The following is a 51,874-nucleotide window of genomic DNA, read 5'->3' on the forward strand; positions in this document are numbered from 1 at the left end:
GACTGGTCATATAAACTAACTCTGCTTCTTTCTTCTACCCAGGTCTTGATGATCTTAGAGATTGGACAAACAATGTTCAGCCTCATATTCCAATATATGTAGCCAAGCGCGACTTCGAGGTCCTCTCCCATGAACTTTTCTTCTAAAATCCAAGTTGTCAATTTTACTTTCTGCTTGTTATCTGTATATATGCACATTGTAATTATGATTTAAGAGTGAAAGGCCTCCTATATATCTATGCATTGTATTAAATAAATTAATGTTTTTCATGGGAAATTGTGAATTTGTGCGTGTTGCGTATGATATTCATTCTTTCTCTGGGAAAGGAAGGTGCACAAGTGATATTTATAGCTACTTAATGCCAATAATACATCTGCTTCAACATTTACACCACAGAAATTCATTATAAATTTAGAAAATATTTATATGACGAATTTTAGTTAAAATCTGAGAAGGGTTAAAAGTTGGATTAAACTATACCTACTGAAAAGTGTGTGTACTGAAACCTAATAATAATCATCATATGAAAGAAATCAAATATTCGTCTTCTGGTGTAGGGTGAAGACCTGAAAATTGTGTATCAGAAGATCCTATCTAATATCTCCAAAGGTTTCTATCTTTTCTAATTTGCATGATGAAACAATTTTTTCACTACGTGAGCTTCCAAAATCATGCCTAAGAGAGAAGCTGGCCATCCTGCACCATAGTCATGATTGTCTCTTAATAATTTACTCTACTTTTAAGACAATTGCCATTATTTAGATCACTGTTAGCTGGAAAATAAAGGTTTTAGGGGAATTTTCTTCCTTTTCCAATATTTTAATTTTTAACTTTCAAGATGGAGCATAATAAGCTTGGTTTCTTAAGGTTTACATGTCATCCATTTTAGATATTTAATTTCTTCTTTGCTGTGAAGTTGGAGTTCCCCTTAATTGCACTTGTAGCTCTATCCTGGAGCGGAGGGGAAAACCAAGGAAAGCTTGTGTTTTTCATTTTTAATGATCTGCTGAATCATTCACCATTTGTTGCTTCAATGAGCAACTGTTGGGATATGTTTTTATAATGAATCTATTCTTGTATTCATCATCGAAATATGCAGGTGATGACGAAGACCCATTATTATTTAGTAGATACTAGTGTTATCTTACCTGGGGCCAAAGTCTCAGAGTTGCAATTCAATATCATATCGGAAGAACCATTTTTTGTACATGAACTGAAGGTCAGTACTATTATTAGTTTTAATATCTTGAATTGGGGCATTTTTGTACTTTGTCCCTGTTCACTCTATTTTCTCACCTATTGCTCAATTAATTAATTTGTGACATGTTCCTTCTTGTGGATGGGGCTTGGCTCTATTTTTTAACCCTTCTATTATTGTACTTCAGTTCACCCCATTACCAGTGTGGCACGGCCAGAATTATCGGTCCCTTGGTTTTCGTTTTGGTAATATATGTTACATTAGGTAATGCTTCTACCTAAGTGGAAAAGTACTTGATTACAATTCAGTTCATCTTTTTCATCTATTTATGTTGGTTTGATCATGCGTCTAAATATGCAGTGATGTCAGTGACATTCCTGAAGAAACTTATCCACTTCTAAAAGACTGTGAAATTCTAATCCTGGTGACCTACCCTCCCATCCTTTCTATCTTGCCACAGATGTGCCTTATTTATCCATGACATAACTGGAATTACTTGTATGATTTCTCCCTCGCTCATATGGTGTGTGATTTTACAGGATGCTTTGAGGCCTGACTGCTCTACTTCTACACATTTTGGACTTCAAAGGGTAATAATTAGTTTCACATTTGTTAAAACTTTCCATGGACATTCTGATCTTCCATTTCAGGCCTTGGAGGAAGTGCGAAAAATTCAACCCAAAAGAACACTTTTTACCGGTAAGTTTAGCTTAAGCCTTCTAGTTACTTAATGCTTGCTTTAATTTCTTGCCTTAATCTACTTCAGTTCATTGATCATGCATTTAGGAAGCCTGATAGAACCTCTCAAGAATTTCATAATTAGTAAATAAAAAAATGTGGGGCAGTTAGTATTTTACTTTTTCCATCAATGTACAATGCTTTAGAAAAATAATTCTTCAATGTCTCCTTATTGGGGAATTTGAAGGTATGATGCATCTGATGGATCATGAAGAAGTGAATGACTCCCTTGCGAAACTATTGGAGTCTGAAGGCCTTGATGCACAACTGAGCTATGATGGGCTTCGTATACCAATCAGACTCTAGTTTGTATACAGTCTCATTCATAAGACAACAATTTTTTTTTCTCAAAGAGAAATTATTAAATAAACATTCGAATGATTTTACAAGTTCATACATTCTGCAGGTTCCTGCAAGTATTCTACCTTCTTCCTATCATCATTGATCATTCTTTCTTTTCTCCTTGCCTCTGTTAGAGACAAGAAACACCTACGATGATACTATTACCATAAACGTAACAAAGGAGGATTTTTTTCCCCCATGCAATGAAAGATTTAATTTTTTTAATATGATCGTACAGTATGGAGAGCTAATAATGTAAAATTTAATTAAGTCCACATTTAAATAATGACGAATTTTAAGAGTTGATGACATTTCAGTTTTTTTGAGAAACTATAATATAAACTCCAATGGGTAGATCCACTCAAAAGGAGGTCTATGTATAACAAATTAACAATGTTGGAGGACAGGTTTGGACGCTGAAGCTCTCACTAGTTTGGAATCGGTACTTTGACAGTGACAAGTTGACAATCAGACATTTCAAGTAGTGTATACTATTGTTGCCCTATCATAAACGCAATTGGAGCTTATTGTCATAATTTGTATTTTTTGGGGCCTATAGTATACAGTTCCCACATAGAAATTCATGTTGAGTTGAGATTATGGTCCACCATGTTTTCTAGGCACCGAGTCAATCAAAGATTGGTGTTACGTTCAGAAAAGCTAGTACTTTTCATTTTTGTTGGTCGCAAAATGGATCACGTAATACCTGCAGTTTTATTATGAGTGGACGATAGATTTTGCAAAGTTTTGGAATAATAATATTAATATATGATAAAGAAGGTCTGTGTATAACAATACGACAGAATTGGAATGTTAGGTCGAGTGTTTGAACGGGGGATTTGGGTTAATATTGCTCTTTTTATTTCCTTTTCTTTCTAAATAAAATATGTTTTTTTTTTCTCAAAATATTTTGATGTGTTGGTTTTAGTCTTGTAAAAATTTAATACATTTCCAGTTCTGTATTTACCAAAAGTGACATGGTTTAATCCCTTATCAAGAACTAAAGCACGTGTTTCGGTAAAAACGAAAGAACTACAAATATATTAAATTTTTATAAACTAAAACTAATATTTAAAAATATTTTAAAAGATTGAAAACATATTTTGCCATTCTTTTTTTACCCCTTACGTTCACAATGTCTTTGTGTATCTTGAACTAATTTCTACTCATACCTTTAATGCTGTAATTATCTCTTGAAGATGCTTTTGATAAGATTTAAAGTGAAGCCTGATTGTAAGATAGCTCAAGCTATCAACTGAAAATGATATAAATGAAGTTTCCATCGACAAGGCATATCAAGTTTGTGATGATTACTCAGACAGTTTAGTCAAGATCAGTTTTTTTTTTGTTTTTTAAAATATAGAATGATACAAATGTATGTTTGAACAAGAATTGAATATATAATAAATACAAGTATCGATATATTCATTTAATAATTAACTTTACGAAGGGTTAAAAAAAAGTGAATTTAGAGTGATAATGTGGTGGGGAGTACAAGGTGAGACATTAAGGCATGTGAAAAAAACATTTGGAAAGTTGGGCATGGCTTGCCTCCTGTTACGTCATATCACAATCCACAACTCCTCTCTTTCCGTATAATTTTTTTTAAGGCACAATCATTAAGGATGATAATGGAAGTCCAATTCAACAAGTACTCCCATAATTATTCATAACGAATAGAATCTTTAACTTTATTCGTTATAATAAAAACTATTTACTAATAAGTTATATTCGATTATATGTCATTCATCATAAAAATTTAATTAATAATATAAATATTGTGAATTTATATTAATATAAAATATATTATATTAATTCCTACCATTACTTTAGTATGTAAGCGTATTCCATCCTCTTTTTTCCTCCCCTTTAATTTCCTTTCTTCTTTAATATATCCAACTAAACAAAGATTAAGTGTATGTTTAGTAGAAAAAATAAATAAAAATTAATGAAAGTGTGAAGAATGAAAAGAGATAAAAAAAAAAAGAATTGAAATAGTATGAAATTAAGTAATTTGGTAGAAATAAAAGAATATAAAAAAGAAGAAATATTTGAATTAAAATAATTTAATAAGTAAATAAAAAAAACTAGACAAGTAAGAATAACTGATTATTCAAATGCATAATCAGTCATCTTACTGTTGAAATTGCGTGAGAGATTCAATTTTCTCTCTCTTCTATCACTTTCCTTTGATTGACAACATACATACAAACTCCTCTCTCTCTCTACTTTAATCTTATTTTGGGTGAAAGTTTTATGGAAATGGGCCTCACATCTTTTTCAAAAAAAATTGCAAACTGTAATCTAATCTGCCACCAAACACTCATTTTCACAACTTTCATTCCAAAATAGTCCAAATCAATTACACTCAACATTCACCCCTTAGACGTGTTGGTGATGTGTATCATGACTCAAACTATGTCTAATAATTAAAAAAATATAAAGATTCCAGTAATAACTTCTAACCAAATCAACTCCCATATGCAACATTCACTAAGGGCGTGTTTAAGTAACCACCACAAAGTGTGTTTACCCAACCCACATTGTTGGTGTTAAGTGTAAAGGAAAATTTCCACAAAATGTGTAACGGTCAATATATAAGTGACAGTAACTTACTATATATTTAATAGATTAAAGTTTTGTCATTTAATTAAGAAAAGTACATTAATGTTTTGCATTAAATATAACGTTCAATCTATTTATGTGATTTGTTTCGGTATTTTATACTTCTTTTGCTTAGTTTGATTCATAACTCCTCGGTGAGTTTTATACGTGGACAAATAAATTATGTAGCTCATAAGAGTGTCTAAATTTTATGCTTGTTCACAAATTTTTGCGTATCCTCCTAATCAGTGACGAATTTAGAGGGGATAGGTAGGACCCTAGATCCTAATCCCCTATCTTTATACTTCTTTATATATATATATATATATATATATTATTTTTAAGTTAGTGCATAATTAATTTTATATCATATAAAATAATAACGATTAATGTTAGAGAGTATAAAGTTGTGAAAAATAATTGTTTTTATTGTTATTATGATAATGATTAAGATTATTATCATTTAAAACAAGAATTTATTTCAATTTTATGTGTAACAATAAAGTTACATATTTAAAAATTTATAAAAGAAGAAAAAAAAATTGAGTCCCTCTAATAGATTTCTGGAACCGTTGCTCCTGATTGTATCAATTCTTTTATTATTAATGAAAGTGATCGTGTTACAGTAAAAAAAAAAAAAAACAGTGAACTGGTAAATATGATTGAGTGAATGTGAGATACCAGAAAAAACAAATAAGAAATAGAAGTGTTCAATTCTTATATATATCGTTGCAAAGATTTTAATATACCATCAATTAATTAAAATATATGTTTAAATAACTATTATACAATTTAATAATCTTATCATATATAAAGACATTTTATAATGAAATACAAAATATTCTAATCAAATTAAAATTAAAATACACATGAATGACAATATGACTTTAACTTAATACATAACGCCATAATATAAAGGGATTAGTCTACTCTGAATTACTTTATAACTCATTTCTGTCTGGATCTCTTTATTTTATTTTTTCATCACATTACAGATTATATCTCTCATATTTTTTTCTTTTCCTCCAGTGAAAATGGAGTAAACGTTGAACATTATTCCTCGTTAGATTGATTCTGGCACATGAGGGAGAGGGGATCCTCTTCCCTTTCAGTTGTCCTTTTCAACCTTCACGGGTGTGGACTATGCATATGCCTATAATAATGCAATGTAATTGCCGTGTGATTGTGCTTATCAAAATCAGATTCAGATATGCATGGTGAGCTTTCTCAGAGGGGCCCACTCTCTTGCCAGACAAAACACATCACAACCGTACACGTGGCCTTTCTTGTTCAGTGTACACTACCCTTCATCCAAAAATCAACAAACCTCTCAAAATTGTGTTTATATATACTTATAGTGTTGCTACTTGCTACCATAGTGTGAAGGCTTAACAATATAACATTCAAACAAGTACTATTTTTTTTTTATCATAAATATTTAATTTAATCGTTAATACGAGTATTTTTTTTATAAAAATATATTATTATTTAATTATAAATTTTTATTAGTATAATTTTTAAAATAATTATTATTTAAATCAATATATTTATCATATATGATTAATTATGATTGGATAATGGTGTAAAATATTTTATAAATATTTTAAATGCAACTCATAGATTAACAAATATATATTAATTTATTTTCAACAAATAGATTTTTAATAATTGGTTGTTTTGTTTGAAAGTGCATGGAAAATAGTTGTTTAATTTTAATAAATTTTGACAAAAAAGTGAAAACCACCTGAACCGGGTTCATGATATTTTTTATGTGGGGCCTAGCGATTTGATCTGGGCATCTGGTGTTGTGCACTTGGTACTTGCATTTGCATGAGGTGTGTTCCTCTATCTCTATACACATATCAGATAATTGTTTTGGGTCTCTAGTTTACTTTACCTTTGCCACAATCATCTTTCTGCCCGATGCTAACGGCCAAGAGTGTCGTCCTTAGTCACATTACATTGTACAAATAAGCAAAATCATCTTATTGTTAAAATCTATATCCTGAGAAATATGTGACTTATGAACCAATTAATAAATAAATAAATAATAATTAAAAATCAAATTATAATTATTAGATTAGATATGAGAAGTTTGGTTATAAAAAAGATTAATATTTATTAACATGAAATAAGATTTTTTTGACAAAAAAATGCTATTTATCTAATTATTTATCTAATCTTAAGTTATCAAAAACGTCAAGAGATATAAAAAATAATTGAGGGAATCAAATTTTTGTTTTTCTCCTCTTCTGATGAATCTTAGTACACCAAAATAAAATCTTACTGTAAAAAAAAATGTTCATTATTTATCTATTATGTGTAAGAATGATAAGTTTCAAGATTATATTGATTTCATATAATTGTTAATCTAAGAAACCTTTCAAATTTATACTGATTTCTTATTTTTTATTTGTAATTTCTATGATTACATTATATTACACAAAAAATGGTTATTTGTGGTGCTTATTTTAATCTTTTTGTTTGTTGCATGTTTATTTTAATAGAAAGAAATTAACAATCAACTTATTTTTAATCTTGGTCTGAATATAAGTCCTATTAATAGGAGTGCAAAAATATCATAAATAACATAATTTTTTTGTCTCTTAATGAAAATAAAGTTTCTTAGTTAGCATCTTAAGCCCTTAAGACATTGATTAACATTTTTTTTATATTAGAAATGAGTCATTTCCTATCTATACAGTAGTCTTAAGTAACTCGAATAAAACAATGTTATGAGAAATGAAATTTGAGTACATGTACATATTTAAGTACTTTTGTCTTCATGCCACAAGTTTGATCTCGAATGCAGATGTTTATGATAGACCTGACTCCAAAATTTGACCTATGTTATTTTTCTAATGCTAGCAACTAAATAGATAAACAAGATGAGTAGAAGCATGAAGGTTAAACAGCTAAAGTTAGAGCAAGAGATTTGTCAATCGAGCCATCATAACTCATTAATATGTATATCAATAGTACAAGTAGAAAATTTACTCTTAAAAAGTTGAGAATCAAGTACCAATTAATAAATTTATTTTATTGTAGTTAAACAATTTAAAAATTAGTTTGCTTAATTACAATAATTAACAGTTGTAGGAGAAATATAGTTGGATTTATGGCAGTATTGCAATGTAGTTTCTTTATATGTAAACGGGTTTGGGTATCTCTTGTACCAATTATTATTATTATTATTATTATATTTGCTCATAAAAAATCATTATAGTTTTAGAGTATATATTAGTCATCTCAACCTTCTTCTAAATAACTTGAAATTTCGTTCCAATTCAAGCAGGAAATTAATATGATTGAAAATGAAATTTAAAATTATAGTTGAAATTTTTTTTTTCCACTCAATCCTTTTCCTTAATTAGAAATATTTATTTCTTAAAAATCTCTATTTGCAACTACTAAAAATGTTAGAGACGAATAATTAATTTTCTTCATCTTTGGAACTGGTATACTTTGATATATGGGATACATTATATATGCCAAATGTGCATGATGGCATTTTTTAATGGAAATTTTGCATATACTACAAAATATAAACATTAAAATATTCTCGCACACTTATAATAATAAATGTACTATTGTATTCACCAGCTAGTTCTAAATTTCTGCTCAGTAAATACTATCTTAATAGCAAGGATGAGCTGGGAGAGCATATTGAGACTTGGGTCGTGCAGGATCCCCTTTTCAAAAAATTAATCATTGAAGAATAAAACAAGACAAAGACAAAATTAAAATGATTTTCTAATGCCAAATTTTGAAGCCCAAGTCACAGTATAGGGAACACAACCCTTCGAAAAGCTGAACAAACAGAAAACAATGTAGTTTTGCAAGTACTATATATGTTCAAGATTCGTGTATGATTGTTAACTGTGCTCTTAATCTCTATCACTGTGACATCTTATCTTACACATACTAAATCACCATATTTTATACATCTTCATGTTGTTATATGTTTGTTACTGAAATTTCTGAATTTGTAATGTACTAAAGAAATACTCTGCCAACTTCAATCAATTTACAAAGGAGTTTAATTAAACCGTAAATTAGCTTCAGAATTGAGTTAACATTCACAAAACTTGCACAGACACACAATGAAATTATTTAAAAACTGCAACTAAATTAATGTTTCATCATGATTTTAAATAGGATCTGCAACTGTAATTACTGTTGGCCGCAATATTGGTGTTGTGGTAGTATCCGCAACCGCATCGGCTTGCATTTGCGGTGTGATTTTCAATCACATGAAATGTGGCAACATAACCACAGTAGAAATGCATTGAAGCTGCAATTGAGCCTTAGCACCATTCAATTTCACTTTTTTTTTTAATCAAAATTAAATTAAATTTAGATTTCAAACTTTTATTTTGAACTTCTAAGTGTCAATGGTCGATCGAGTTTGATTGAATGGAACATTAGGAGATACCAAATCTTAAAATGAATGAAAAGTTATACTGTGTTATAAATAAAAGATATGTCAATGATTGAAATAACTCAAAATTCTTTTTACATTCGGTGTAAACAAACAAGAATTACACACTGCAATTGTCACAATCCACATCACAACAGCGGCAATGTCCGCAATCACAATTTAAAAACAAGTGTTACATATACATTTTTTTAAGATTAGGAACTCACTGAAAATGAATGACTCAAAATTTTTACAACATTAATAAATTAACAACTAAATTTCTTTAACCACTAATTTAAGTGTCTGTGTGATTGCTTTAAAGAGAGTGATTGTGAATATCTAATATCTCTTAATTAACAATATCAGAATTTTTTTGCAATCTTTTGACTGTGGAGTCAACTTTAGTGCAAGTGTCAAGGAAGCAATGTTATTCCTCACAACATGAGTGTCCAAGTTGATGCTCTAAAGATGAAATTGATCCCACATCATAATTTGTAGCATCATTAATTTTTCCATACTGATAATGACCAATTTGAAATGAAAATGACTGGGTCGACAAAAATTGTGGCTGATAAAGATACGATGGGAATAAGAAAGATAGAGAGAGAAAGAGGGGTGGCTATGAGTTTGAGTGTTAGCTAGCTAGGGAGGCAGCTTTGCCTTTCTAGATCCATATTCCATAACCTAACAAGATCTATTAATTTGTTTATAATTTTATTTAATTTAATACAAAGAGCCATGCAAAATTTGTCAGAATATTCAGCTTTTTTTTATTGTCAATAGTTACAATGATAATGAAATGAAGGATGATGAAAAGAAGTTTGAATTAAATACACATATAGTTTATAAAAAAGAATTAATAAGGATAAGCTTTTAGTCATGCTTGTTAGAATTTAATCAATGAATCAATCATGTCGCTGTAAAATGTAGAAAGCCGAGAACTAGAAGGGTCTAACAGCCATGATGTTAGTTAAATAATAGAATTTTAGCTTCTCTCTCACACACACATACACTCTCTCTATCTGTGTATACAAATGATACTCTCTTTTTGTGGTTGCTTTTTTTAGCCCTTTTTTGTGCTTACTTTACAAGAGAAGGGAAAGCCAAGCAAGAAGTGTGTATTTGAACAAAAGTTTAATTTTTTTTTAGCCAAAACACTTTTTAACTCTTATTTTGAAGCAAAAGAAACACACAATAAAGAGAGAAATATTGCAGTGATATTTTTCTGGGGGTTGAGAAAGAGAACAGAAGAAAAGACAGAAAGCTCAACGTCAGAGTTAGCCGTATAAGGTTCGCTTATTGTGTGTTTGTGGTTTTGGACTAGCTGAGGTACACAGAGAATCCTCTTCTTCTCATCCACACCCCTCTCTCTCTCTCTCTTTCTGATAATGAGTTTATACTTTTAAACAACAGGGTCTATATTTTTGTTCATATTTGTGTGGCTATCCTTGGATTTTATATATTATTTATTTCCTTGGTAATATTATCATATACATATATCTTATGTATCAAGCATGGTTTTTCAAACCATGAAGGAGAAAAATACGGATTGCGGCTACACCACCATCTGCTTCACCTTCCACTTCTCTTTATCATAACTCCCTCCTACTTGTTTCTTCTGCTCTTTCAAAAAAAACAAAACTTGTCTCTTGGGTCAGTTCCAAACTAGTAACAAGTTTTCTAGTAGAGGTGATATAGAGAGACTAGCTACTCTCTCAGAAACTTTCTTTCTCCTTTTTTTGTTTATTTCTTTGCTGGAGAGATTTATTAATTATTAGTTGTTATTTCTGAGTTTTAATATCAATTTACTTTGCCTCTTAATTTGGTGTGTCTTGTTCTTTCTCTTTCCAGTCTAAGAAGCTTTTGTAGACTGTAGTCCACCTTTTTTATTCATTTTTCTTCCCTTTCTATTTTTGGTAAGGTTTGTCCTTTGGATCCCAGAAACCTTTCCAGCATTTGAAAAACCAAGATCTATGGCCTATACCACAACCTTAGGTTTCTAAAACTTGCAAGTTGCAAGTATATATATGGAGATGAAGGGTTTTATGTTCTACCAACAACAGCAACAGCAACAAATAGTGGAGGAGAACATGTCAAATTTGACTTCTGCATCTGGTGAAGCTAGTGCTTCCTCAGGTAACAGAACTGAAATTGGAACCAGCTACATGGCTCCACCACCAACTCAGATTCAACCACCAAAGAAAAAAAGAAACCTCCCTGGCAATCCAGGTTTTTTTTTCATATTCTTCCTATTCAAAGTCTAAACCTCATTTGTTTTGGTTTGGTTAAGAAATATATATGTCATGTTTTGTGTAGTTTAATGTGTTTTCTTATTTTATTTTTGTTTTTGACTATTCAGACCCTGATGCTGAGGTTATAGCCTTGTCCCCCAAGAGTCTTCTTGCCACAAACAGGTTCATTTGTGAGATCTGCAACAAAGGATTTCAAAGAGACCAGAACCTTCAGCTTCACAGAAGAGGGCACAATTTGCCATGGAAGCTGAAGCAGAGAACAAGCAAAGAGGTGAGGAAGAAGGTGTATGTGTGTCCAGAGCCAAGTTGTGTGCATCATGACCCATCAAGGGCCCTGGGGGACCTAACTGGGATCAAGAAGCACTTCTGCAGAAAGCACGGTGAGAAGAAGTGGAAATGTGACAAGTGCTCCAAGAAGTATGCAGTTCAATCAGATTGGAAAGCTCACTCCAAAACCTGTGGCACTAGGGAGTACAGATGTGACTGTGGAACCCTCTTCTCAAGGTATAACTAACCCAAATCCATTTCAAATGTGAATTCCATACAAGTCCAGTTTAGTTAAGGCACCACAGTCAAGACACATCAATAATGTTCATTTATGGAGGATGGGATTTGAATCCTAGGTTGACACAACACATAGACATAGTAATTTTTTTATTAACATTCAATTCCATTATATATATATATATATATATATATATATATATATATATATATATATATATATATATATATATATATATACATACTTTCACACATTCCTTATATCCCTTCTTGCAAGATGATATACCACTGAAGAAACATTAAATTCATTACATTGATATAGCAGTTTCTCATAATCCCTCCCTAGAGAGAGTGGAAATTCCTAGTATGGAAATTTTTTTAATGGGATATCTACATGTCTTTAAAGAGTTTTAATAAATGTTGAAAAGTAAGAGAGAGAGAGAATGAAAGTAAGAAAGTCAATAATTCTACACTACTGTCACAACAGTGTTTAGTAACATTTTTGTTGGTTTTGTAATTTTGTTTTTTTGATGACTTTTTTCCAGGAGGGACAGTTTCATAACCCACAGAGCTTTCTGTGATGCATTGGCAGAGGAGAGTGCAAGAGCCATCGCAAACCCACTTCTTCCCCCACAACAACAACAATCTTCTTCCTCTCACATGAGTACTCTCCAAACCCAATTCAACCCTCAAAACCTCCATGCCTTCCCATTGAAAAAAGAAATGCCCCCTTGGCTTGGCCCACCAGCAACAGTAGTTGTTGATCATCATCTGTCTTCATCCTCATCCATAATGTTCTCTCCTCCACACCAAGAAAACCCTAACCCTAGTCTTGGTCCCACTCTTGCTGCCTACCAAACAGTCCCTAATCCACACATGTCAGCCACTGCATTGCTGCAGAAAGCAGCTCAGATGGGTGCAACCATGAGCAGAAGTGGTTCCACACCAGCCATGACTGGGCCCCACCATCATGCTCACGTGTCTCATTTTGGCTTGAACTTGTCCTCACGTGAAGACACCACCACCACCACCCCTTCAACAACAACTACTAATGCTAACACTGCTACAGTGTTCAGCCATGGCTTATTATCATCATCACCATTGGGGAATAAAGCTGCTGCTGCTGCTGCTGTGTCTTCTTCCGCACCATCCCTTCTTCACGATGTTATCAACTCTTTCTCTTCTCCTTCTGCCTTTGAAGGAACCCCTTTTGAGGATGCATTCATTCAGAGCTCAAAGAAACTAGATGATGATCATAACTTGTATTTGCATGACACATTCTCAAAAACAAGTGGTGCAGCTGGGAATAATATTAATGAAGGGTTGACCAGAGATTTCTTGGGTCTTAGGCCCCTCTCTCATGCTGATATTCTCACCATCGCTGGCATTGGAAATTGCATCCATGATCAGCAGAACCAGTCTCAAAAGCCATGGCAAGGTTAGCTATAGCTATGTAGCTCCATATATATATGTGGATCTTCTTTTTCATCCTTTAATTAATCATCTATATATATAAATTTTTTCCCTTTTAAATTAGTGTAACTTTTGTTTATGATCTTTTCGATCTTCCCAAAGGGAAGGACCTCTCTGAATCGATCCCAATGTTTTTATTCCTTATGTACTTATCTACGAATCGCAATATTGTGTTCATTATTACACAGATGAATTTTATGTTATATATAAGAAAAGACTAGATAGTAGACGAATGTTATAATTATAATAATATCATAGAAGGTTATAGATTACTCAATTAGATGCTAAACTACATTTAGACATTTTTTAGTAGGTCTTTAAAATAAATAAATAAAATAGTTTCCTACGATTATTTTGCGACAGCTTATTGAAACTATCAATCAATGATAATTTATAATGATTAATTTTAAAAACTTTAAGCCTACAAACTAGCAATTTACATGATCAAAACCAATTACTTTTTTGGTGTGAAAATGTTCAAATATTCATATGTGAGCTGATTAATTTAACCTTATACCAATATAAAATATTAATAGCATTAGTTGTTATTATTATATGAATGTTAAAATCAAACGGAACAAATCCATGAATTATATTTTTTGGTACAATCAAATTGATTTAACTAGAAAAATTAGTTACATGGTGACAGTGTTATTTTTACTTATGATAGCAAAAGACAAGTATATATACTAATTTACTTTTAGTTTAAAATAAATATAAAATTCCAATACCAAAAAACTAAAATATATATAAAATTTAAATAATTTTTATTTTTAAACATATTTTAAAATATTTCTTCTGGGTAATTAAGATAAAGGCATGAGACAACTATATCTAATTTTGACGGCCTTTTATATGTTTCTTTAATTTTTATAATAAAGAGGCTATATAGCATGCTAGTTTTATATTAGTATGGATATTAAAATAGGTAATTTTGTTATATGACTATTCATTTCTAAATCTAATTTTGGGGTGTAGAAAATACAGTAGTTATTATTATTATTATTATTATTATTATTATTATTATTATTATTATTATTATTATTATTATTATTATTATTATTATTCAATGGAACTCATAGCTGAATTTAATTGTAACACACTGTAATTTTTCTATACTACTATTTAATAAACTATTACCAAATATAGTAGTAAATTAAGTTAGGATGATTTTCAGTTGATTAATAGAATAAAATGTTTATATTGGTGATGTATCAAAAGTAAGCTTTTTATATCTTCTGTATTGCATTGGGAATATTTAGCCGTTTATAATTTCTTTACACTGGGTTGAAGTTGAGATATATTTTATTGTGGTAGATATATGATGAGCCTTAGTACTCCATTCTTTAATATTCTTTATAGTGCATATACAGTATATCCATGAATGTTAAGTATCTTTGATTTTAGTTAATTCTCGACTTTTAAAACTATAAGTTATCATCTCTATATTATTTTTTAAAATATCCAACATTTGTAATATATGAAAACTTATTGGCTCTTTAGAACTAAAATTTGAATATTTCAAAAATATAAAGACCAAAACTTACGATTCTGAAATTCGTAAGATATGAAAACTAATGATTGAACTAAAAGCAAATAGGATCCATTTTTAAGAGACTATAAAATAATGCTTTTAAAAATAAAACTAATGATTGAACTACTGAAGACACTAATTAAATTTATATTTTTAAATATTATCTAACTTTTTTTTCGGGCACGTCTTGTGCTTGAAAATGGCCATCTTCAATAAAAATATTCACTTTCCTTAAAAAAATAATAATATTATCTAACATTTGAAGTAATGAAATAATATAAAATCGTAGTAAGAAACCAAGATATAAAAAATGTAAATTAATATAAATGATTAAATTATATGTTTTATAAATTAAAAATTAAAATTAATTGATAAAATAATTTATACCTGTGTAACCTTTAAGTATGTGTTTTTATTTTTCTTAAAAATATTTAAGATTAAATTTAAAAAGTAAAATTGATTAAACAAATAAAAAATGAAATTCTTTGAAAAATACCAATTCAAACTTTTTTCTGCACTAGTTTTGAGCCAGTTCGACTTTTTTTTATATATATATATACTAATTTTCACCGATTTTGAGATGGGTCAATTTTTTGAAGTTAACATATTGGTCATTGGACTGATTGAACAAATCCATCTGGTCCAATCTTTAAAATTATGTTAAAAATATGATTAATCCGTACGATATTTTTTTAATTAAGCTTAATAGATTGAGAGATTGCATCTGCCTCAACTTTTCTTTTTCAGTTTATTTAATTTCAAAACTTACTTTCTAAAAAAGGGTTGGACATTTACATTTGAAAACAGAATTTAAAAAAAAAAACATTAGTATTATATTATTTAGGAAAGATTTAATTATATAGAGTTTTTTAGTATAAGGTTTAATTAAATAGATTATAATAACATCATAACTAAATTTTTGGGCCATCATAACTAAAGTGGCCAATTATTTTTGGTAATTAATAGTTGTTTTGTAAAATATAACGGATGTCCGATGACTTATCAATTTATGAAATTAAAAAGAACTAGAGTTTATTGATATGACCATATGGGTATATTTATTAAGAGAAAGCGTGGAATTGAAATCCGGATTGCAGAACCATTATGTAACACAATAATCAAAATGCTAATATGAGAAGAAATAATTTAGTTATCAACGTCATAATTGGTGATTTATGATTTAAATATAATTATAAATGTATTTCAAACTTGATTGCTACCGACATATTGAAAAAAAAAAAACTGAATTAAAATAAGGGCAAGGCAATGAAATGGTTTGAGAATGCATGCTTTAACGTTTTTTTAAGCTAAAATTATTTCTATCAAATCCTTCTATATGTGTCATTGGATTTTATTTTCGGTTCAATATAAAAACACCCGTGGTCCCAAAAAATGAAAGGAAAATCCTTATTTGAAATTGCTAAAAAAGTTAACGTGGAGTGCATGTAATAATTAATAACGTTTTCTTCATGCTTTCGCTGTCTAAATTCCATTGCCTAATAGTAAAAAATTGCTGGCTTGCGATGACTCCAGTTAAAACGGAGTTCTCTTAAGCTCATAAAAATTCATGGTAATGATTAATTTGAGGAAAATTAAGCAACCCTTGTCCAAAAACAATAAATAAAATAAGAGTTTCATTATACCAAGTGAGATCAGTTTCATTTAAATAAATGTGTTGGTGTTACTGTTAATCCATTCTGGAGGTCCAACTTTACCAAATTTGCATAACCTTTTCACGATCATCAGTGATTTGTTATTAATTTTGGTAATTATGAAATGGATTTTTTTCGTATTACTTTGAATATGCTTATTCTCAAAGTGGAAATTCTCAATCATATTCGTGAAGATTTTATTCAGGCCGTACGACAGAAACCGAAATAAATTATCAATTTCTTTTATCGTCATCACTTGAGCCGAATTTAATATGCCAAAATAAATGTTTTCTTAATTAAATTAATTGATTTTATGTCTTGGACAATTTGAAAAGGAGGATACCCAAATACAAGATGAAAACAAAAGCATGAAGACAAAACATAACCTGGCCACGACACATGTTCACAGCAACAATGCGTGATCTCCAAGAATAAAGTTCGAACATTTAGAGAGAAAAAGAAAATAATTACAATTATTGATAAAAATAAATAAAAAGGCAATTAAATATTTTATAATTAGTTATACATGTAAATATATTTCATCATGTTTTTAATCATTAACTTTTTATCTAATAATTATAAGAGCTTATTGATATGCATTTTAAAGTTTTTTTTATGATATTAGCTAATTTAATTTGTTATTAGTTAATAGTATAGAAGAATTTAAATATGCTGCATGCAAGTATAAAGTTTCTTATAACGGATGTAACATGTGATGAGTATGGAAAAAAAAAAAAACATTGGATTCTTTGTGATGGAGAGGATTCGTAAATATGATACAAATGCATGAAGCATGTTCGCCTTGTTTAAATATATGTTTTTGGTGATTTTCTAGAGATTAAAACCAAAAAATAATTAAAAATAAGATGCTCTTTGATACCTGATGTGTGTACAAATGGGATTCAATCCCGAGGGACGAACCTTTTCGTCTTTGTGAAATTTCTTAATATATTAATATTCAACTATACATAGAGAAAAAGGCATAAATTGTTAACTTTTTTGTGTTAAGTTTAATTTTTATAGTTGAATATATTAATATTAATATTCAACTATAATAATCAATTGAAATTAAAATAAATTTGTGTTTAATTTTTATCTTTTGCCAAATTTCTTTGGACCAATAAGTGTCACATAAGATTAATATTTGTAATGAGAAAATTATGTTGAGTGCGCTATTGGACTCTCCCCTCCCCCCACCCCCGAATTAACATAATCTTCATTTACTGTAGTATCATATTTTTGCTCCCTCCATCCAACTCTCCCATTTATGTTGACAAATAATAACCAACTTTATTACTTTTATGTATTTTTTTTTTCAAAAAGTTATTATTTTTTCTATTGCATCAAAACTTACTGTTATTACTCTTTTTGCTTTCAAATATTGCATCAAATTTTTTTACTTTTATTTCATTTCAGAGATATTATTTATAACAATAATTTCTTATATTAGGTAAATATATGTTAATTGTTATAGTTATTGATATTGATTTTAAATATAATTAATTTATTTCATATTCATTAATTGCTATATAAATTATTTTTATACAAGATCAACATAATGTTTGTCCAAACGCGGGTTTAAATACTTTAAGTAAGTGTTAGTTTTTTTTTTGCTACAAAAAAAAATGTCAATCAAAACATAACTTAGAAGGGAGATATTGATAAATCAAAATGTCAATCAAAACATAATTGATAAAATAGTTAACGTTATTTTTAATGCAATTTTAATTTTGTTAATTGCTTTTTTTAAGAGAAGTTAATTGCTTTCAAATATGTTTTTTTCATTTGTATTTTATTTTTTTGTTAAAATTTAAATATCTTTTGCATATAAAAATATAAAATTGTTTTAATATGATAGATAAATTAATTTATATAAAAATATTTTTAATTACAAATAATGGTTGACTCGAATATTAAATTACGCTTCACTAATTTTTTTTTCTAATTCCGTTCCTAAGTATTTGATCCAACAGATTGTGGGACACAAGTGGTCTTGTTCTGACCTAGGAATAAATATGCATTTAATAAATTTTTAAAAAATAAATCTTATTCATCTAATTATTAAATTATGTAATAGTACTATTTTGATAGCTGTATATGATTTTATTTTTTTTACATAATGTAGACATCTATAAAATATGTAACGAAATAGAATACATTTACTTATATATTTATTAAATAATATTGACGTTAAAATAAAATCTTATAATAAACTGTCAATTGATTTTTAAATTATATATTTTTCGGTAACATATCCGGAAAAAAGCTAAAATATTGGTTATTGTTCATAAGAAACTCAATGTGGTTTGAAGGAATAGAATATTATCTGGGATTTTTTTTATTTGAGGTATATTAATGATAGCATAATAAATGTTTGAGTGGCAATTTAATAATGAGTTATGCGACACAGATTGTTAACCCTACCCTAGCTAGATTACTTTTATTTGGTATATATATGTTGTTAGGTCAATGAAGTAGATGTATGTAGGTATGATAAGGAAACTTTAAAAGTGGCGTTGGCACCTCTAATTTCATTGGTTTGTAAAGGCAAAACATAGGTGCAGCCAAAGATTCCTCTGAATCCCGATGCAATCCATACATGAAAAAGGAAAGAGTTAAACAATTAAATAATTTTTATAATAAGGAAGACATAAAAACAAATAAATAAAGAAAGTCAACATGATAAATGGACAGAAGATAAAGAATGTTATAAAAAAAAAATATTTCAAAGAAAATAAAATACACTAATATATTAATAATATAAAATAATTTTATATCATCATTCAATTAAATCACAAATAATTTATATAATAATTTTTTTATTTTATAATAATCTTTTTAAAAGTTATACTAATATCTTTTTTTATTGATTAATGTACCATCTAAAAAATTTTCCACATCACACAGTAATTAAATCTTTTTATTTCTATGCATTATCAATATAAACTTTTTTCTATTAATCAATTAAAAAATATTTTATATGTATAACTTTCAAAACAATTATGATAAAAATTAATAAACCATACATCACCAAATATGTATACTATCACTGTATTCTAATTACTAATTATCCGTAAAAATAACATTGTCCATAAAAAAAATATTTTTACCACCAAACATATTTTGTTGATCTTAACCCTTTTGTTTATAAAGATGATCCTGATTAATATAAAATTTAATTAAAAGATAAATAAAATTTAATTAAAAATTATTTTCATCAAGGATCGAAGAATTATTAACTTAACAATTTAATTTTAATTTTAACACTTTAATTATTTGTATTTAATTATTTAATTATTATCACTACCAAACATGTAGATCGACTAGTATTGATTGTTTCGGTGTAAATAATTATCTCAGGTTCAAATAATTGTATTAAATATTTTAAAAATAAAATTTTATTGATCATAATAATCCTAAAAACTTGAATAAGATTATCTCTAATAAAAATGTGGATAAAAAATAAATATTTTGGTAAGTGTTCTATACTTCTATTAAGCATTTAAGCCAGGCCTAATTAACTTTAATTTAACAGACTCACAACATGACCCTTGTCCCTACCCATGAGCACCCCCATACCACGCTACAAATGATTTGAATTGGTCGTATATATGAACATAACTGTACGCTATACATGTTCAGTCAATTTGAAAGTTTTCTTTGGACAGAATGGTTTCAAAATTTGATCGCATTGGTTTTCTGCGGTGCATGCTCAAGTTTTTAGGAGTAATTGTTCTGTTGTCCTTGTCAGCCATTGTCCTATTGAAATCAACGAATTCTTGGTGAATTTACCATTACCCCCTCTCTCCCCTCTATCGTGTCGTTGCAGCAATGGAAAAGAGTTTACCAACACACCAATGGAAATGGAGTTAATATTCCAAATCAAACATCTTGTAACGTTTCCCAACCAAAAGAAACCGTTATAAAAAAAATTAAAAAACCTAAATGATGTCGTTCAGAAAATAGAAAAATCATATGAAAAATATTGATAATATGCAACTTGTGATTACAAGAGTTGATTATTGAGCAAATCATTAGTATCAACCTAATGATAAGAGATTGTAATAAGCATGATTTTAACCTTAGTGTGATTATTTTACACCAAAGAAAAATTTATTATTGAGGTTTGTTCTCATATAATATCAATTTTGACTCTTTTAAGATGATCACAAGATAGATTTGAAAAATAGAAGTCTAACACTATAAATTTGTTCTCATATAATAAATAAAAAAAATCATGACTAGTTTTAATTCATTCTCAATGACATTACTGTTTATTTATTTGTTTGTAATTAAATTTGTTTTTTGTCAAAAAAGAAATATTTGTAATTAAATAGGATGAAGCTAAATGAGATGGTAAATAGCTGGTAGTTATTTTGATGCAAGTATGAGAACTCTTTGTGTGAGAAAAGGAAGGTGCATAGACAGATAATTAAAAAACAAAAAAGGAAGGGGTGTAATGTGTAGGGTAGTAGCATTAGCAAGGTAGAGAGAGAAAAAGCACACAGTCCCCTATGTCATGGCCATATGATATATTCCTTCTTCCTCTCTATTATCTCTTGTAGTCTTGCAGATGTGCTTTGTTTGGGGTGCTTTTTGTCTGGCAGACTCAATTAGAAGAGAAGCAGAAGGCAAACCACAACAAACAATTTGTAGTGCTATCTACCTCTAAAAGCTGTGAGAGCTGCCAGAATATATGATTGAATCCCTTTTCTTTTGTTTTCTTGCGTTTTTAAATGATGGCCTTATATATACAGCCATATAGCCCTAGTTGACTTGTCATTGTATGTAACACTAAAAAGATGCTTTCCTTCCCTCCATCTCCTCTCCTTTGGCAAAAAACAATGCCAACTTTACTGCATGGTTTGACCAATCCCTCATCTCTTTCTTCTCTCGCCTATATGTCATTTATACATACATGTTCTCGGTTCTCTCTCCCAATCAATTACTTCATTTCCAAGGTGTTCATTGATAAAAGTCACACATCTTTCTTTAATGGAAATGAGTGCTTAGAGTTTTCATTTCACATTGCAAGCATATATTATGTTATTTCGTATTTCCTCTCTTTTTTCTACAGAATTATTATGCAATAGTGCGGGCTCTAGTAATTTGTAATGATTCAAAAGAAAAATAAAAGACAGCTATAATTCTTTTTTAATTTTTAAGAAATTTTTGATGATTTAGTTGCATTTTGGTCTTCTATATATTGTTGTTATTTTGTGAATTTGTTCTTCTTATTTTTGTTGTGTGTAAATTTAGTCCTGTCACTATTTTAATTGTCCAAACTTTAGTCTATATTTAAACTTTACATCCAGTATTTAATGCATGGAAGTACTGATATGTCAGCACATTTATGTTGATGTAACACTTTACTACATTGTCTCATTAGTATTTTTGATAAATATTGAATGTCAAATTAATGGATAAGCAAAAATTACACATTTTAAAATAGAAGAATGGTATTTGCAAAATGAACATAGTAACCAAAATTGCATTCAAGACCTACTTGATATAGTTATTTAATTAACCATTCAGGCTCAGTTTGTTACATATTGGAAAAAGTAATTATGATCTAAAATAATCTAGTTATTATTTTTTAGATATTTTTAAAAAATAGAAGCTAACTTATATTTGTTTACAATTATAAAAATTAATTTTTTAAAAAATATTCTGATTTTTGGATCTGTTTGTTTAAGCTTATTTTTTTTTAAAAAATGTTTATTTAAATAAAATAAGTAGTTTTATGATTTTCTGATGTGTTAGTCTAAATAAATTTTTTTATGAAATCAATTTTTTGTTTTTTAAGAAAAAAATCTTATATGCTTTTAAAAATGCTTTTATAAAAAACATTTTTTTTTAAAGTTTAAACGACCTACTCAAAATAACTTATGATTTTAACCATGTTTTATATTATTTTCAGCTTTTAATTGTTTTTTTTGTTAAGTTTTAAGTAATTTTTTTAAAAAAAGTGTTTTTAAATAAAAAAGATTTAACAAACAAACCTTTAAAAGTCACTTTAATATATCAAAAAGTCCTTCAATTTTGATAAATAAGCAGTTTTTTTATACATATGGTCATGCAGATATTATAATCCATAATCTCATGTATACTTATCTAATGAAATGAAAAAAAATAAACTACTAAGCCACAGTGTTATAGTATATGAAAAGACAATTTATAGCCCTTTATCCTACCTTTTTTCTGCTGGAAGTGCTAATTGAGTGATAGAGTATTATGGTTTCAAATAAGGCTCCTTTAGGACCTTTACACAAATTCTATGGCCCATCGTGTTAAAACTTTATCAGTTCTCCTTAATGCCAAAATAATTCTCTGACAGTAAGCCCAAATGTCCTACCCTTCCTCCCCATGAAAAGGAGAGAAAAAGTTGAGCCACTGAAAGCGAATAAGCGATGCTAACATACCTATTATTTTTATGCGAAAAATGCTTGCAAACGCTTTTTGGTATTTTATTTTCAATATTTGTTTTTATTATGGAAAAGCTCATGTCACTCCCACTAATAGAAAATAGACACAAATTGTTTTATAACCCAATAATAATAAATTTATAAAAAAAGGTGTCAAAATATGTGTACCATTCCTCTTATTCAAAATCAGATTGACAGTGTGAGAACAATTAGCTCAGTTGTCATTGTGAATCCACTCCCCTAGCAACAATTACGATTGAGTGCATATTTTATATTTATTTCTAAAACCAAACCCTTTTCCTATATGTACTTTGACAAATTATCTTATCAATAATATTCAAAGTTCAAACACCACAAATTACTTCAAAGATAACTCATTTCTTAGCAAAATAAGATTTACAAAATCTAATTCACAAACTAATCGGCTGAGACTTTAGTTTTGTCTATGAAATCCAACCATAGCTCCATCTAAAACTTCAGGAACTGTATAAATTTAGTGTAATCTTATTACAAAGACTTTGAAGAGGTTATCACCATGTGTCAAGACTATAATTCACATATGGCCTCTTTCTTCCACTTGGAATATTCAACTAGGCTACAGAAACTTACCAACACACAGTGTAAAACTGGAAGAAAAAATACAGATAATTATTTTGGAGACTGTTGAGAAGCATCTGTTTGCTCTTGTTTGGACCCTGCCACAGCTGCAGTTGCTGCTGCCGTCATGGCAGCTGCAGCTGCGCCCATTTTTGCACCACCTGCAGCTTTCATAGCACCTGCTATTTTAGCAAATGCTGCTATGCCTCCAACAAGAATAGCCCTTAATGCAACTGTTGGTTTTACCGCCATATCTAAGTCAGACTAGCTGTAAAAAAGTAAGTCAAACTAATGTTGCCTTCAAATCCAAATAAGTTCTTGAATCAGGACCCAACATAAGATGATAATAGCACGCCATATCCCATGGTTTCCATCAATCTAGCAACATCAACAAACTAAATGCATGCCAACAACCAACCAATTGTGAACATTCATGATTTGCTTTTTAACCCCTAAAAAGCCTCATTCTTATTTATCTAATCTTGGCAAGGTAGTAGAGATAATGACGACTTAAAACCATTATTTAATCAACAGTTTGTTTTGTTGTACAAAGGATTGTAAAGCAACTTCCAGGGGCACAAATGATATTCATGGATCAAAAGAAAGAAAAATGGTTTCGATGAAGTAGCAATATATCATCAAGTCCAAAAAGAGAATTACTGGACTTCACTTTCTAATAGTATGTGTTCTAGCCTTCTAGCCAAACATTTTAAATTTGCTTAGATTAAGCTTTTGAGGAATGAGCAGAAGAATGAAAAGCCCAAACCAAAACTGAAAACCAGATATGACTTATCCCTTTCAAAACTTGATGGTCTTACTCTTACCACAATACTAGAATTGATATCATTATTAAAATATATTCCATCCATTCTGCATTTTGATATATGTTTTCTGATAGATCTCAATGGCACCAATTGATACATGTATCTGATCCCCTATAGTGGAATAAGGCATGGTTGTTGTTGTATTCAATCCATTCACATCAAAGAGTTCAATTGCAAGACTAGCATATACTTAACAGTACAGAAGCCTGTATAATTTAATATCCTAGAATAATGATCGAAAGCTGGGTTCAAACTTAAAACTGAGAGCATTGAAGTTGATTTTCCTGTTTCTTAGACTTGTTTGTTTACTTTGTTGTGGTAGTAGATGAACCTGTCTTGTACAAATATGATTATTTTACACTTTAATCCTTTAAAACACCAAAACCTTGTTGATCCTGTATGTAGGCCTTCATATCTAATAAAAATTTCAGAAATAATGTAATTAACCAAAACCAATATGGTTAAAAACCACCTAGAGTAGAATATCCGAAGCTACGTGTTCACATGAAATGAATGCCAATTAGAACTGTAACACAAACAAAAGGGAACAAAGGCAACATTGAGAGGAATTTTGAACTCTCCTCACCAACTAATGTGAGTTTAATTTCCTTGAAACTATCTAATAATAAAACAGTTTAGTTTCCTTAAATGCACCCAGTTTCAAGCTTTGTTTGAAGGTAGATTAGAATAAGTTTAAAATAACAATATGGTCTGCAGTGATTGTGACTCTTTGGTGGACAATAGATGGTATTTCCGTATTCTTGCACTGAACTGACTCAAAGATCACATATTCACATAGATAAAGTGATAAACAAATTCGGATTCAATGCAAGAAATATGTTTTTTTTCCTTTCCTTTACCGATTACAATATTTCCCAGCAGTCACGAGTCTAATGAGCAAAAATGTAAACGAATCCTTCTAATATAGACCTGTGAAACAATCCCTACAATACCACAGGAGCAGATACTTTTTTCCCCAGTTTTACCAAGTATTGCAATTACACTAGAATTTCAGAAATCCTTCCTAGCCATTGTCTTATCTAAAAATCCTTTGAAAATGTTTATTCAAAAAGGCTCAGAAAAATGTGCATTCTATCAAAAGAGAGAATGACTAAAACAACGTTCAATCACTTTATAAAAAAACAACATTTACTCGTTCTATCACTATAAACTTAACTGTTGCCGCAACTTCCCCAAAGCCACCACCATTAATCATAAATGTTATATGCTCTTAATTAACTTATAATCCTCATCAAAACGGTACAAATAGTTTACTGTTTACATTTTTCAAATAAGTAGATGTTATTTTCTTATGGATCAAAGAACAAATTAAGGACCTAACTGCCTAGCTATGAGCACTGCCATCAATCTAAAATATAATTAATTTTTGCCTAAAACAGAAGCCATTCTGACAATGAAACACATCAAGTTGAAGTTGCAAAGAAAAAAGGGAGCAAATTGAATAAGAATCAAACCTGGAATTAAGAAAAGATGAAACCTTTAAAACGATATGAGAAGAAGAGGGAAAGAGAATGGATTGGATTGGATTGGACACAGCGAATCAAAACCACACCACACCGATGTTTCCCTTAACCTCGGACCTACAAACAAGGGGGCGCTAGCTACTGCGTGTGTGTTTGCTGCAAACAACAACGTCGTCGTTTCTAGGTACAGACTTAAGGCTTTGTTTGGTTTGTACAAATAGACATGGGCACAAATGGGTTAACGGGTCCGGGTCACAGGCCCATTGACGTATCCCCTGAGCCCAATTGGACACTTTATCTAGCAGCATTCAACGGCCCAGAAAAACTTTTGAACCCTGGCCGTTGGATTATGTATAACCCGTTTAAGGATCCAAAATCCACTTTAAACATACGGATCTTAAACCGGAAAATCCTTTCTCCACCGTGTTTTGCTTCGCTCCACGCTCAGACCTTGGTTGAGTTCTTTCCATTTGTTTCTCTCGTGTATCGTGCTGTGCTTTATTCTCTGCCTCTCTCAATCGTTCTACTTCGCTTCGCTCTCTCACTCTCTCTGTGAATTCCATGAAGCCTAATGCTTTTATTCTTTTACTTTTACTTTTTTTTTTCTAATCTTTTCCCTAATTTTGTATCTCTGACTCTGTGTGCAGGTTTGATTCTTCTCCCTGATTTCGCTCTAAATAGCTGAATCTAGCTTCTCTCAATATCTAAGGTAATGATAGTTTGAATAGCCGAATTGAATTCCCGAGTTTTGGTGTCATATATTAATTTCCCTTTGTTGACATTGGTAGTATGACATATTATAATATTAGGACAATCTGTAGTTGTTTAAGGGCCCCTTTGTGTTCACATTTTTTTAGTTGATATATTAATCTATGGTAGGATATAGAATCTGAACCTGAAGAAGGAGTTAATCGTTTTGCAGCAGCAGTATAATTGTAGTGAGTGAGATGGATCATTATGGTTCTTCTGGAGGAAGCTGGACGATGATCCCAACCCACAATTCAAGTATTCAATCCCAATCCCAATCGAACCAGGACCCTAACCTCTTTCTTCAACAACAACAACAACAGTTTCTCCAGTCACAACCTTTTCAGCAAGCACTACCACCCCAATCTCCATTTCAACAGCACCACCACCTTTATCAGCAGCAGCAACAACAACAACAACAGCAGCAGCAGCAGCGTCTTCTACCGCAACCGCAACAGCAACAGCAACAGCAGCAACAACAACAACAGCCGCAGAACCTTCACCAGTCACTGGCCTCTCACTACCATCTTTTACATGTAATGAGACCATTTTCAATATATTCTTTTATTTTTCTTTTCAATAAAGGAATTTCTTGTTATGGGCACAGTTGGTGGAGAATTTGGCTGAGGTTATCGAACATGGAACCCCGGATCAGCAGTCAGATGCATTGGTTTGAATTTTCCTCTTTTCACTATTTTGATTAATCCATTTTTTTTGGAATCAATTTTTCCTTTTAGGGTTTTCAATAATTTGTTTATTTTGTTTTTTATTTTTTGATTTCATTGGTTAAAGATCAATGAATTGAGCAACCACTTTGAGAAGTGCCAGCAGCTGTTAAACTCAATCTCTGACTCCATTAGCACCAAGGCTATGGTAATCTGCAATTCTCTAACTTTACTCTTTTCTTGTTTTATATGCTAATTGTTAAGTAGGATAGGCAAGTTAGTTTAACACTTGAACTTCAAACTTCTGTGTTTCTAAAGTCTGCTGAAACTGAATGGCTCTAGTTTTGCCTTTAATCCAATGCACATCATGCACTTTCTTTCTCTCTCATTCTCTCTTTATACTCCTACTATCTTTTGTTATGTGGGCCATGCATGATAAACAAAAATCCACATTATTGATGTTGAAAATCTGCTGACATACATCTCAATATGCTTGTGCTCAAAACATCTTTAACTCGTAGTTTGAAGCTAGGGTTATACTTGGCCTTACGTGAGTGCTTTCTGGATGCTGAATGCAGACAGTTGAGGGACAGAAGAAGAAGCTAGAGGAAAGTGAGCAATTGTTAAATCAGCGAAGGTCTGTAGTTCTGTACAAATTGTATCAGATATTTCTGTCTAGTTAAGTTTCTAGATGCTAAATAAATGTGTTTGTTTTCGCTTGTTCCAGAGACTTGATTGCCAATTACAGAAAATCTGTGGAGGATCTTGTTAGGTCTGAGCCATAAGAGAATGTCGTGCATTCAGATAGGTAGGGAACCTTAAATGGGGTTTTGTTTCTTGATAGACTGTAGCCTTCATGTTTTACTAGGAATGGATCACCAGTTCTCTACCTTAAAATTAAGATTAGCAGAAATGCTAATAATTATTTATACTTATAACTGATAATTACTTAAAGATGTATGTTTCAATACATGTTCTATTATCTGCGGATATTAAAGGATGAATGTGTATAGCTATAGGAGAATTTTAATATCTTTTACTGCTTTTGGTTTTTTTTTTAATTTGGAACGTGGAAGTCCCAGTTACAGAATCCAATTTTGAGTCATACTTGCATGTATTTTGGGTTGGATTAGTCACAGGAAATCTCGAGCCAAAGATTTAAAAGCTGTAGATGAGATTAATCAATAAACTTTGAATTCTCTTTGAGGAACCCCATTTCATTGAGCACTTGAGTCTCAATTGTAATTTGTGCTTTGGTTTGAGAAAAGATCACGATTTCTTTGTTTTTATATCTTTTAATTGATTGAACAATTCCAGTCTTGTTTTTTTAAGTTTTTCACTCCTAGCACAATGAAGGGAACAAATTTGTTAGGCACTCGGGCCGTATATTGTCCTTTTCATCAATTCCAAACCACAAAAGATGCAGACTACAGACATTCTCAACTAAATTCTGTGCCACCATCTCAATTGCTTTCTAGTCTTGTTTATTTATGTGAATATTATACTGTTGCTGGACTACTGGCTGAAGCTAATCACCTGCTTAGTTGTAAAGAGAAAAATAATTTTAGTATCTCAAACAGATAGTCTGTAAAGAATGTAGTTGTATTTCCTTTTTAGATAACAAGGAACGTAGGTGTGATTAAGAACATTTAATCAATTCCAAAATACACTTGATGCAAGAGAGAAATTGAGTGTACTAAATATCACTTTCTTCCATTTATGATCCTGATGCTTGTCCTTGGTTTTGATTCAATGTTCATTATGTATGTCAGTTAAACTTGAAGCTTTTTGTGACCTTAAGTTTTGATCTTGTATTACAGATGTCACTGTAGACGTTTGCTTTGAATTTCTCCCTTCTCAGAACATCTTGGGATTATTATGTACAACTACCTTGGAGATTTATGCCTTGAATTTATAATTCAATAGATATTCTGCAAGTTACTGGCCATGTTTTGGCTCCTATCAAGGTTTCTATATCCATGAAACAAGGTCAAAGTAGGTTTAAATCAACTGCACATCTTTACTGTTCTCTTCTGTTGCCTCTATTAGAGAGGCAGGACATTAAATTAAAGAGCATACTCTGGCAATTTGGAGGAATGTAATGTTTCCGATAGCTTATGTAAAAATGGTTGGCCCCCTGCATTGTATTTGGGTCATTTATCTATCATGTGTTGAGTCAAAGTTTGGTGATATTGAATGCATAATGTCATTCATTACACTAACCCAAATTGTTTAAAGAACATTGAATGTTGTCTCTAGACCCAAAAGAATGAAAAGTGAAAGATAAAATGCTGCTGTCGCAACTGTTTTAACGAGGTGTTATCTGATATTTTAGATGGTGCGAAGTGAAATTCTTAACTGTGAATTGATCATTTCTGATGGCCCAAAACAAAACAAAAAATTGATATCATTGCTAAATAATTCTTGCACGAGTATGAGATCATTACCCATATTGTGTTCAAATATTTCATTTAATTGAACGGTAGAGTGTAGATTAATCCATAAGGAAACTAAGGTTAAAATGGTACGACAATAGATTATTTTTGTTATTTATTAATTTTTACATTAGTAGCTCACTATATCAAAGGGAGTGAGTCTTGACACAGACAAAGTTGTACCTTAGTGACTAGTTGGTTGTACCTTAGTTTTAGGTTGCCTTGCTATATTACTTCTTTATTTGTTGTTTAGGGTTATACAATAAATATATTAAGAAAAAGCAATTAACCTTTCTGCTTTTTGTTTACGTGATATTATGTTTTGATATTATTTCTGATATTGTATTTATTATTAGAATATTCTATTTCTTTTTAATTAATAAATGGTTGATTTTGTAATTAATACTCATTTTCTTTTTCATATTATGAATAGCATGAAGTATGTTCTACGTTGACGCATAACATTATACAATAAAACATTAATATAGTTTATATTAAATTTATTTTTAATTTTTCAAATATATCTTTTAACTTTTTCATTGCTTATTTTAATATTTTATTCATTAATTTTTCTCTCTCATTGCTGATAAAAGTATAATTGAGAAAATAGTAATTGATACAGAATTTTAAAATAATAGATATATACAAATAAATTTTCTTGAAAAATAAGAAAAAAATATAAAATTATTTAGGATTGGAAAGAACAATACTTTTCAGTAGGCATTTCGGCTCTAAACTTACCAAGAGAAGGAATGTTTGTTAGCAATGGTCTCATCATAATTTGACTATGGGAGTGCAACAAGATTTCATTATCAATTAGTCTCAATTTTCCTCAATTGTGATTATTAATGAGCTGAAAGAACTCAAACTATTGCCAATGTGCATTATCTGTATCATTGTATAAGTTTTGGGTGCAATGCCAAGTTGCCAATTATGTGAATCGAAGCAGCAATGCTAAATAATAATAATAAAAAAAAAAGAAGGCCACTGCCAAGCCAGAGAAAGAAGGGAATCCAATATTAGTTCCAGTTGCCAATGTCATGCAGTTTGATAAATCTGCTTCCGTTGGTTCCTTTCAAAGGAGCTTTTGATATGTTGCATTGTGTTTGACCATATATGTCATGCAGTTTCTAGCTTTGCGATTCAAATTTAATATCTAAATTGTTTGTTAAGTTCTTTTGTATCTAAGGAGTATGTTTTTTATATCTAATTCTAAGTTTTGTTTTTCCTTCATTAATTTGTGAGATATTCTTATTGAACAGAAAGTTAAGCATAACAAGATATACTGTAAAATTTGTACACTTACTCGTTGTAAACGTACGCACTTAACTATATCGTGACACGTTACTCGTCAAATTTGTATAATAATATAATCAGATTCATGTAAGCAAATCAGCCACTAATACACATTACACTTAATCCGGCCTTCACCAGCCTTAATACCAAAGTTTCTCCGATTGAATCGCTCTTTGTTGGTCAGACGGTATAACTCTATGAATATGAAATAATTAATTTAATTAATAATTATCTGGATGATTTGACTTGGCTTTCAAATCTACATTTGCTTCCTACAAAAGGCAAAACAACGTTAATAAGATCAAACACACACACACATGAAATAAAAATACCATACTATTTTAGGCTCCATCATATCCAATAATAACACTTCTAATTAATCATAGTGCATGCAAAAATGGAAGGCAAAAGAAGTTATTTGAGTCCAAAAATAACACTTAGCAAAAACGCAACCGTTAAGATCCGTTATTGTATTATATCTATCTGTTCCTCCTCCCATTTCTCTCCATCTCCCATTGCTCTGAACAAACAAAGCCCGAGAAAATAAGGGAAGAGAAAAAATTAAGCCCCAGAAAAGGTCCCTTCCTTAAGCACCTTCCCCGCCGGAGATGCAGCCGAAATCTCACACCCCTTTTTTTGTTCCTCCCCAAAAAGCCATGAACAACAATAACCCTAACAACAACAACACCAATAACAGAATCTCAACACCAAGAAATGGCAACAGCGCCACCCAGGCCTGTGCTGCATGCAAGTACCAACGCAGAAAGTGTGCACCTGATTGCATCCTTGCACCTTACTTCCCCCATGATCGCCAGCGCCAGTTCCTCAACGCGCACAAGTTGTTCGGCGTGAGCAACATCACCAAGATCATCAAGCTTCTCAGCCCTCAGGACAAGGACCAAGCCATGCGCACCATCATCTATCAATCCGACATGCGCGCTACAGACCCAGTTGGTGGTTGCTACAGGTACATTTTTTTTTTATCAAACAGATATTATTTATTAATTTTTGTTAACAAATGAATCGAATCCATGATTTTTTTTCTTCTTTCCTAAGTACGCAACCAATCTTATATCTCCTGTTGCTATATATACTTTTTTTAATAAAAAATTATTAGTTTGTTAGTTCTATTAAAAATGTCAATTAAAGTATTAATTGTGACCTCTCCCCTCCCTTTATTATTCTTCATTCACTAGGCCAACCTTTATATATGTTGATGCTATAGGTACATTCTCGAACTCCAGGCCCAAATCGAGTACTATAGGGCGGAACTCGAACTCGTCCTTCAACAACTCGCCATCTTCAGAGCCCAGGCTCAGCACCAACACCAACAACAACATGGTATCTTTGCTGCAAACAACGTTAATGTAGCTGTCAATGGTGATGGTGAGGTTTTGAACGGTGATCCAATGGGCTTGTATAACCAGCAACAACACTATCAGTGTCTGCAGGCACAACAGGGGGAGGAGCAGTATGTTATGATGCACGAAAATGGTAATGGAAGCCAAAACATCGATGGCATTGCTTTGCAGGAGCAAATTAAAACGTGGGCTGTGCAGAACACTGCTGTGTCGCTTTCTTCGTTGTCATTGCATGGGCAGAATAGTAATGTCAGCGATGAGTATGATCACAAGCCGGTGGTGGGGATTGACATGGATTCTGATGAGAGAAGCGAGTTAGGGTTCGAGTCTGAAGAATTAGTCCATCGCAGGTTTGTAAATTTATAGATTTGAAAATGCCATGAAATTATTTCTTGGAATATTTACATGGATGCTGAAGTTTGGACACTCACAAATATAAACATACTTCACGTTTTTTTTCTTCTCTTATAACTTTTTCTTTTACATCATATTATCAATGATATCAATCACATTTTTTCTTTGAAAGACTGTAATATCAATAACTTAATCGCTCGGACCACCATGCCTTCCATTAATCTTTACATGACATAAAATTAGTAATAGTTATTAATTGTTTCGGTAAATAATAAAATTTGAATGAATACTTGGTAGTCTTAAACTACATTATTTCTCTTCTCAAGGTGTAGACACTAACAAAAATCAAGAATTATACTATTTGCATGCATGCATCTAGAATCTGACTTAATTAATGTTTGTTATGGAGCCAGTAACAATATGTGAACAACTCCATGCTACAAACGTCCTATTAAATATTAACACTCTTTTTTTTTTCTCTTCCCCTAATAGGTTATATCACACATCATACTTACAATTCTCTCTCTTTCCGTAAATGTTAAATAGCACAGAGCTGTGCATGCAACATTTTCCTTATGGAACATCCACTTGTAGCTAGGTTGTAACTAATAAAGGCATTTGCATTGGAATTGATTAGTTAGAAGTTAATGAGATGTCTGATCTAGAATATCTGTAAAGGCATTAATTCCAACAAAATGAATAAATAGATATTACTATTATGATCATTATCATTCGTTGTTTATGTGTTATATTGATGCGTACGTAACACCTTCTAACATGGTCAAGTTTTTTATTTAAATAATATGCAGTGATGAAGCAGTTTTGTTTAAGATAGACGATGCAGTAATAAAAGCGGAGGCTAATCCCTGCATGCAACAAGCTCAAGACCATGACCTGAAAGGTGCAGCAACATCGTTTACTCTCACAAATTGTAGTTGCTGATGAGGACATGAGGTGTTAATTAGCATACATAGATTGTAGAAAATGCTTCTACAAAATCGTTCATTTTGTTGGCATTAGGATACATTCCGTTTTGAGGTTAAAATTTTGCAAGTTTTATATGCGCGGCTAGAGTTATTTACTCGATTTCTTTCACAGGATATCTTTTTATTAATATTTTTTTTCTCTACTCATAATCAATAAAAAATAATGTATTCCCGATCCTGGGATGCATGTCTGATTCAATGAAAGGTATGAACAGAGAGAGGGAGTGAGTGCTTGAATTTTTGTTTAAAAGAAATAAAACAGATGGATAGAGAAGGGGGGACACTCAAACTCTCTAAATTAAAGAAACTTTTGTGTTGTTTTTACTTCTTCTTTTTTTTTTTTTTGGTATTGTCTTTACTTTTTGACTTAATTACAAATGCACTATTTAATATGGGGATTTATAGCTACAGAAGACACCTTATGATACATATCATACGATGATGAATTATATAACTCCTAAAAACTGAGTGCTCATTATATTAAGATATATGAATAGGAAAAATATTATACAAGCAGCGAAAAGTACATGAATGAAAAGTGCAGTAGAGTGACAAGCAGGGGGGGGGGGGGGGGGTTAAAATATATTAAAAATTCATAAAAGAAGTTATTTTATTTTAAAAACATTTTTGTAGATGATTGAATTGAAAGAAAGTTTCTTGAAATAATCATAAGAATTATTTAATTTTTAAAAATAATTTTATAAATGGTTTGAATATCCATTAAAAAAGCGTTAATAAATGAATTGAATCATTTTCATTAAAAAGGATCATATATAAGTCAATTTTTAATAAATTTTTTCAGGCCATCGTTATAATCAAATAAAAAAACTGTCAAATCTATGTATTTGACAATCCTAATCCTAACGAAAATGCACTTTGGGTCCTGGCTTCAACACTTTAATGATGAAATGAACTTTAAACATGAAAGACATGACTGTCTTAGCTAGTACGTAGGTACGTAGTATGAATGTTTTATGCTTCTTGTATAAGCCAGTGCTTTGTTAATGCTCCTCACTACTCACTAGCTTTGGCAAAATGACATCATCAAAATCCTAAATGAATTCACCAAGAATTCCAATCCCAATACCAATTTCCCCGACCTCACTGTCGTTCTCTTCCATGTGTACTCGGCCTCGACGTCGGCGGCGGCACTGGCTCTTTTACCGCCGCGATGAGGCTTCGTAACGTGACCGTGGTGACCATGACCATGAACGTGGCAGCGTCGAACAACGAGGTCGTCATGCTGCGGGGGCTCGTGCTGCTACAGCAGTGATTGCCATTGTTTGACGATGTCGTGGATTTAGTGCGATGTGAGCACGCCATGAACCGATGGATTCCATTGACGGTGATGGAGTTTCTGCTGCTAGATGTGGACAGGGTGCTGAGAGGCGGAGGGTACCTTTGGGTGGACCATTTTTTCAGCAAAGGGGTGGTCCTTGAGAAGGTGTATGCGCTGTTGATTGAGAAATTAGGGTACAAGAAGGTGAAATGGAGACGGGGTATAAGATCACCTAAATAATACGACGTGATTTTTACTTTTATTTATAAAAAAACTTTTTCCTATATGTAATTCCACTTAGACAAAAAATTATAAGTGTGATTACATATATACTTACCTGGTTACCTGGTTAATGATCACGTAAGTAGATAATCAACTTCAACTAATAACAAGGAATTTTAGATAAAAGTTATTTAAATATTAGAGATTCAATTCAAAGAAAAAATTTATCAAAAACAATATATAAAGTCGAATATATATTACAGATCAAAAATATATTTAAGAAGAAAAAAAATTAATCTTTAAAATAGATGAAAAATGTAAGATAGTTCAAACATTCATAAATTTGACAAAATTGAATTATTGAACTCAATTAAGTACGTCAATGTGGTGATCTCACCTGAGTGACCTCATCAACGTTAGAACTTTAGAATTAATCCACACTAGTACGGATAAGCTGTTTTCCATATTATATGATGAGATTTCTTTCGAAAACCCTTTGATCCACGGTAACTAACAATATTCGCAAATGTCCATTATACTTCCGCATGAAGAAACCATAAAATTTGCTAAGGTACAAATATGATCTCATACTGAATTAGATGCTAGATTAACGTGATGAAGATTCGCTGCTGTCAGAAAAGGGAAGGAAACTTAATCACATGTTACAATTTTCACAGATTTTACTAATCCATTAAATGTATAACCAAGTACTGATGTGTCCCTAAAAAACAACATTATTTTCTTACCAATATTTAAAAAATGTTGTTTTATAATCAACATGATAATAAAATGTACTTAAATTAAAAACAATAAAAAGCACCGAAAAAAATCCTAAATAATAAAATTTGTGAAATAATGATAATTAAGTAATAAAATTTATAATTAAGTCTTTTAAGATTAACAAGCGGGGGGCAGAATTGCCCTTGTTCTCCAGTATATTTACACATTAAGGCATTTAAAATATGAATTGACTGGCACTAGCAGGCAGCATGAGCAGTAGTCCTGCTGGAGTTGCTGCGGTACGCTATTAGCTAGATGCAGTTTACGAATTAGTGGCTTGCTTTGGAGGACAATTTTGCACCAACATGTGCCTGCATGCATGACTTTCCTTCAGAACTGCTTCACGTGCTGTGGTTGCTGCTGTTCCACTCATGACGACACACCTTAATTAAAGCCACTTATCATTATTTCTATATAAGCCAGGTTAACATAACCTGTCTTAATTGGACCTTACTCATAAACTGGATTATTTTTATTTTTATTTTGTTTTTCTAATTTGGTTTTAGAATGAATGTCCCTGCTTGCAATTGCTTTGTGGTGTGTATTGTTGTACTTGTTTTGCCCGATCCAAACAAGTGCTTAAATTAATAAAGGGGTTGCTTAACATTAATTTTGCGTTATGAATTTTAATTATGTGTTTCTTTTTTGCTATAGCTATGAATGATATATGTTATTTTGGATAAGATATTTTAAATTTTTATCAATTAATGGATAATGAGTAACCATATAAATAAACTTAACTTCACACTTTAATCTAAAATTTTAAGATTAATGTTTATGAATTTTATCATCAGTTATATCATACTCAAACTTTTTATTAATGTGAAATTCCTCCTCATATTTGTATTCCTGTTCCATGTAATTTCTGTAATCCTTTAGAATTTTGATTGGTATTGTTAACACAAATGTTATTCAATTTGTTTGGACAACAAATCTTCATCTTCAATAATATTACTAGTAAGCGCACACCATAACATATGTTAATGCACCAAGGAGTTTAGATATGTGGAGAAATACTACTTCCGAAACATAAAACCATAATTCATTAATTAGTTTTTTTTAAAAAAAAAAACTAGAGTTAATTAATTAGCTATTAAAAGATTGAAAAAATTGTATTAATTTCACCTTTCTTCATTCAAATCTTTTTTTTTTGTTATCATTTTTATAGACTCTTATAACTTTAAATGCTTTCAAAAAAATCCATAGAATCCATTCAAATCTTATAAATTATAAAGTAATCATTTCAAATGTTTTAAATTTTAATGATATAAATCAATTAAAATTCAAAACTATAAAATATTGATTATTAAAGTCTTTTAAAAAAATATTTTATTAATGATAATTTTCCTGTCTTTATAATTCAACATCTTCTAGCAATTAATTTTAAAAATGTACTATCAATATTAGGATTTTGAAAATCTGAGAGGCTCGTTGTTACTAGCCACACCTTAGGCTTAGAGATTAATTTACATAAAAAATAAATTAAAGTATAAAAGAAATTTTATGTTTAAAATAGATGAAAGACTTAATGTAATTCAAACTTTTATATATATTAAAAATTAATTTACCCTTCCATAAATTTAACGAAATCGAATTATTGAACTTAATTTTTTTTTAAACTTTACCAAGCAAAATGTCTTGCCGGAATTACATTTAAAGACATAAAAATAAAACTAAGCGATTGAAAACAAATAATTAATATGCTGAATTTAAGATTTAATCGTTTGGATCGTATCTGAATTTAATCTTTGGCCGAAATAATATTTTGTCAAATTTTATTTACTTCCAAGCTGAACTTTAAATTAGTTATAGTCTCCGTAAAAATAAAAATAATTATTGAGTATAATTTAGAAAATTGCCTTCTATTTTTGTGCAATCGAAGGGTAATAAACACTAAAAAGATTTTCACATTTTTACCAATGAATCTCGATCAATCACATAAGTAAACCTAATACTACTCTTTAATTTTAAAATCTTAATTAAGACTTAGATTTATGATCTTCTCATTATTCAACTTTCTAATTAGTATTCCCCAATGTGAAAACTTGACCTTATAATTGTATTTTAACAAACATTATTATTATTATTATTATTATTATTATTATTATTATTATTATTATTATACATACTTCAATACATGATAAAGAGTAATTGTATTTTTAATTTGTACAAAGAAATAGTACAATAAGGAGAGATAGGAAGAGAAGAAATTGATAAGCATAAGATAAAAGGATTGATAGGATATATAAAGAGAGATAAAGAAAACAAAATATTTTACAAATAATATATAATTCTGTGATAATTAAAAAGTTAGGAGTCTATATGAATGTGATTTTCATCACAATAGGTTTGATTCGAAACAAATTAAGTATACGTCAATGTGTGGTGATCTCACCTGTATGACCTCATCAATGAACTTCGAATCCACTAGTATGGATAAACTGTGACAGTCACTAACAACATCCGCATATGTCCATCGTATTCCTGCAGAAACCATAATATATGCTAAGGTACAGATATGACAGCTCATACGGAATAGATGCTATTGCTAGGTTAACCGGATGAAGATTCTCAGCCCTAAAAGAGAAGGAAATTAACTTACATCAACCTATACTTATATTTTCCTACCTTTATAAGATTAAAAGAATATAAGAAGAAAAAGTATAGTGGTTAATTACATCTGTAATTACACATGTAAATAATTAATTTTGTCTAATAAATAATTAAAAGTAAATGAACATGATCACATATAATTATTGATACTTTATTAAAAATGTCATAAGATTATTAAAATATTAAATAGTGGTTAATTTTGTCTCAAATGATTAATAATATTGTTGAGTGTATGCATAGTCATATGTGGAAATTAACTTCATTTATAAATATGATACTTTATTTTAAAAGTAGTTAAAAATACTAACAAGTCATTAGTTCGAATGATATTAAATTTGGTTCCATTAAGTAAGATCTCATATTCGAGTATTATGGATAAAAATTATTTGGTTGAGAAAGAAGAATTTCACCAAAAGTAATCAGTCAGATTCTTCAACGAGAATTAACCGTCGACAGAACTAATAAATATTTTATACTAATAACAGTTAAAAAAAAATAGTTTAAGAATAAATAGGTGTATTTTAGTGATTGTATATCGGTATGTAATTAATAGTATCACGAGTTTTTAGAATTTGATATATCTAATAGTTTTTGTCACAAGTAATTAATAATGTAGGTCATCAAAGTATCCAACAGTAGTTAATTTATATCACAAGTAACAAATATGAACCATGTTGATAATTTATTATGCAATCTCGTTTATTTATTTTCAAATACTTTTTTTTACTGGAATGAATTTATGTCATTTCATTCAACAAAAGTTGTTCAATACAATGAATAGGTTGATAAGAACTATAGAGATTAGGAATTGAAGTATGGAGCAATCCTAACTAACTCATGAACAGTTTCGTTAACTTGTCCCTTGACGCTAAAAGTTGGATTAAGTTCAATTAATTACTTATAAAGCAAAACCAATCTTATTTACATGTATAGTTATAAATAATATTTAATCACTTATTTGTATAGATTAGCTAGGAGTGGACAAAATCCAGCTAGCTGTACGAATATCATTACTGGTTATAAATTAAGATCAACAAGCAGATCGAATCAGATGCAAAAATGGCCCTCTCCTTCTCCAATATATATACACATACATTAAGGCATTTACCATGAATACATGTTGGTGCATAACCATCCTTAAGAACTGCTTCACGTGCTGTGGTTTATGTAGTTGTTGCTGTTGTTCCAGTGATGACACTGACACAGCTAGCAATTGCAACAATCTCTCTAGCAGTTGTTTCCAAGGATAATAAACTGGAACTATTTCCCTTTTCCTTTTAATTTGGTTTTAGAATGGCCTTGCTTGCTATTGCATTGTAGTGTCAGGTGTGTGTATTGAACTCTAATGGCTGGTGTCTTGCCCGAGCCAAACAAGTGCTTAAATTAATAAAGAGCTTGCTTACTAATTTTGGCGAAGTCATAAATTTTATGTTATTCTTTTTGGTATAGCTATGATATCATCTTTGTATAAAAAAACACAAGTTATTCATACAACAAAATTATATAACATTTTTTTTGTTATCTATCTTTCTTCATCATATCACCCATTTTATCTCATATTTCTCTTAATCTTTTCCTTTTTATTATTTATTTATAAAAAAAACTATTAGTATGAAAAATTTGTATGAATATATAAAAATCTCTTATTACATTAATGGTTCATCATTTAAGACAAATGCCTCCTTGTTAGACTTGAAGGGATTTCCCCTCACTTCATAGGATTCAAGTATTGGAGGATGAGACAAGGTTAGGAGAATCACCACACGTTGGTTTGAATTGTAGTTGGGAAGATTTTTGAACTTGAATTGATACAAAAAAAAATTATATGGTCGGATGGATTCAAATTCAATCCAATTTGGTCAATTTGTAAGTGTAAAAAATGTAAACGGAAAAAAAATAAAAAATATAAAAGTTGAAAGAAGATAAATATATTATCTCAGAAGTTAGACTAAAAAAGGAATAAATAAATAAATAATATTGAAGATTAAGAATCATTAATGTATTTTTTTATTATATCTTAATATCAATGTTTAGATTGATTTATTGTGTCAAACAAAAGCTTTTGTAATAAAATTGTGAAAAGAAGAAAAGTTGCTTTAATAACATCAAATGTAAATATTCTAAACCATATTAAGAGTACTTCATAGTTTTATAATAATATAAATATATTATTAATTATTAAAAAGAACAGCGAAAAAAATCCTATAGCAACTTACTCTATTAAAAAGAACAGCGAAAAAAAATCCTATTATTAAAACCAATAGTAGGATGGTTTGGAGTGGAAAGTAGTTAAATTTGAAGTGCACGCCCAGCTTCCATTCTCACCCAAGAGACAAAATAAAATCCTATAGCATCTTACTCTTTCTCATCCATCAACTGCTACCTCCTTTCTAATCCACCATCTTTCAGAAAATCATTATGTGTGTTCCTTGCTATTACAACCCAAACCTTTTACTAGAGGTTGTCTAGCCAGAAGTTGCAGAACATCTCTGCCTCACCAAAAGTTGCAGAATGTCTCTGCCTTGTCGGAAAACTAAATTTGATGCCTCCTTAGATAAGCAGCAGCCAGGCACTCCGGAACGGCTCTTTTAGGAGCGGTAGGGTGCCACATTGCTCCGCTACCCCACTATCATGCACGATTGACAACAATGATCCAAACATGCTCTAAAATAGTGTAATTCATAACATCATTAAAATTACAAGTAGAACAAGGTATGAGAGCTGTTAAAAGAAGTAAAAATTAATTGAATGGTTAAACAACAGAACCCAAAATGGGATTTGGTTACTAAGCAAATTGCATTACAATAGAGGGCGGGGGGATGGAGCAGAAACTCGACTTTCAGAGTTCTTTGGTTCGCACTTGTTACATAAATTGGATGAACGACACCTATAGCATGAGACAAGTTTTCATCTTTTCCTATCAATGAGGATAACAAGCATGAGATGTGATTTTCCCTAAAACATTGTAAATAGAAGGTTTCATAATTTTAACCTCACTTTGTAAAATACAAGATTTTGCCACCCAAGTTTATAACTCTGCCTCAACTACATCCTTAAAAGGAAGGAGCAAAAATCCAATATTGGTACAAAAAATTGTTTCCATCATTTGGTGAAGCAGGTTAGAGATCCAAATCATCCATATCTGGCACCCGACTAGGAGGTTTATTCTTGTCATGTGAATTATCCACCACAGCTGCCTCGGTTGTTGTCAGTAGCAATGACACACTGCATGACAACAAAATAGTTAAATCAATAATAATAGCCAAAGACTGTTTGTCTTTAAAATGCACAAGACTTGTATTCACCCTTGATTTAATTTAAGATACAACATGATTTTAACCCACTGAAATTACACATACTTGTGCACTTCATAAATAAACTCAGTGTAGTGAATGCGATGATATAATTTTACCTGGCAGCATCTACCAAAGCAGTTCTAACAACTTTGAGAGGATCTATTATTCCAGCCTTTACCATATCAGCATAGACACCTGCTTTAGCAAAATAAGCAAGCACAAAATAAGCATAAAAAGATAACTGAAAAAAAAACTCTGTATGGTATAATAATTATTCAGAATTTTCTTTTTAAATGTCAAGTGAAATAAACTAAAAAAAAAAAAGCAAATGGTGCAAAGTGCAAACTGGAAACCAGTAATAAAGATTGTAGCTAGTAACTATATGAACAAAAACAAGCAATCAAACCAACAGGAAGCTCACTCCCTTATATTGGACAGAAGTCAATGAACAAAATAATACTAACAGGTGGCAAATAATAATTGTAATGGATTTCAATGTAATTTTCAATGTAATTTTATTATATATGCAAACTGGTTACAAACCTTTAGCAGCATCAAAACCTAAATTATGATCATCTTGTTCCAACAATTTGCTGTGGACCAAAGCACCATCAAAACCAGCATTTGAAGCTATTGTAATCGTCGGTGCCTAGGATGAATGACATGCATTGTCAGGAAAGATGAAAAATTACCAAGCAAGTAAAAATATCAAAATAGAGAAAAGAAAGCGATGTTTTATGCTACAAAATAACACAAGTGCAGCAAATGGTACTACCTTGAGTGCATTTTGAATAATTTGTACTCCTCTTTTCTCATCTTCATTTTGGGTTTGAAGGTTATCCAAGACTTTGGTAGCATATAGGAGAGCAACTCCACCACCTTGTTCAAATAATTACATATTAACTTTAATTGATGAGCTAGTGTTCTAAGAATGGGAATAAGAATACAAAGTACAATCCCTTGCCTCTTCTATATACATATTATCCCATCAGAAAGAAGGAAAAATGAATTACCCGGAACAATTCCCTCTTCCACAGCTGCTCTAGTGGCATTTAAAGCATCTGTTACTCTATCTTTCCTTTCCCCAACTTCGGCCTCACTAGCCCCCCCAACCTGAAGATTTGGTTGCATCTTCCATGTGAGGTAATGAGTATAAATTAATCATTATATAGACTAATATTTTTAAGGATGAGTGACAAACTTTGAAAACAGCTACACCACCAGATAGTTTTGATAGGCGTTCTTGTGCTTTTTCTTTATCAAATGTGGCAGAACTCTTTTCCATAGCTGTCCTCAGCTACAAAGTTACATGATTATTAAACATCACAAGTTTATTCTAATTTAACAACTTTTGACTATAAGCCACATTAAGGCAATCTAAATTGAGTAACGGCAATTGGAAAACATTGTCATGACATGTCAATTTTTGAAAACTGAAATGTCATTATGTATAATTTTAAGGTCTACACAACAGACATCACTTGATCAACATAGCTGCAAAAATTGGAAACAGTACACTGCACACAAAACACCAAATGGCATGAACCCGCTAAACATGTAATAATTCTTGTGAGTTCTATAAGAAAATAACTACAGCATAAAGGCATTATTGTCATGTAGTGCTGTATGTACGTGGAAATAGGATAAACATAGCAAAGAAAAAGTGCTCCAAATGCATGCTTAGAATAAGGCCTAAGTTAAGAGCCTAGTAATTATGTTTATTAAAATCAATTAGAAAAGCAGAAAACAGATACATACAAAAATTATTCAGTTGAATGATTAGAATATTTAAAAAATATATGACGTACAAGTAAAAATCTAATACTTCAAAAATAAAAAAGATACCTGTTCACATCTCTCTTCAATGACCTTCTTATCCCCACCACCATGTAGAATAATAGTGTCATCAATGGTGATAGTAACCTGTTGCACATTATAATAGATTTTATATTACATGACAGGTTGTAGAACCAAACTATTACTTATTTTGGTACTTGGTTCAAGCCACATACCTTTTTTGCAGTGCCAAGCATTTCTGGTTGGACTTTATCAAGAGCCAAACCACGCTCATCAGTGATGACCTGTTTTCAAATTCATCATAATCTTTTTCATAACATACAACAAGCTGTAGTCCCAAGACCTTGAATAGATGAATTATTAAAATCATGAAAAGAAAAAAGAGTGCACCCTTAAATGGGTATCAGACAAATAAAATGTGGATAGAAAATCACCTCTCCTCCAGTAAGAATTGCAAGATCGTCTAGACTTGCTCTTCTATTATCCCCAAAACCAGGAGCTTTTACAGCACAAACCTAAAGTACAAGAAAGTTGAAATCAAAGAAAGTAAAACAAGTATTTATATAAAATAAAACTCCAAGTAGCTTGTCATATTAAGGTCAAGCACATAAAACAATTTACAAATCCATAAATAATACTTACCTTAAACAAACATGCAAACAAGAAAAAGCAAGCATGCACCAGATACACACTCCTGAAAACTACTATGGAAACTTCACTTGTGGTAACCAAAATTCTTCTACAGATGTTAAAGTTTACCATACATTTCTGTAAGGTAGGAGTGTAGGATTTGAGAATCTAATAATAGTCTACTCAATTATGTGTGAATTTATAAAAAGTAAAAATGAAGAAATTATTGTCTTTCTAAAGGTTTTGAAGAATGCTTTTCTCACTTCCAAGTTAATGGTACCAAGTAAATGAAATCTTTAATGTTGTTAGAATTTGGAAAAATTTTCAAGGGTTTTGGATGTAAAGAAAGAAGATAATGGCAGTAAACAGACAATGCACAGTTCAAACTACCTTTATGTAGTCACTTGCAGATGCATGGTATTGTCTTTATTTTGTTTGGATTGGACTCATCATTATTTTGTTGTTTATCAATCTGCTGAACCCTTAGCATCATGTAAAAGTAAAACCCAACACAAAATGAAGAGAAACAAAAGAGAGAAAGATAAAGAGATAGGAGAACAAGACAAGAAAGCATATGCAAGTCGTAGGCAGCATAAAGATCACAGACTATCAGACAAGAATCCAGCATTCAAGTTCATTGAAACAAAAGGTAGCAGGAAATATGACTGAGGCAAAAAGCTGTATGATCGATCACCTTAAGCCCTGCGTGATGCTTGTTGAGTATGAGCATAGCCAATGCATCACTCTCAACATCTTCAGCAACAACTAGGAGTGGTCTTTTTTTCTGATAAACATTAAAATAGTAAAGTAAATAATGCGAATGTTGAAATTGCAAATGAAAATGAGCACATTGAATCAGGATTAGCTTATCCACCGTTACAGCCAGCTCCAGTATTTTCAGCAGTGAATTTATGTCTGAAATTTTCTTGTCATGGATGAGAATAAAGGGGTTCTCCAATTCCTAATAAAATTAAAATTAAGAAAGTTAACCAAATTGAATGAAGCTTTTTATTTGCATGAAGTGCATCATGTTGAAATGAACAAAGATACTTTTGTCAAATTGAATCTATAGCTTAGCATGAAGTCATTAATATTAAATATCAACAAAATTTCATATTAAAAAATGAATAGGCTTTGGAGAAATGAGTAGTATCCTATGTCCTTACCAGTGACTACATGATAGTAAGATAGAAAGACAGTAAGACAACTTTTACAGAGCAGAGGCATGAACTTCACAGTAGACAAAGGAGACTTTGTAATACATTATTACACTAATACTAATAATAAGAGAACATTTGTCCAAACGTACATCATTATCAGATTTTAATCCAAGGTAAATCTATTGTAAGACAAATATGACAGTTCATTTTTTGAGAATGTTTGACATATTGCATACTCCCTCCGGTTTCAATTATAAGATGAAAAAAAATGATTTGACACTTATTAATGAAATTAGTTAACTTCATTAAACTGTATCAATCCCTATTAAAAAATAAACTTTTTTCCCAAACTACACTTCATTGGAACTTAATATCAAGCATAAAAAAGAGCCTTCGGAAATAAAACACCTATTAAATAAAGGGTATTGTAAATATAGTAACATTAAATAAGGAAAAATTAGTTGAGATTTGCTTATATTTGAGACTAAGATAGAGGAGATTTTTTTTGCTTATATTCAAGACCGGATGGAGTACATGTTACTGACAAAAGAATAGTCTGCACTTACACATTTCTGGGTCTTCTGATCAGTAATAAAATAAGGAGATATGTAGCCTCTGGTTAACTTCATTCCTTCTACCACTTCCAACTTATTATCCAAAGTGTTCCCATCCTGAAAGTTTTTAAGATTATAGATACCCTGGACTGAAATTTTGTTGTGTAATAAGTTCACAAAAATGGACAAATTTGCTTACAACGACAGTAATGACCCCTTCCTTCCCAACTTTCTCCATTGCCCTTGCTATCAATTCTCCAATGTCACGCTCCCCATTTGCAGATATAGTTCCAACCTACTAGTCATGTACAAGAAATGAATAGCCAATAAACAAAACATAACCCAGTTTAATGAATGACACTTAATTTATGGCAAAATTGCAAATTTGATCCCCCAATTTATCTCCAGTTTCATATTTGATCCCTCAGTAATTTAATTCACGAATTGGGTTCTCTTATTTTGTGGTCTGGGGGACCAACATTGCACGATTTTACAAAATAGGAGGACCCAATTCGTGAATTAAATTATTGGGGGACCAAATCCAAAACTGGAGATAAACTGGGGGACCAAATTTGCAATTTTGCCCTTAATTATCCATCAGGTAAGTAAAGTGTAAGTAATGCCAAAAATCTTCAATGCATATGCACCTATAATTAATAATAGGGCAACAAGCATCATACAGTAAATCGATTTTCTTAACAAAAATTCATTCAGCAAAGGAAAAGTTTCTTGAGAAGCCCTTGCACCTGGGTTATCTCTTCTGACGTACTAATCATCAATGCTCTCCTCTTCAACTCAGTAATTACAGCATCAACTGCCTTATTTATTCCATGACGTAAATCCATAACATTTACACCAGCAGCAATCGATTTGCATCCTTCTGTGAGTATTGCCTGAGTCAAAACAGTTGCACAAGTTGTACCTGGAATCAGAGAAGAAACATTGACTTGTAAGATATGAATGAGTATTAAAAGGGAATAGATAAAGGCAAATATAACTGTGTTCGTCTCTATGTTTTCCACCTTACATGAAATAGGGTGGAAATTTTCAGAGGAGATTATTTTAATATTTTCAAACATCTTTTAAATTATAATATTAGAAAATGTTAATTTAAGAAATTTAATGAAAGAGTGATAGCCATCATTGGACATGATCTTCTTTGTTTGTTATATGTTTTTCTCGTTTGTTTAATAAGTAATTTAACATCACTAAAGCAAGTTGCATACCAAATCTGTTTTAAGAAGGACCATCCTCAGGGATTACTAGTCAGTGACTATTTTATAAACAAGTATTCATTAATTACCCTGAGATTGAAATAAATCCCTATTCTAGTTCCAGGGTCCCAAAAAGAAGCATTTAGAGGGACTTATACTGAAGTAATGCTATCAAAGAAAATCAAAATCCTTATGAACAATGGTAGTATACTTTCAACATAAAAGGTTTGGGTTTGAAAGAAAAGTAATCACCATCTCCAGCAGCAGTGTTGGTAGCCTTGGCCACCTGCTTGACTAGATCCGCACCAACATTTTTTGATTTGTCTTTAAATTTGATACTTTTGGCCACAGTCACACCATCCTTTGTGATCCTGGGATTCCCACGACTTCTCTCAATTATCACATTGCGACCCTGATTCAATCAATTCAAAACAAAAGCAGAAAAATAAATTTACTCTCCATCACATCAACTCCTCTTGTCAACCTTTGTCCTCCAGACTCATCACAACAACAAAAAAAATGAATAATTTGGCACAACAAAAGAATGACTTGTATCTATTTAAACATCCAAATTTGCAAGCATGTGTAACAAATTACCAAAAGAAAAGGTTAGACACATGCTGGCAAAATAGAATTCGACAACAAAATAAGACCATAGATAGCATCAGTAGCAATCATACTAAATGAGCAACATATATACCTTGGGTCCCATGGTAACTTTGACAGCATCAGCAACCTCAGTTACCCCATGGAGGATTGCGGCACGAGCCCCAACCCCAAAGTTGATATCTTTGCTCACAAAATTTCTGCTTGACAATACTCCACCATATACCTGTCCCCCAAAAATCAAGTCATTATTCCTCTGTTACAGTCACTGAGATAACTCACCCTTTTAACAAACCAATTATATAAAACACAACAGATCAATGGAAATTAATAATGCAGAAACAAACCCATTTTCATGAACTAGCCAATGTGAGATTAGCCTAAAGAGTAAAGAGTGAGTGATAAAGTAAAGAGAAAAGCAATAGGTGTAGGTCCCTTACGAGATTCTTAGCGGAAGGAGAAGCAATGGAGGATCCTACTCTACGAGCTAATCGATACATTGCTATCGCAGTTTGCAGCAACAATTGAATTGGAAATCAAATTCACAGAAAATGAAATCAGAAATGGCAACTAATAGAACAACTAGTAGGGCTTTGCAGAGGGTTTAAGTTTATGCTCTGTGACTTTGCTGCTGCATTTTCTTATTCCTTTTTTGTTTGGGTTCTGGAAAATTCCCTTCTCTGAAAAGCTTGGCCCATGATCTGCTACACGGCCCAACCCAATAAGAAATTTAGAAGGGACTACTTCCGTTAGGAAAATTGCTTCCTGCACCTCAAAAATTTTCAATATCCACAACTTACCTTCCTCTTCCTACAGCTCAAAACCCTAACACCTCACCTTCCCTTTCCTTTGCGACGCCACAGCTTCAAAGCAGGTTTTTGCTGATGTGTAGCTTGTGCCACCAACGCCATTGAAGGTGAGCTTTGCTTCGGCTTTGACTCATTCCTTTTCCAATGTAATCTTCTATGCCATAAATGTATTCTGGCAAACCGATGCCATAAGTAAATATTTTGGAATAGGTATTTGGAATATATATTTTTGGATTACCAATGTATTACGAAATACCTATTCCTAGGGGTGAGAATAGGCCAGGCCAGCCTACGACCTGGCTTACATAAAGTCTGGCCTAAACTGACCTATTTAATTAAAATGGTAGGCTCAGACTTTTTAAAAAGCCTATCAAATTAAATAGACCAAGCTTAGGCTTATTAAAAAGCCTTATAAGTCGGCCTATGTATATATTATGTTTTGGATACAATTAATTTTTTTTTTGAAACTATCATACTTTGATTACACATTACTGCTCCATAACTTTTATTCCTATAATCAAGGACTTTAATTACAATTTAGGTTTGAGTCATGACTCCTTTTATATTCCTCATTATTTTGATTGACTTTCCTTTTTCTTCAACTTTTTTATTACGTTCCTACTCCATAGAATATTAAATATTTATTGTGAAAAATGCTTTTAAAAAGACTATCAAGCTAGATCAGACTTTTAAGAAGGTCAGTCCAAGCCAAAATAAAAGTCTTTGATAGGCTATAGGCCAGACTCAGACCTCAAAGATTCATCGTAGGCTAGGCTCAGGCCTTTCAAAGCTTGGCCTGGCGTATTCCAAAATAAGGCATGGAATCTAGAAATATATTCCATAATAGTTGTTCCGAAGTACGAAGATATATTCCAAAAATATATTCTAGAATACCTATTTTGAAACATGTTTGTAATATTCTGGAATAGTTATTCTGGTTTTGGAATGAGCTATTTTGATATATTTGGTCACGTTGGGTTAGGGTGATGGATGGTAGCATGATTCTGTTTGGTTGTAGTTGGGTTGTGATTTGTTCGCAATAGGGTGAGGTGGCAGCATGGCATTGGGCGCAATGGTGTTTGGGTGGTTCGTGGGTAGCAGATTTGGTGGTTGGCTTTGGAAGATGTTGGGTGACAGGAGGTTTGGTGGAGGCGAGAAGAAAGGGAAAGGGAGGACAAATTTGTCCATTCAAGTTTCAATGGGGTGCAAGATGTAAGAGTCCGTCCTAAGTTCAAACTCATAATCTTAAGTAGTATGTTTGAGAAAGATTATTTTTTCTCAATTTTAGCTGTTTTAATAAGAAAAAATTTGTTTATAAAATAAGTATATTTGAATTCAACTTGAGTCTTGATTATCGTTCACACCAAAATGGGGTGGAAAGACAAGAGAGATAGGAAGAAGAAAAAAGCTAAAAAGAAATTATGTGAGAAAAAAATAGAGATAAAGAGAAAATGAAATGGAAGTAGGATAAAAGAGAAAATAAATGAATAATTATAATTTTTCATTCAATTTTTTAAAATATAAGAATGCATGCAATTGTTTATTATCTATGTCAAACTTTATTCGTAATTTTACAACATTATTTTAGTAGACTAAAACAAATTTAGGATTTTTGAATGGAAACAAAAGAGGGTTTAAAAAAAAAGCAGAAACCAAAACATATTTAGGATGTTACTTTTATATATATATAACTTTATTTAAAATTTAACCCAAACAATATTTGATAATATATAAATATAATTCAACGATTAAATAAAATAAAATTATATTTTATATTAAATTATAAAAATAATATAATAATTATTAAAATAATATCGATATAATTTGATCTTTTCTTTTATTTATATATATATATATATATATATATATATATATATATATATATATATATATATATATTCCAGTTTTTATCTCATAATCTATTTTTATATTTTTAGTTTACCTTTTTCTTATTTCTCTCCCTTATCGATCTCGTGTATATATAAAAGATAGACGCATGAGGAAAAAAATTGACAACACTGTTAAAATATTTGAAAGCTATCACATTATGCGCATCATCCGGTCGGCCATGCCTCTAGGCTCTAACTGCTACTTTGTTTCTTAAGTCATTTTTATGTACAAACAAATTACTATCAAAATAAAAGATGACATTTATTTATTTAAATATAAAAGCAAAGATATGAATAGAGTACCCCCACTACACCTGAGAATAGTATTTTCTACTTCACACACCCATGGCTTCTACTTGTTCTGCTATTGTTGCTTGTGCTTCTTCCTCTCTTTCTGTTGCCAAAAAGAGGATACTCGCGGCTACTTCACAAGCCATCTTCATGCTGCTCTCCGTAGAAACAACTTGGAAGCCATTAACGTCTTCTTGGTTATGTTCTCAGAGAACTACGCATCTTCTAGTTGGTGCTTGAATGAGCTAATGGAATGCAGAAAACAAGTAGAAGATGTTGATGTAATTCCAGTGTTCTACAAAATACACTGCAAATTACCGCGCCGCAGTCGCAAATCAAAAGTGCAAGGACGCTCTCCATGCAGCACCCAATTTATCTGGCTTCCATTCTCACACATATAGGTGTAGTCTCGTATATTGTAGTTTTTTTCCCTCTCAAAGTTATTCCAAAATTCTAAACTTAGAAAATATTAAAAATTAACAAAAAAAAAAACAACAAGAGATGTAAAAATATAATTATTATATAACTTACTATTTTAAATATCATTTATTTGAATATAAAATATATGCAAGGTGCTTATGAAAATGTATTTAAAACATTTTAATGTGTTATCTAAAAAACATTTTAATTAATGTGGATATGAAAATTTTCAAAAAAAATAATGTTTCACTTTAAGAAAAACATCACAACGTTAATTACAAGTGAAATAAGATTATATTCTCAAACATAAAATTTTGTCATTTCTACAATCGTCTTTTACATCCTAACTTCACATGAAGATAATTTACTTAACATCACAAATAGAAACTTTAAATATTCAGGTGAAAGCACAAAAAATTCATT

At 30.9% G+C, this 51,874-nt stretch overlaps 6 protein-coding genes across 17 annotated transcripts in view; 4 read left to right on the top strand and 2 right to left on the bottom strand.

The window, feature by feature from the left end:
• Positions 1 to 2,885, top strand: part of LOC114417929 (putative hydrolase C777.06c) — a 5,011-nt gene extending 2,126 nt beyond the window's left edge. For 2 of the 7 annotated variants that reach the window (XM_028383001.1, XM_028382999.1), the window contains exons 6-11: positions 43 to 119; positions 1,100 to 1,219; positions 1,386 to 1,462; positions 1,559 to 1,622; positions 1,738 to 1,897; positions 2,124 to 2,475. In XM_028383001.1, coding sequence (XP_028238802.1) covers positions 43 to 119; positions 1,100 to 1,219; positions 1,386 to 1,462; positions 1,559 to 1,622; positions 1,738 to 1,897; positions 2,124 to 2,242 — 617 coding nt within the window. In that variant the 3' untranslated portion in view covers positions 2,243 to 2,475. Of the gene's footprint in view, positions 1 to 42; positions 120 to 1,099; positions 1,220 to 1,385; positions 1,463 to 1,558; positions 1,623 to 1,737; positions 1,898 to 2,123; positions 2,504 to 2,685 lie in introns of those variants that run through there. The other 5 variants (XM_028383005.1, XM_028383000.1, XM_028383003.1 and 2 more) reach the window with 5 other exon arrangements.
• A 7,434-nt stretch (positions 2,886 to 10,319) lies between these two features.
• On the top strand, positions 10,320 to 13,746 carry LOC114417930 (protein indeterminate-domain 7-like). Of its 2 annotated transcripts, none has more exons than XM_028383006.1 (4): positions 10,320 to 10,631; positions 11,224 to 11,531; positions 11,662 to 12,058; positions 12,604 to 13,746. In XM_028383006.1, exons 2-4 carry the CDS (start codon positions 11,330 to 11,332, stop codon positions 13,499 to 13,501), a joined length of 1,497 nt encoding a protein of 498 aa, XP_028238807.1. In that variant the 5' UTR covers positions 10,320 to 10,631; positions 11,224 to 11,329; the 3' UTR covers positions 13,502 to 13,746. The 2 variants fall into 2 exon arrangements, with proteins under 2 accessions (XP_028238807.1, XP_028238808.1); XM_028383007.1 differs by lacking the exon at positions 10,320 to 10,631 and adding an exon at positions 10,638 to 10,991.
• Positions 13,747 to 23,500: 9,754 nt separating this feature from the next.
• On the bottom strand, positions 23,501 to 26,246 carry LOC114417933. Of its 2 annotated transcripts, none has more exons than XM_028383014.1 (2): positions 26,039 to 26,246; positions 23,501 to 24,003 (listed from the first exon to the last, which is right to left on the bottom strand). In XM_028383014.1, exon 2 carries the CDS (start codon positions 23,989 to 23,991, stop codon positions 23,791 to 23,793), a length of 201 nt encoding a protein of 66 aa, XP_028238815.1. In that variant the 5' UTR covers positions 23,992 to 24,003; positions 26,039 to 26,246; the 3' UTR covers positions 23,501 to 23,790. The 2 variants fall into 2 exon arrangements, with proteins under 2 accessions (XP_028238815.1, XP_028238814.1); XM_028383013.1 differs by having other exon boundaries at positions 23,501 to 24,007; positions 26,039 to 26,243.
• A 192-nt stretch (positions 26,247 to 26,438) lies between these two features.
• LOC114417932 (mediator of RNA polymerase II transcription subunit 9) lies at positions 26,439 to 29,771 on the top strand. 4 transcript variants are annotated; one of them, XM_028383011.1, is made up of 8 exons: positions 26,439 to 26,599; positions 26,695 to 26,756; positions 26,927 to 27,330; positions 27,402 to 27,464; positions 27,587 to 27,667; positions 28,038 to 28,096; positions 28,187 to 28,267; positions 29,280 to 29,771. In XM_028383011.1, the coding sequence occupies exons 3-7, from the start codon at positions 26,995 to 26,997 to the stop codon at positions 28,242 to 28,244; spliced, it is 597 nt and encodes a 198-aa protein (XP_028238812.1). In that variant the 5' UTR covers positions 26,439 to 26,599; positions 26,695 to 26,756; positions 26,927 to 26,994; the 3' UTR covers positions 28,245 to 28,267; positions 29,280 to 29,771. The 4 variants fall into 4 exon arrangements, with proteins under 4 accessions (XP_028238812.1, XP_028238811.1, XP_028238809.1 ...); XM_028383010.1 differs by having other exon boundaries at positions 26,973 to 27,330; XM_028383008.1 differs by having other exon boundaries at positions 26,440 to 26,599; positions 26,970 to 27,330.
• Positions 29,772 to 31,846: 2,075 nt separating this feature from the next.
• Positions 31,847 to 33,847, top strand: LOC114419189 (LOB domain-containing protein 22). Its single transcript, XM_028384839.1, has 3 exons — positions 31,847 to 32,157; positions 32,416 to 32,901; positions 33,715 to 33,847. The coding sequence occupies exons 1-3, from the start codon at positions 31,847 to 31,849 to the stop codon at positions 33,845 to 33,847; spliced, it is 930 nt and encodes a 309-aa protein (XP_028240640.1).
• Positions 33,848 to 41,502: 7,655 nt separating this feature from the next.
• Positions 41,503 to 48,662, bottom strand: LOC114417934 (chaperonin CPN60-like 2, mitochondrial). The gene is made up of 17 exons (XM_028383015.1): positions 48,483 to 48,662; positions 48,137 to 48,268; positions 47,689 to 47,848; positions 46,969 to 47,144; positions 46,422 to 46,517; positions 46,235 to 46,339; positions 45,383 to 45,469; positions 45,203 to 45,292; positions 44,313 to 44,393; positions 44,094 to 44,162; positions 43,927 to 44,004; positions 43,283 to 43,378; positions 43,095 to 43,194; positions 42,857 to 42,960; positions 42,625 to 42,730; positions 42,198 to 42,276; positions 41,503 to 42,010 (listed from the first exon to the last, which is right to left on the bottom strand). The coding sequence occupies exons 1-17, from the start codon at positions 48,540 to 48,542 to the stop codon at positions 41,905 to 41,907; spliced, it is 1,725 nt and encodes a 574-aa protein (XP_028238816.1). The 5' UTR covers positions 48,543 to 48,662; the 3' UTR covers positions 41,503 to 41,904.
• Positions 48,663 to 51,874: the final 3,212 nt, after the last annotated feature.

This window comes from Glycine soja, chromosome 7 (assembly GCF_004193775.1).
Source record: "Glycine soja cultivar W05 chromosome 7, ASM419377v2, whole genome shotgun sequence".
Classification (NCBI taxonomy): domain Eukaryota; kingdom Viridiplantae; phylum Streptophyta; class Magnoliopsida; order Fabales; family Fabaceae; genus Glycine; species Glycine soja.

Bases quoted from the DNA above. Each gene is read 5' to 3' on its own strand.
- LOC114417934 (XM_028383015.1), bottom strand. From the start codon at position 48,542: ATGTATCGATTAGCTCGTAGAGTAGGATCCTCCATTGCTTCTCCTTCC. The intron at 48,269-48,482 runs GTAAGGGACCTA...TTTGGGGGACAG, and splicing joins CTCCTTCCGCTAAGAATCTC to GTATATGGTGGAGTATTGTC. The intron at 46,340-46,421 runs GTAAGCAAATTT...AAAAACTTTCAG, and splicing joins AAGGGGTCATTACTGTCGTT to GATGGGAACACTTTGGATAA.
- LOC114417930 (XM_028383006.1), top strand. From the start codon at position 11,330: ATGGAGATGAAGGGTTTTATGTTCTACCAACAACAGCAACAGCAACAA. The intron at 11,532-11,661 runs GTTTTTTTTTCA...TTGACTATTCAG, and splicing joins AAACCTCCCTGGCAATCCAG to ACCCTGATGCTGAGGTTATA. The intron at 12,059-12,603 runs GTATAACTAACC...ACTTTTTTCCAG, and splicing joins TGTGGAACCCTCTTCTCAAG to GAGGGACAGTTTCATAACCC.
- LOC114417933 (XM_028383014.1), bottom strand. From the start codon at position 23,991: ATGGCGGTAAAACCAACAGTTGCATTAAGGGCTATTCTTGTTGGAGGC.
- LOC114417932 (XM_028383011.1), top strand. From the start codon at position 26,995: ATGGATCATTATGGTTCTTCTGGAGGAAGCTGGACGATGATCCCAACC. The intron at 27,465-27,586 runs GTTTGAATTTTC...CATTGGTTAAAG, and splicing joins ATCAGCAGTCAGATGCATTG to ATCAATGAATTGAGCAACCA. The intron at 27,668-28,037 runs GTAATCTGCAAT...TGCTGAATGCAG, and splicing joins CCATTAGCACCAAGGCTATG to ACAGTTGAGGGACAGAAGAA.
- LOC114419189 (XM_028384839.1), top strand. From the start codon at position 31,847: ATGAACAACAATAACCCTAACAACAACAACACCAATAACAGAATCTCA. The intron at 32,158-32,415 runs GTACATTTTTTT...TTGATGCTATAG, and splicing joins CCAGTTGGTGGTTGCTACAG to GTACATTCTCGAACTCCAGG. The intron at 32,902-33,714 runs GTTTGTAAATTT...AATAATATGCAG, and splicing joins GAAGAATTAGTCCATCGCAG to TGATGAAGCAGTTTTGTTTA.